The 70,500-nt window shown below is 43.8% G+C and overlaps 1 protein-coding gene and 2 long non-coding RNA genes across 11 annotated transcripts in view; all 3 read left to right on the forward strand.

Annotated features, from left to right (window-relative positions):
* Nucleotides 1-2,801: 2,801 nt before the first annotated feature.
* On the forward strand, nt 2,802-27,532 carry MARCHF7 (membrane associated ring-CH-type finger 7). Of its 9 annotated transcripts, none has more exons than XR_013183128.1 (11): nt 2,802-2,954; nt 8,633-8,783; nt 12,832-12,990; nt 15,036-15,204; nt 16,819-16,986; nt 18,517-19,630; nt 19,879-20,048; nt 21,280-21,412; nt 22,774-22,887; nt 24,725-24,773; nt 26,628-26,720. XR_013183128.1 is itself a non-coding variant. In XM_077181847.1 (11 exons), the coding sequence occupies exons 2-11, from the start codon at nt 8,643-8,645 to the stop codon at nt 26,877-26,879; spliced, it is 2,310 nt and encodes a 769-aa protein (XP_077037962.1). In that variant the 5' UTR covers nt 2,802-2,954; nt 8,633-8,642; the 3' UTR covers nt 26,880-27,532. The 9 variants fall into 9 exon arrangements, 7 of the variants coding, with proteins under 7 accessions (XP_077037962.1, XP_054492005.2, XP_054491999.1 ...); XM_077181847.1 differs by lacking the exon at nt 24,725-24,773 and having other exon boundaries at nt 18,517-19,311; nt 19,399-19,630; nt 21,280-21,389; nt 26,628-27,532; XM_054636030.2 differs by having other exon boundaries at nt 21,280-21,389; nt 26,628-26,799.
* Nucleotides 27,533-29,235: 1,703 nt separating this feature from the next.
* On the forward strand, nt 29,236-34,156 carry LOC129122596 (uncharacterized). Its single transcript, XR_008534595.2, has 2 exons — nt 29,236-30,196; nt 31,680-34,156. It is a non-coding gene; the product is annotated as an uncharacterized LOC129122596 (long non-coding RNA).
* Nucleotides 34,157-66,325: 32,169 nt separating this feature from the next.
* Nucleotides 66,326-70,500, forward strand: part of LOC143694467 (uncharacterized) — a 4,693-nt gene continuing 518 nt past the window's right edge. The window contains exons 1-5 of the long non-coding RNA XR_013182952.1: nt 66,326-66,564; nt 69,060-69,179; nt 69,580-70,248; nt 70,323-70,364; nt 70,459-70,500. The exon at nt 70,459-70,500 is cut by the window's right edge and continues 133 nt beyond it. This is a non-coding gene — a long non-coding RNA (uncharacterized LOC143694467). The remainder of the gene's footprint in view (nt 66,565-69,059; nt 69,180-69,579; nt 70,249-70,322; nt 70,365-70,458) is intronic.

Raw genomic sequence — 70,500 nt, forward strand, 5'->3', positions numbered from 1 at the left:
CATGGAGGTCTTCTTCCTGCCTCTCACCTTCAGAAATGGCTACTGTAATATTCAGAATCATCTGTGTTATAACTTGCCATATAAAAATCCATTCTCTGGATTTGAGGCCTTTTTGCTTCCTTTTCTCTCTGAAAGAAGAAGGTTAAGATTCTTAGGATATTGCCTGAAATCCTTCATAACAAATGAATATTCAAGATGCAGTCTAAATCACATTAAAAAAAATGTGCTCTCTAATAAGATTCTTGCGGTTTGGTCAGAAATTTAACAAAAAGTCTATGGAAATGGTCTATCTCCAAAAGGTTATTAAAAGTGAATTTTTCTGAAGAATGACTTACTAATAGGGATAAGTATAAACTATTCAGCTAGACAACACTGATTTCTGAAAATCCTAACATTCCAGACTATGACCTACTGAAGTTAAGGACAGATACTAGAAGAAGTTTAGCCATTTGTGGAAAAAACAGCTTTTGTGATTCCCTTTTTGTGAAGAGATGTAAGACTAGACAGTTAAGGATAGTAACTGTTAATAATGATGTGATTTAAATCTGGCTGTTTCCATATCATTGATATGGTTAAAGAACACGATAAAGCAGAGGTACTTTAAACGTACTGCTTTGCCATTTATGAGCACACTGTTACACAGGATTTGTGACTTCAGCCACTAACGCCCAATATTAGATATTTTCCCTGAGACGAAACCCAAATTATATGCATGTTTGTAAGATGGTCCTATTTTAGCAATGATTCAGAATGTAGAGAAGTCTTTGTACTATGTGGTAGTATTGAACACTATGTCTTAACATTTCCTGATTTTGTATATTTGTAATTAAACTAGTTGTTACAGGCTAGATCTTTGATCCATTATGCTGAATAAAACAAACAAAAAAAAAAGCAAGTTCATGAACTCAGGTGATAGTCCAATTTCTTTTTTCTGTGAGCTAGCAAATGGCTCATAGAGCTCATAGATTGTTCATAAAAGGTCATTGCATCAACCCTCCAGCAATACAATTTGTGCATTGCATTGGACAGGGCTAATGCAATGAATGCTATAACATCTTAGCATTCCCAGTAAATCATGTTCTGATGTTAGCAAGACAGAGTCGAAGACCTCTGAAGTTTTGTATTGGATGGGGCTTTCCCCACTTACCTTCTAACTAGCTTCTAAAAAGACAAGCATAATGCCCTTGGTTAGTGGTGGCTGTGATCTATCCTGGCTGCAGGGAAGGCCGTATGCTTCATCCTCCACATTTACACAGACACTTCACTAGATCTGTGAATAACACTTGATTTGTGCATTACTAAAACACAGAATGACGTCTTTAAGGATTGAATTTATTATAGATCTAAGTGCTCTTTCTATAAGTGCTTTGGTTTGCTAGCCAGGAAAAAGAATAACTGCTACTGCTGGAATCATTCATGAACCCATTCTAGCTGTCCTCTTCTCCTGGAGAGACTTATGCCAAATAAATGGTATTGTCTGGGGCAGTAGGCCTGCTTCTGGGTGCTATAAACAAGATTTTCCCAAGTCCAATAAGCATTGCTCTTGGCATGATGGTGAAAGGCAACATGCCCATCAGCAAAAAAAACCTTTCTCTCCATATCAATTTTTGTTCCATTATTCCTCTTTTCCCAGCTCAATTGTACAGCTCTTCTGAGCTCTTCATCTTTGTCTCCAATTAAATAGTACTTTGTCCATTATTTCTCTGTGTGAGGAAGTGAATAAAATGCAATACAATCCAAACATATTTAAAAGCATGAATGGAAACAGAATCAAGGATGTTGCTCAACATAGCAATTGGATGGTCTACAATTTAGGTGCCACCTGTCTAGTTTCTAACCAGCCTGGCTGGTCTTACACAGGTCTCAGATCTGTCAGACCTATTAGACATGGACACACTGAATTTGTATGTCTTGTAGCCCCATGTAAGGGTATCTTGATTGTGTTTTTCTTCCCTTTTTAATTTTCTTTTTTCTTTTCTTTTTCTTCCTTTTATCTTCCCTTAAAGAATAGCCAGACTGCTACTGTTGCACACTCCTTTATTTTAATTGCAAAGCATGATCTATGGCACTTATTGTGATACTGGGATTCAGGAAAGCCCTGCTGCAGACTGATGACAGATGGAGATTGGATCAGTAAAATACTGAGGCTCATGACAGCTGTGATACAAGTCTAGACCCGTTAGTAATAACATAACCTGTCTTCTTCAGGGCCTGGCTCAGAAGCACACTGTGAAGTCTCTCCCACTTTCTGTAGTGGCCAGGGACACTGGAAATCATAATTTGTTTAGGATTGCTAATCTAAATGCTGTGATTATGTGAAGACTCGGCATTTTAAGAATTTGAGAAGATTATCTCCTGATTTCCAACATCATGCAACATCTTCCCCTCAAGTAAAAATTGCTGCCAATGTCTATTACTGTCAAGAGGACATAACTGAGGCCTCAATGCAATTAAAATGAACGAGAATTCTGTTGCTTTGCCGTTGAGGGGGCTCTGTCCAACATCCCCATCCCGCCGCGTCCTTCACAGACAGCCGGGTGTACGCGGTGACGAGAGACGGGGGGAATTAATTTACAGGGTACAGGCAAGGAAGAGAATGTGACAGAGACAGAAAACTCAAAGAGCGTGATGCAGTTTTCAGGCTGAACGTGGAAGACGATTCGGATGTCTCCGGCGATGCTGCTGGGCGTACTAAAGGGAATCCTACCGCTCCCAGGAGGGTTTTCCAGCTCCGGCCCGCCCACAGCCCTCAGGCTCCGCTCAGGGCTCCGCCCCCGCCGCGCCCCTTCCGCGGGACCGGCCCGCGCGGCAGCAGTTCTCGCGGGAGCTGGGAGTGGCCGCGCCGGGCAGTCGGGCGGTCTCGCGCTGCCGCCATTGTGTTGCGGGAGCGCCGGGAGCGGGCGGCTCGGCCCGGCCCGGCCTGGCCTGGCCTACGCGGCGGCCCGGCCGTGACGGTGAGTACAGACCCCCGCGGTGGGCCCGCCTGCGGCTCGGGCCGCGCCTGCTGCGGGGCCCCGCATGCCTTGGCGGCCTCACGCCAGGGCCGGGGAAACCATTTTGTGCCGTGCTGGGACCGGCCCATCCGCCCTTCTCTCTGCCATCGCCGTCAACGGCTGCTCGGCTCCGCGCCCGCTCATAGCGAGGCTTTGTGACACCTGGTGCCCCCTGTTCCTCTCCGCCCTCCTCGCGGCCTCTCCCCAGCCGTTGGGGCCGGATGCTGCCTGAGTAGCGGGACCGGGTGCGGCCGCGGGCCCCGGCCGGGCCCGAGCCGTGCGAGCCGCTTCCCGGGGCCTGGCGAGGGAGGTGAGATGCCCTCGGCGGCTCTGCAGAGCACCTGCTGGCTGCGAGAACAGCCCAGCCTTAGGGCACCAGCCGCGGCAGCGTGGGCAACCATCGACATTTGTAAATATTCTTGCTCCTGAGAGGTCCCCGAGAGGCTCCCGAGTTATTTGTCAATTTCACTACGTTGAAGGTTGAGAAAATAGCCGTAACGAAGAATTGCAGAGTCTGAGAGAAAGACTCGTGAGCTCTGTCTTGTTTGTCATAAAAACGTGATTGTGAGTAAGCTCCGAGGAAGACACGTGAGCATGTTTTCTCCCGAGGTTGCTCGGGAGAAAATCTTATGAATAGTTGTATTTCAAGCTACACAAAAACATGTAGATATGAGAGCTCGAGTCTTAGGTAGAAGTGTAAGTGCATAGTTCCAAGCTAGAAGAATGAATTTAGGAGCAGGCAGTGAAGCTTATGCTTCTCTCTGATGAAGGGTACAAGATTGCTTAAAACTGGTAATAATCATGGAAGCTGGCAAACACTTTACTTACTCTTAGACGTGGTTACCTGAAATTGCTCTTCTTTTATTGATAGAGAGGGTCAAGGCAGAAGAGAAATATTTGCTGTGTTTTGTGAATACCTTTTTGTGAAGGGGTATAAAAATGGACAGTTAAGGATAGTAACTGGTTTTGTCTTTTGAGATTGCATTGCTTTCCCTCAAAGACCGCTTGGATCTTTTATCACTTCGTTATGTCTATCCGTGGCTGTGTTAGGTCTAGTTCGTCTTTTACAATGCTGTTGGAGGGATGACAGATCAAGGAAGGCAGGACATTTGATCTGTGTGCTCAAAATAGGCTGTGCAGCTCCGCCTCCTTTTTTCAACTTGACCATCTGTTTCTCAGGTATGACTAAAAACTTTTATTTCAGAACTTGATTTCTGCCCAAGTTTTGAGAGGTATTGCATATGTCCCTTATTTCAGGAGGTTCTGGAATTGTTTCAATTGTTTTCATGAGGTTTTGATTGCTAAGTAGTGTAACACGGCATAAGTTGGTGAAATATGTTGCTTTGATAAGAAGAGTGCTGCTCATCCTGCTGTACATGTTCTCATTTTTCTGTTGTTGGGTAGGAGTGTGTGTAGTGTTAAAATCATGGAGAAGCCAGAAGTGCATTTTTACTGGTTGATGTGTTGAGGGTTCTCAATGAAGGCACATCAGGTGTGATATTTGAGTAAGGTGTTTCTTTGCTTTTTGGCAACAACAGGCTTTTTAATCAGTTCAGACTACAACCCAATTTCTGGTTCCATGATAATTGTTATTATTTCCTCAGAGAAGAAATTTAAGTATTTTTTGGTCTCACTACCTTCTGCATAAATTGAGGTATCTACTTTGTCATTACAGAACTTGCTACAGCATGTTAATTACCACTTGGGGTTTGTTGAATTCCTATGTGTGTAAACAAAATGTTTAAGGTTTTGAGTGTTTTTCTTCAGGAAAACCCTTAAGATAATGATATTGTAAAAGGGAACCATTCTCATTCTGAAATATTGTATACAAGCTCAATATTCCCCTTGCAGAGAAGTATTGTTGTGGCTTTAATAGTGTGGTTTGTTTTTTTTTAGCATGAGAGCATTGTATTGCTCTGTCCTGTGCTCTGTGATAGCTTAGCATGTTAGCATGCTCACCTTATTTATAACCACCTCATTGTGTTGCCATGATCAGCATAAGCCTTGTATGTGTTTTGTTTGTATTCAAGCCACCTATAAAGACAGTTGCATCTCAGGCCTTTAAGGTACAGTGCCTAAAATGGTATTCAGAGAACTCTGGGGAAAAATTTCCAAAACCCAAAAGACATCTTAATAGTGTTGATCACTAGAGGTGAAATGCCTAGATCTAGTTTTGTCTATCTAGTAAATGGATGTCATGGCTCCGTTGACTTCAGCTGCATCTCTGTCCATCTGGGTAAGACTATGAGGTAAGGCTGAAATAATTGGGGTTGTTTCGCCAGGAGAAGAAAAGCCTCTGGGGAAACCTCATTGCAGCCTTTCAGCACTTAAAAAGGGTCTGTAAGAAAGATGGGGACAGACATTTAGTAAGGCCTGTTGTAATAGGACAAGGAGTGAATTTAAGGAAGGCATTTTTTATGATGAGCATAGTGAACCATGGGCACAGATTGCCCAGAGAGGTGGTGGATGGTCTGTTCCTGGAAACATGGAAGGTCAGGTGGGATGGGACTCTGAGCCATGTGATCTCCTTGAAGATGTCCCTGCTTATTGCAGGGTGGTTGGACTAGACAGCCTTGAAATATCCTTTCCAGTTCAAACTATTCTATGATTTCTCCTAGTTGGATTGCAAATAAATTTTATAACGGATGCCCAGAAGTTGAAGAGCTCTCGGGCAGCAGAGTTTTAAAAATGATTCATCTTAACAACATGCTTTATGTCACCAAATCTTTATTGAAAGGGAAAGGTAAAGTCTGATTTCCTTGACCTGAAGTTCTTTGCCTAGATCATAATGCCTTTTATTCAGCATCTTTTCACTTCTGCATCAGACATGGCAGATGTCAAATGCCTATTCTTATGTTACTCTGATTGATCTTTATAGCAAATCCTTCTCATTTGCTGGCTGAAGCAAAGACTGCAGAAAAAAATTAAGGTTGTATGCAGGAAATGAATCACAGTTTGTATACATAAACTGACGCATTAAATTTTGCCTTTCCTATTGTGCTACCTTAAGTTGGTTTAAACACTGTTTTTTGGGTATAGTTTCTGCAAGATTTCTTTACTTGTAGAAAGAAAATACTCTATAGGTAGTATTATCCTGACATATTTGGATTGAAATCACAACCTGTGCCAATTTACAAGATGAGGCTGATGAGTAACATTGTCTGTCCTCTTGGGGCTACCATTGAAGGAGAAAATTAGTCTTGTGCCTATTTATGTATGTCTGTAGAAGGAATTTGCTAATTTTGGACTCGATTTCATCTTTTGCAGGTAGTTGGCTCTGGTGTCCAGTCTTCCACACCATCCTGTTCTGTATGAATGCTCTTACTCTGTTCTGTGGATGGTGCATAAGCAATTTTATTAGTATTAGATGATGTATAATTTAGTCTTTGAAGTTGTCTTATGCTTCTGTCTACTCTGCTGACTCATCTGGGCATTAATTCCTACTAATAGAAACTTCCATTCCTTCTAGAACCTTTGCGTTCTCCATGTGTGTCCGTGTCTGTCTTTTATCTATGCTATTTAATTCATCTGGTTCCACACCTATCTGAAACAAAGTGATTCAGAAACAGAATGATCAATAATAGAGGAGATAATGCCAGCACTCTTTGTTGAGTACTTAATAGTACATACTTGGATCATTATTTTGAGTGTTGGTTCCTTGTATTTTATATCAGGGTAAAACACAGACAAACAGTGCTTTGACTATCAGATCTCATCAAGACATACGGCTGTTCTGTCCAGCCTACACTAGCCTATATTATTGTGATATTATTTTAGTTTTATAGTTTGCAGCTTTGATAGTTACTTTTTTTACACTCATTGCAGCTTCATACAAGTACTAAACTTGTAGAGCACATCATGGCAGATTACTCTGAAGGATAAATTATCATTACAGTTTGAGAATGAATATGATTGTTACGTTTTACTGAACTGATGATCCACTTGAGTGCTGTAGTTTGGATAATTAGGCTTGTAATCAATTTCTTTTAAACTACCACAATCAACTGGTTTTTTTTGAACTCTGGACTGCTGCTTAGAACATTCTTATATTGATACAGATGTGCTTACAACTTGAGAGTTGCATAAGTTGCTGAATATTTACCAAAGGTTTTAAATATAATCTGGGAAATTAAATTAATTAATTATTCCAGTATATTGATGCGAAGTTGGGCAAGTGAGCATTTTAGATTCTTAACCAGATCTTGTTTACCTGGTGATGACTTTGGCAAACACGAACGGGTTATTGGTGTTGGAAGTGTGATCTAGAAGCAGATGTCCTCTGTAATATGGGCCAGTAGCTTTTTTGTACACAAAGGTAAACAGTCACTTAAACCTGGTATACTTTAGAGTCCTACTTGCAATATTAAACATTTTGGCTGCTCTTGTAAAGCTAGGTAACAACTAAACGTGCATGAGAACAGTGGTTAAGGAAACTAACCTCAGCTGTCCATGCTGTTAGGTTGATGGAGTTCTGTACAAACTAATTGGCTTTTACCAGGTAGAATATTTAATTCAGCGTGACTTGAGCAAAGATTAAAAGTCCTGAGTATGTGGACTCACCTTGAAACTGCAGCCAGACATGAAGTGTGTCAGGATTGATGTAACAGCTTTTTGCAGAATGTGATACTGATGGGCATGACTGAATTGTGGAAAAAAGGAGTGCTTTGTTGATGGATAGGGTTTTTTTTTTATCAATATAGTTTACTCCTGTTCTCAAAAGGGTAGGCCAGAATTAGAAGTGGTTAAATAGACTGTACCACTTTGGCAAATCACCCTGTACCACTGGGATTCTCTGCCATCTGTTTGTTATGTGTCATGCTATTGTTTATGTACCACACCATTGAGGATACTGCAGTTTCCTTAAATTTTTTTAAGAGCTAACGTTTGTGGTCTGCTTCTGTCTCTACTGTCCTGAGGAGGAAGAAACTAGCTGTCTTGGGTTTTAGGTAAACATTAAGTCAGATCCCATTTCAAGGGCAGGTATGAGTATAGGAGCACATCTCATGTGGAAAAGGCACGAGCATTTCTTTTGAAATGCCTAGAAAGAGCAAAAGGCAGATAAACAGTCAGCAAGCGAGAAGTCAATTTATGAATACACTTGTGAGATAACCTGTGCTCCCTATGTTAGCTTCCATGGGAGCTGTCTTTGGAGAAGTTGAAGGCAGATAGACTGCAGGTGTGTTTTTCCACAGGAGGGTGAAGTTTCACAATTTCAACCCTGAGGAATAAATCTGAATATAATTTCTGCAAGTGTTGAGATGCAGTTCATTAGCAAAAATGTAATATATTAATTTGAGAAATCTGAGTAATCTGTTCCTGACTCATTTTGCATTAATATGAGTACTGTGTGGTTCTTAAGGGAGTACCTCTTACACTTATAATTGCAAGAATATATCGTAACAAAATCATAAAAGGGACTGTAGTTTTCTGATGAGGGATGGGAGGAGATGTAAAGAAGGGGTTACAAAAACTAGGATAAGAACTTGTTTCCCCATTTTGCTGATGCAGTCAGACCAAAGCACTGTGTAAATATTTGTATGTGTGAGTCATATTTATGTTATACCCAGAATGATCTGTGTCTATTTTGCATGAGTTCCCTGCTTCCATGAGAAAAAAATGATCAGTATGTCCTTGTACAGGATACAAAGGATGGAGTCAAAACCCTCAAGAATTCCTCGCAGGATATCTGTTCAGGCTTCCAGCTCTCCTGTAGGATCTAGAACTGGAAACAGTTTATCTGGTGCATATAGTACAAGAGAATCTTCATGGAGATTAGAATCTGGATACCAGGTAATGTATTTTTTTTTCCTTTTTATAAAGTATAAATAATTTTAAAAGTGTCTTTTTTAACCAAGAAAAGCCCTAAAACTTAGCCAAAAAAATTTCTAAAATGCAAGAATTTACTAACCAGGCCAGTGACAGTAATCATTGAACTGGTAGTTCTAGATTTTCTGGTTTTACCTGCTCTTGTTTGTAGCTGCACCTTTAGAAATCAGCTGTTTAATGAATGAGAGGGCATTCTCATAATATGGATCTATTTTCTTATGAACCACTGCCATTCTAAATCTGGATAAATGGAGTTTTTTGTTGCGGGAGAGGTGAGGGTTTTGTTTGAACTTTGATGTGTGTAGGGCATTACACCTAATGTGTTGGTGATGCAAAAAGTACAGTATGTTGTCAGTAACAAGGCTATACCGTTCTGCAGCACCTCCTGTGTTTATATTTTGAAAAGGTACGAAGAGGAGCTTTAGACTCTGTTGTGGTTTCACCCTGGCCAAATGTCAGGCACCCACAACAGTTGCTCACTCATCCTCCCCTGCTGCAGCTGGGCAGAGGAGGGAAAAACTTAATGAAGGGTTCATGAGTTGAGATAAGGACTGTGAGAAAACACTCCAAGGGCAAAACAGCCTTAACTTAAAGGTATAAAGTTAATTTATTACTAACAAAATCAGAGGAGGATAATAAGAAGTAAAATAATCCCTGAGAAACACCTTTGCTTCTCCCAGCCCCTCCCTCCTTCCCACTGACAGTGCATGAAGACAGGGCATGGGGATTTTGGTCAGTTCCTCACCCGAGGTTTTCTTTCGCTTGGCTCAGGGTCCATAGTCCTTCCCCTGTGAGGCTGAGGGGTCCCTCCCATGGGAGACAGTTCTCTCTGAACTTCTCCATCATGGGTCCATTCTCATGAGCGGCAGTCCACCCAAAACTGCTGTGGTGTGGGTCACTCTTCCACAGGATGAAGTCCTCCAAGGACAGGCCGCTGGAGCCTGGGAGCAGGGGCCCTCTCTCTCCATCGGGTCTGCTGCTGAATCACAGCCTTCTCCAGGAATTCACCTGCTCCAGTGTGAGCACCTCCCCCATGGGTGGATCTCTGCATTCCCGGTGGACCCATGGGCTGCAGGAGGACAACCTGCTTCACCATGGTCTTCACCACAGCCTGCAGAGGAATCTTGGTTCTGGTGCATCTCCTCCCGCTCCTTCTCCACTGACCTTGGTGTCACTGTGTTGCTTTCCCTCACATGTTCTCACCTTCTAATCTGTTGTGGCTGAAATTAAAACTGCATCCCTCCTTTTGTTTTGATTTCTGAAATCTGTCATCACAAGAGGTGTTACCACCATCTCTAATTGGCCTAGCCTTAACCAGCAGCCTGTCCATCTTCAGAGCCATCAGGGATTTGCTCTGCCAAACATAGTGGAAGCTTCCAGCTGCTAATTACAGAAGCCACCTCTCTGGCCCCCAAGGTTTTTGGCAGCTACCAAAAATCACACTGTGCAAAACCAACAGAGACCCACATTAGCCTGTCATGTTAGTATGTTAGTACAGCTGGGCTTTCTGTGCACTACATGGGACTGAAAAAAGGCCTTTTGCCATTTCACCAGCAGCATTTTACACCAACCAAACTACTTTTGTGGGGAAGGGAAGCTGTTCTCAAGAGGAAGTATTCACACTCTGCAGGTACTTGCAGTTTGGGAGGGTATTATGGGAAGCAGAGATAAAACTACTGTAGAAATAGCAGTTTTGCTCAATTATCTTAGTACTTTTTTTTCTGCTCCTGTCAGCAGTTCTCACCTCAGTTTTGGGCTCAGAAATGTAAGCCCATTTTGGTCTTTGAAATTGCAGAAACTTAACTCTGTGATTAAATGTTCATATTTAAAAAAAAAATGGTTAGGAGTTTGTTCCCTGCTGTCAAGCTGTCTGGGACATTGTATTATATAAAGCCTTTTTGAGAAACAGTTTTACAAGTAGTAGAACATTATTTTTAGCACAATTAATTGTGTGTGTTACATTTTTGTTATCTTCAGCATGCATGTGCTTGTTATTATATAGGCTACAATATATAGGCTGAATGTACAAGGGGAAGCAGTTAGTAATTTTTGTATTTTGGAGTCCTGCATGTTTTTTGCTGTCTGGCTGCTCAGCAAAAGCAAATCGAACAATCTTACTCTTTTGTAGAGATATGTGGACACAGTCCACACAGTGTACATATACTGAAAGCCATTGATCAGAAGTCTTCAGCTGAACTGGTGCTGTTAAAAGATTTTGACACAACATATCTTTCATTATTTTATTTATTACATGAATTGCAATGTGTTCACTGCACTGTGTATTCTCTTGACTATTTCCTGTTGAGCAAAGTGATTCTCAGCTGAGGAATGATCTCATAACACTTGCCAGTTAAAACAGCAGGGAAAATATTTGTATAGAAGATTATGTTGTATCCCTTTTTTCCACTCCCAGTTTGTAGAAGGTAGTCTGAGAACTCATTACACAACACTGGTGCTTAGTGATAAAATTGTAGGAAGCTCCCTCTCTTGACTAACCTTTGGTATTTACAGAGCTGGAAGGAACAAATTGCCTTATTGCTGGCAGGTTAAGATTACAGAGCAAGAAAGTTTAAGTCCAGTCAGATAGGAATACAAAGGACAGGCATTTTCACTTTGTTAACCCATTAAGAAACCTACCATAAAGTATTTAAGATCTAGTACAGTTACAAATAATTAAAAATTTGTCATTTGGAAGAAAAACTTGGACTATCAGTAATTCTTTAGGTATAAGGAGGACTTGGATTTTTAATACAGAATTTCTATAGAGAGAACACTTGATTATAAGTTAACTCAAAAACTTCTGGGACAGATCAGTCAAATTTATATTTGGTTTTGATTAGGGCTAACAAATACGAAAGGTTTCCGTTGGATGGGTTTGTTGTTTTGTTGTTTTTTTTTTTCCATGCACATATCGAATTCTTGTATGTCATGCACTTTTGAGATCAATCTGGGTACTAGCCCCTGCTTATCTGAGGAGGCATAATGGAGAGGTTAATTGTAAACTAATCAGATGTATGGGATATAGGGTTGCTGCCAGGTAACTTTAAAAAATCGAACTAGTGTCATAGTATGAGGAAAAAAAATCCTATCCTTTACGATACAGCATAGTAAACATTTTATGACAAATGAATTATAAGTTTGTTTTTTTTCAGTGGAAGCATAGGGTCAAGAGCAGTTTATAAAATTGTTTTGAATGCTTTCCTGATAACATTTTTCAGCTGCTGAAAACAAACGCCATAACCAGAATACCTTATGTAGGGCTTTAATTGTTAAATTCTGACAAGGGATTTTAAATAATCTGAAGCTGAAATGAAGGAAGAAAACTAAGGCTGAGATTTTTGTATTATTTTGGTTTGGCTTTGAATGCTTTGTTGTTGCTTTTAAGAAATGGTGACAGCAACTACTGTGTTTGTAGTACTCATAGTTAATAGAAAGAGAATGGACAAATAATCACTCAAAAATGCTGCTTAGTATTAATAAAATGGTTGAATTTCTGTTATTTCTATTAATTTTGCTAATCTCCATTATTATTCTATGGAGCAAATTAAATTGCAGTATCTTTCCTCAGTTATGACCTATTCATTGAAATTCAGCTTGTTTTAGTGGCCAAAGAGGTGCTTTTGTTGTCATAGAGACCCTTTCTACACCTGTGGGGGTTTTTGCATAACACTCGAAATCAGGCCCTTAATTCTGCCCTGTTGCTGCAGTACCTAAGTCAGGCCAATGCCTCAAAAGCCTTACATTTTGACTTTTTATTGTCCTAGTTCAAAACAGAGGACAGATGAAGGAGCTGCTGTAAAGTACTTAAATAAAATAAAGCGAATAACAAGACTTTCCTTTTGCCAGTGGTTCTCTCTAAGCCTGTTTCATTTCTTGGCTATCCCTCAAGGTTTCTTAATAAATGTTCCCAGATTTGTTACTGCACCCACTTCCCTGTATTTTCAATACTCAGACCAGATACTGAATTATTTTTAAGTTACAAGATGCATATGATAATCACGTTTTTCTTCAGGAATCCAGTGTATTGAATAGTTCCAGTAGAGACTGGAGAATTGGAGAAAGGGACACCCGTGAAACTCCTTGGAAGCTTACAGCGTCGTCTCCAACGCGCTACTCAGGGACACTTGATCACCCTCATTCTGGAAGATTTTTGGGAAGCAGAAGCAGATTGGTGAGAACTGTTAATGTGTGATAATTGGGGAAAAATATTGAAACCCCAGGGTTTTACTTTAGTCTTCCCAATCTGAAAAGCTGCCAGCAGGGGCTCTCTGTAACATTTTCAGATAAGTAGATCTTACTAATTCAAGATGGAGCAAAAACTAGAAGATAGCAGTGTTTAAAAACATTCAGAGGATGAAAATAGTGATGTATATTAGTTTTACTAAGAGTTAAGAAATACATTTAAAGTCAGTAGCTTTGTAAAAGTCCATTTAAAAAGAAAAAAGGAGGGGGTCATTGGAATCTCAGACATGTTATAGTCCCGTGGATGGCAAAGTTCATATTACTTATACTTGCTCCCTCAGATATTTCCCGGGGGGGGGTGTTTCTTGGGTGCTAGCTTTGTGAGTTAACACAATGTTCATGGGTTTGGAGACCTACTTTAGGAAATTTACTTGTGAGGTGTAGTTCATAGTCTGATTGTTCTTGCTTACAAGCAAAAGAATGGTTACTTGAGATTCAAGACTCAGGCCACGAGAGTTTGTCTTAAATGCGTTCTAGAATGTGCCTTGGTAACTCCAAGAATAAAGTAGTTTGCTTGTGGCATGCTTATGCATTGTAGAGTGACAGAGAAACACTTTAAAGCATGGTAGAAATATTAAGAAAAGCAGAAAACTGAACAAGTTTGGCAGGATGATAGAGAAATAAAAATTCTACTCACTTTCAAAGGGAAAGATGTTTGGGCTCACATCATTAAAGAGGTGTTGGTTTTCTTAGGTGAGTCAAAGGTGAAACACTGAGATATTGGAGGGTGAGGAGGGAAGAACTAGTGTGCACGTGTTGGCCTTCAGGGGAGGTCATGGTAGATGTCTACCTATAGTTTAAATGCAAATGGAATCTGTGCTTCTAAGTGGTCTACATATCTAGTTAAATTAGTGCTATGGTTTTCAAGGTAAAAACCCTTTTTTTCCCCCATTAAGGTTAATTATTCTCTTGAAGTAAATTCTAATGCAAGTGAACCTTGCAGAAGACACTCTGAAAATTCCACGTATCAAGTAGTAAATGATTAAAAAATAAGTGATATGTTAAATAGAAGACTAATAAGGGAAAGTGTTCTGGTTTGTACTTGGTTTCTGAATGTTGGTTTGTTTCCCTGTTTTTTTATGATGAGATGAGGGAAATACTTAAAAGACTTCTTAGTGTGAAAGAGTAAGAAGTTGTGGCTTAAACTTAGTAAAAACCATAACTAAGTAGAAATAAACCACAGATATAATGTCCTCTAATTTGGTTGATCTTTAAAGGATCTTGGTTGTGGATAGTTTCTGGGAAGACAAACAGCTCAATTCAGCTTTTTGATTGAGCTTACCTTTTTCTTTTTTATATGAAAAAAATGAACCTGAAGTATTTAAAATAGAAGATGAATGCCTTAACTGTAAGTAACCAGATAAACAGCTTTGTAGGCTATTCCAAACTTTTTTTTCTAGGTCCTATAGTGCTAGTTTTTGAGAACTGTTTTATTTCGGTGCTGTACACTGCAAAAGTTGCTTTGTACCTGTTCTTTTCTCTGAAATCCTTCAGTTGCGCTTAAGCTTGTTGTAATCAAAATATACTTGTTTCAAACAATTTTCCTGAGGCCCACTCCTTAGCTAATTATATTTTAGGTTGATAAAAAATAAGCTTTGGCCATTTCTGGACAGCAAGATATGTTCCCTTGGGGATCTGTAAAGCTACATTTGATTGTGTTTATAGCATCTTACAGGCCAGGAATATAATTTTTCCCCCTTTTTGCAACAATTTTTTGTTGTAAGCCACATCTATCTGGAAAGGAAATAAAATGTTGAATGTTACAGAAACTCACTTTTGTTGGTAGGACTGTATTGAGTAAACCTAGAAATACTAATCAAGAGCACAAGCATAATTCCTACTTTATTTTTGAAGAAAAGGTTTTGTATCTAATGTTATTCTTCACAATGTTTGTGAGTTTTACGTTATGCACACTTTTGTGGAGTATAAGTGCATCTGATGTACTATGTAATTTATTTTTTAATGTTATTTCAGTCTACATCTTCTTCTCATTTCACATCTGGGTGTTATGGTGAATCTGAGAGAACTCAGGGAGCATATCCAAGATTGCATAGCCAGCAGCAAGATAGTGATTCAAAGAGACCTAAACTATCTTGTACATCTACCTCTTCTGTGAGAAGTAATGGCTTGGCTGCCTTTTCAGGTGAGTGGTTGATTGCTTGAGCTGAGTTACATCAAAATTGTCTGAGTAGTAAGATGAGGTTTTACCAAGTTTTAAAAGACTTGCTTCAAATATTATGCCTTTATCTTTCTTAATTAATGAAAATTTATGCCTGTTTGAAGAGTATGTTCACAATGATAACAGCTTCCAAAGTTCCGAGTATGCTGTTTACATGGTCTTTGGAAAGTCCAGTTGTACTCATACCATTTCAGAATTATTACCTGTACCTATTCCATTTGTGGTCAAACTGAACTTCATGGCTCAAACAAACCTTCATTGGTTAGGATGTCAAGAAAAGAATAAGCGCAGCTGCTCTTATTTCATGAGTCAGATGGTGTCGATACATCAATGTGTGCCAGGGACAGCAGAAAGGAAATCTTTACCATACTTAGCAATATGTTCAAGCGCAGCGTCATGGCTGGTTAGAGCACTGTTGTTAGGGGTCGGGGAAGAAAGTGTTCCTTTTTTAGCAGGGCCTGAACTCATTCTCTAGGTCCTGGCTAAAGAAACATTCTACACTAAGAGCTCTTTCAGGAAAACCTGAGACTTTCATTCAAGCTGTGGGTAAGTTCGTGAAACTTGGATAGACAGAATTTATGCAATATGCCAGCAGAAATCTAAAGCTCAGGAAGTAACGGTCAAAACCTTATGCTGAAAATATTTCTAAACCATTTTGATACAGATCATTAAATTAATTCAGATTACCCTTGTGAGTATGGATTAATGGGTTATTAAAAAAACCTTATGGAATTGCATAGATATCCAAATAAAAATTAATAAATTCTTGCTCAAACCTCAGTATTATTGATACTTTCTTACTGTGTTAATAAAACGACAACATTAACATTTCTTGTGGTATAGGACTGTTTATCTTTCCGTTTCTATGTTGGTTGGTTGTCACACTGCCGACCAATGAGTGCTTAAATTTCTTTTTCTAAGTTAGCAATGAAGTGATATCAAGGTGAATTTTTCAGAGTCATTGAAGACTCTTTTGGAACTAGAGTTTTGTCCCCAGCTGATGTATATAACAGCTTGCTATGCAGTTGTTGGAGCTGTTAGCAAAAACCAAGATCCATTTTTACGCTGAAGTGTTTTACTCTGTAATATGAACAAGGACAGTGCTAGTCATTGTTCTTAAAGTTGTGTCTAAACTGTATTTAAGCTTCATCAGCTGTTTTTATGAGAAACGAAATTTCATTTAAGTAATGTCAAGTAGAATGGCAGTATTTGCTAAGTCTCAAGCTGCTGTTTTGCTATAATGTGAAATCTTTAAAAACTAACAACCATTAGGAAGCAAGATGCTACTTCTCTTCCTCTTGTATCCTGTAAGAGTGTTAATGGGTCTGACTCTTCACAAAAGTATTTCTACTTTTTGTTTGATGTAGCTTTCAGAGCCAACTTTCTGCAAGATGAAGTAAGTGTCTGCATCAGCAGAGTGCACTTAGCTTTATGTTGGCAGCTGGGTCCTTGGTCAGCCTAGTGGTAATGTTAAACTTGCCCTTGATATGAATAGCGAAAATGTCTGTGTAAGTGTCAGTTTTAATGGAGTTTTAGATGATTACAAAACCAGGGGATTTGTTTACTTTTTCTTCCTAGATTCCTCCTGGAGATGTAGTAGGATTCCTAGATCTTCATCAGTAATGCTTGGCTCCCTTGGAACTGATCTGGTGAGAGAGCGAACACAGTTAGAAAGAAGAACAGATCTGTCTGTTAATAACCTGCTGGATCCCAGCTACGGAAACAGTGACTTTTCACCTTCAACATGTATGTTTCGTGTAACTGAAAGCTCATAAACCTACAGTTTGTATGGATTTTAGTTTCTTAACATGTTCATAGGTTCACAGAATGATTTGGTTTGGAAGGCACCTTTTGTTCCACCTCCTGCCATGGGCAGGGACACTTTCCACTATCCCAGATTGTTTAAAGCCTCATCCAATGTGGTCTTGAACACTTCCACGGATGGAGCATCCAAAACTTTGCTGGGCATGTTTTTTAATATTTTATTGAAAACATGAACACAAAATAGATTTTAAAGTATCCTTTTAAATAAAATTGGTTGGCCACTTTCCATGTGTTGACCAAACCATTGAAGGATATATGAATGGTCTAGCTTGTAGATGCATTGTGGTGTTGATGATCGCCACTGTAACTCTGCAATTACTCAGTAAAGCTCATTTCTTATTTGTCTTAAAAACTCTTTGTATTTAGGTATGGGAAGAGAAATAATGTTGATTTGACCCAGGGAAGTTTTTTCTTAAAGGTGCATATTATCTCTTTTTATTTGGGTTCTCAAATGGTTATTAGGGAAAACTGTTAGAACACTGAGAATAAAAATGAATAAGCACACACTTGACATGAGCTGAGAGGTTTGTCTCGTGGCAACTGCTAGGACTAGTAAGGACTTCAGCACTGTAATTTTCACTTTCTGTTCAGAGAGCTGTGATGTTCTAGAGCTGTCTCAGGGGAAGCTCACCATTAGTCTTGATCTGCAACTTTTAGAAAAGCTAAAAACTACTTTCAGAATTTGTCTTGGAGTCTTGCCTTGACAGAAGAGTATATTTTAATGTCATCATACTCATAGCACTTTTTAGTAAGTGGACATTCAGCTACTCTACCTGGTAGAACCTTATGGGAGAAGTGGACTGGGGAGCAGCCTTTGTACTGTCTATGCTGCATTTCTAGCAGTAGTGCTGCTATTAAGCGCTATTAATAAACTCCCAGCTGTGTTCCCTGATGTGTAATCAAAAGCATATGGTAGATGATTGGCATCTGTGCAGATGTTTAGTTAGCTGGAATCTGCCAGATAAATAAAGCTCATCTTGAGCAGTAAATTGTGATTGCAATGCAGCACCCATTAAAAGAAAGTCACCAAAACTGCAAAGATGAAAGTTTTAAAATTGAGACTACATAGAGAGCTTCTGTTTCCTACCTTCATCTATTCATGCTTGTTTCTTCTTCCCCCTTTTCCCACCCACAACCACCCAGTGCAGCTGTTTGAGGAAGGACACTAGCCACCTCAGCTGCTTCATGTGAACTATGGTTCATCTGCAGTGGAGTTGTTCTCAGTGTGTTGAGATACTCAGACAGCATTTACAGAAGATGTGCTTGTTAGAATGATAGAATGGTATGGGTTGGAAGGGACCTTTAAAATCCCCATGTCCAATCCCCCTGCAGTGAGCAGGGACATCTTCATTTAGGACAGGTTGCCTAGAGCCCTGTTGAACCTAACCTTGAATGTTTCCTGATGTGTATGTGCACATCATCATAGTATTTTCCTTTGCTTTTCTGCAACAGATCTTCAAGACAGGCCTGCCTCTTCATACGCAGAGGGAGCAAGACCAAAAGACAACTCATTAAGCACTTTGAGGCTGAATGCACCCATGAACCGCCAGTTGCCTTCTGATCATCAGCCATCTTTTTTCAACAGAGACTCTAACGTGAGCTCTTCAAGATCCAGCCATTCTTCAAGACAAAGGAGAAATGAATTGGAATCTCCCCACAGGAGTGTGCAGCCAGCATTTTCTCTTACTGCCATTAGAGATGAAACCCCTTCCTCAAGTGGTTCTGAAAGGATTTTATCTTCTCAGAGGTCACTGAATGAGTCTGCAGCTGACAGTGAAGGGAGGCGCACAACCAGACAGCTGCTGTCTCGTTTAGCATCTAGTATGTCATCCACATTTTTCTCTCGAAGGTCTAGCCAAGACCCATTGCATACAAGATCGTTAGGCCCTGAAGAGTCAACAGCGGTCCCAAGAGTTCAAGCTACTGCTCTGTCAAGTAGTAATGGAGCTGCAACTCCGGAGGTTCCAGGACTTCAGTCATCCGAAGCTTCTCAGGGGTTCAGTTTTCTTGGACGAAGATGGGGTTTATCAGGAGTTTCACAGAATCGCAGCTCTGATTCTGATGGGGAAAGTTACAGACCAGACACTGAAAGTAGGAGCACAGGATCCTGGTTGTCGTCCTCTTTGAGGAACAGATGTACACCTCTCTTTTCCAGAAGAAGAAGAGAAGGAAGAGATGAATCTGCAAGGATCTCTACCCCTGATACAGCTGCTAGATCACAACATGTCTTTAGAAGGAGAGGGTCAGGTGAGGAGACCTCTCTTGAAGCATCAGATAGCCCTCCTCGGGCTTCTGTTAGCAGACCAACGCCTTCAGTATCTGTTATTTCTACAGCTACTGCCTCCCCACCGGATTCAGCCTCCAGTGGAAGAGGTTCAGGAATTCTGCCTGCTTCTCTCTTTCGCTTTGCAGTGCCTCCAACATTAGGAAGCAGTCTGTCTGACAATCTTATGATAACTGTAGATATTATTCCCTCTGGCTGGAATCAGTCTGATGGACAAGAAAGTGGCAAGTCTAAAATACCACCTTCAAGAGATCCGGAAAGACTCCAGAAAATAAAGGAAAGGTAAGTTAGTATGTTCTTTTGGAACAGTAAAATGTACCTGTTCTAACCTGAGAGGGCTTTCTGCAATCATGATTTAAAAAAAACAACTTTCTTTTAGAGGAGGTGGCAACTCAGTTGTATTCTCACTTTTGTCTTTAAAGAAACTTTTAATTCTCATGGGTTTGAGAACAGTTTGATAAGTGGAATTCTCATTATAAAAAGTCCTGTGTGAAATGTCACAGTGTTTGTTGGTATTCCATCCTATTCAGCCTACTTTTAGAAGATTCTGAAGATGAAGAGGGTGACATATGCAGAATCTGTCAGATGTCCTCTGCAAGTTCTGACAACCTTTTAATAGAGCCATGCAAATGCACTGGAAGTCTGCAGTATGTTCACCAGGAGTGCATGAAAAAATGGCTGCAGTCGAAGATAAATTCAGGTAAAGCAAACTCTAGACCAAGGTAGACTTCCAGTTACACAGGGAGGCTTATTGGAAGGATTGCACCTACTGGGGTATTTAGTTGAAAAGCGAGCAGTGGGGACAAACAGTAGTATGGCACTTCCAGGCTTTTTGTGTTCTGTGCAGCTTCTCATGTGAATAGTTCCAAGAACTGTATTTTTTGTTTAGAGAACTGCATTTTTTGGGGTTGTCTACTAAGATCTTGGACAAAAAATAATGTTGCAGAAGTCTAGCTTTAAAATTACTCTGCCACTTCAGTTGTACCACTTTGGGTGGCATTTGTTCCCCACTCTTCCTTATGGAAATGGTTGTGTTTTTTTCCAAGACTTCTATAGCTGAGCTAACTGTTAGCAGTGATAGGAATTTGAAAATCCAGAATTTATTTTGAATTGTAACTAAAGTATGTTAATTTTTTCTTAAAGATATTAATGCCTATTCAAGGCACTTTAAAAATGCTTGTTCAAAAATTACTTAAAAGTGCGTATATAATTCTTTAAGAAACATTTCAGATATTGCATGCTGTAGAAATATTTTTGTAACAGATTGATTGACTGGTTTGTAACTGTTACAAAGTTATTATTAGCAGTATTCTTAAAAGTAGGTGGCTTGATAGAATACATGAAATACTTTATACCAAAGGAAGGTGCTAGTATCTGAAGTTTTTGCTCAGCACCAGAGGATACACATCAGCGAAGGGATGTTTTAGAAGTCTCAGCCTGTAGAAGAAAAAGAATTAGAATTATTTAGCTATATATGAAGACAGAAGTCCACTATCAACTTGCTTTGTTCATCTTGTTGCTTATGGAGGAGTCTGTTTTAAAACTGGTACTTAAGACAAAATGTTACTTAACAATAACTTTGTTGTGGTGTATTTATTCTTACTTTAGTGTGTATTTGAATTACACGGTAAAATTCAGAAAGCCCAAGAAGTGATTTTATGCCATACTTGCAGGAAGAAGCATATTAATGCCCAGAGTGAATGTGAGGCAAAATAGATGCAGCTGGATAGAGAATAAACATTCTACAGGGTTTAAATTCTGACAGTAGCAGATGTCACTACATTCCTATTAGAGGCTTGCTTTTCTTCTAACCTTGCTCTGCAAAATAAAGTCAAAAATTACGTAGAGTTTTTAATGTGTATATGAGTGTGTTGTTTGTTATAGACTGTTGAAACTTGACAGAGTTTTCCCCTTGCCCGCCACCCCACCAGGTTCTTCTTTGGAAGCAGTGACAACTTGTGAATTGTGCAAAGAGAAGTTGCATCTCAATCTGGAAGACTTTGACATTCATGAACTTTATAGGGCACATGCAAATGAACAAGTTAGTATATTTTACCTTATTTGGTAAGTGTTGCTTTAGCGCTGGGAGGGCAGTCTTTAGAGAAGCCAAATGCATCTCCATTTCAGAAGGGCTGTTATGCATATAAAGTAATGTTAATGTGGAACAGATTTTTCTCCTCAATATTCCAACTACCACTACCTTCCTGCTATGCTTCCTACAGCTGAGCTTTCAGTAAGTGTAACATATCTCTTTCCTGAGTTGCATATCTGTCATCTAGCTTTGTAATCCAGTGTCTGTGCCACATAGGTGCAGTGTGAGTTCTAGCATGATTATATTGAATTTCATACTCAGGCGTTGTTGTCACTTTTAGCTGTTTTTGAACACAGTTTAGCAGTTGTTTTAAACATAAAATTAAAAATTTATTTCATTAGAGTGGTAGAAACTAACCTCTGTTCTAGCAGTTTTTAACTGCTCCTTTTAATAATTTTCTAACTTAAAAATAAAGGCCCATTGGTATAACTTTTGGTATTTAAAATAGAATATCTTAGACCTACTGGACTGTGTAGTATTTAAAAAAGAGTAAATAACTCAGAGCTGGTGTTTTTAATGAACTTATTCAGAGGGGTTTTCCCTATTCTCTGGGTTGTAATCTGATGATATATGACGACTAATGCTATTATCCTATCTCGAATATTTAAAGAAAATACCAAGTTGTAAGAATCCATGCCAAGTGACATCAATTTTGGGGCAAAACATTGGGCTCTATTTTTTTTATTATTTAAAGTAAGTTCTTACCCTGGTACTCGAATTCCTATCAGTCGGGGAAGTCTCTGAAAAGTCTTTCTCAAGACATCTTGTTTTAGTGCTAGTGCTTATTGGTTACTGCCACTGCACTTTATTAGAAATAAGAATTTTGATTTTTTTTTTTTCCTAAAGAATTGACTAAATTATCTGTTCAGCAGTAGCATTTTTAAAATTTTTCTCTTATCTTAGCAGGTAAAGGAATTTCTCAAATATTTATAACATCATAACATTCTTAAAATATATTCCTCTATTTTGGCTTTCTGTAAAGCCTTGAGACCACAGAGAAGAAACCAGCAATACTGGTTTGATTTACCCAAGTGATCTAATACTCCGATTCGCACATTCTTTCCTCTGAACTAATCAGGCTGACAGATTTAATTTGTAGAACTCTATTTATCTTCAAGGATAACAGGTTAGATTTGGGGTGGATGGGAAGGACCAGAGGTATAAATAGCTTTTCAGCAACTTAAATTTTTTAGTATTACATTTTCCTAATTCTTTCGAACAACTACAGATAACTCTGTAATGATTTCATTAAAAATCTAATTGTTGTTCTACTTGAATCACATATGCAGATGTATTGCTGACATTCTGAATGTTTCTTTTGATCTCCTTTAAGGCAGACTATGAATTTATCAGCTCTGGTCTCTACCTTGTAGTGTTGTTACACTTATGCGAGCAGCGCTTTTCTGATATGTTAGGAACTGCAAATGAGGCCAGCACACGTGTCAGAGTAAGTATGCAGTGATTTTCTGGCAGGAATTACTCATACAGAGAACTTGGAAGCAGATTGTTACGTTGGGTGACCTAGGAGCTAGATACCCAAGAAACACACTTTTAAAACAAATTTAGGTTTAAAATGGGCTGTGCTTGTCAGTGTGCTGTGTTTGATTCGAAGCTGAAGGTACTACATAATTGCAGGTACTCTGCTACAGAATACTTTCTGTCAAAGTTGTTGGTAATTCATTAGTTAGCACACATTAGCACACAGCATACAGTTAGCATACATGTTGTCGTGATTATTGTGAATTTATGCAAAACTGGAAGGTTAACCTCTCTCTGTGCCAAACATGCAGTTAAGAATGCTGGACTACCTGATTTGTTTAATTTTTCTCATTATGCAAGTCTATATTGCAAAGGACTAGAACTTGTGCTTGTCTAGTGCACTAGACTAGTGCTTGTCTGCCAGAGTACACCTAAATGTGTACTTGAATATTAACATTCTGCAACAGCCTATAGCTGTAGTGTGAGTTCTCTGGCATTAGTCCAAACTCTTTATTGCCTTTGACTGCATTCTTGTTGCTCTAAAGGTCCAGCTTAGGGACATGTTAAGTACACCTTTAACCAGTAAGAGATCAGCATACAGAGTTCTTTCTGCACAGTGATTCACTCATAAATCCAGTTTGCTACATGTTTATTTGATACTAGATAATTAATCAGTGCTCTTAGTCAACTGAGCTCCTGAAAAGCCGGTTATTTTTAGGTTTTTTTTTTCTTACATACAAATGAGTGACAGTATTATACCTTTTCCAGTGCATATGGGAATGATTGACTGCTAGCAGGTAGTAGATCTTTGGAAGAGGCAGGACTGTGCTCTACCTAATCTTTTAATGTATTAGAGCAGTGCTCCTCTTTTCTGTACAGATCCAACGTAGAGCTTGTATTCCATGCTCCAGTTTCTGTGCTACAAGTGTAGAGATATAAAAGACACATGATAAAATTGCAGTCAGCATCCAGCACAGATTGTTAGCTTGAGTGTATTGCAGAATATGTTTTTACTGGTTTCCCATCAGAGGAGGCATTACGTACTTCTGTGTGTGACACTGCATTTTAAACTAGTGAGAGCATCAATGCTAGTATTTTATATCAAGCATATGAGTAAGCTGTGGAAACTCTTGTTATCTGCTGTGTCTCAGTATCTGGGCTTTTAACTGAAGCAGTGATGCAGATTGGCAGTGACGAAAACCACTTGGCTGAGACTTTTTAATCGTAGGAATTTTGGCTTTGGGTTTTGATACCATATGTTTCTTACTTCAAACCACCACCATTGCCCAATAGTAATCATGCTCTTAAGATTTTAATTATAAACAAGAACTTAAGTGTATTTATGAATTTTTCCTGAACAATATTCATTTAGAGGGTTCTGTTTTTTTCATATTAGTCGTGAATTAAATTAAATGGATTTAACTAATGCAAGTCCTTACTGTGATTGTTTTTCTGCATCAGAGTTTCTAGGAAAGGTTTTCATTGAACCTGACACTTGTTTATGTTTGCTGCTTTCAAAATCGATGTGTTCTACAGACTGTAGAACATGAAGATGATGTCACAAGTTGCTACCACAAACATTTTGCAGCTGAAATAACTGTGTAATAGCAATTTGAAGTCTAGTGTGTGGGGATTTATGTTAAATTTTGCATTGTTTTTTGGAAGTTGGGCAAATGGTTTAGGTAACCAACATCTGTCATGAAGCTTTGGGATGTAAAAAGTGAAGAAAAATTTGCTAACTTGTTGCAAATTTCTGCAGATAACTTTGCAACTTTTAAACTACTTTCTCTCTGCCTTGTTTCTAGTTTATTAACCTTGCAAGAACTCTTCAGGCACATATGGAAGATATTGAAAGTAGGTGCTTCCCCTCTTTTCCTCCCCTCCCATTAGATCAACTCAAAGCTAATGAGTACAATCCTCCTTGCCAAGATTCATAGTACTGAATATAATTACTGAAAACCTTACTCAGCAGTGCTTTTTCCATCATCAGTAGAATTATTCTGAGGGGGAACCAATTTTAATTCTCCGTTATTAACTTCCCAACAGCACAGAGTTGTTTAGACCACAGTAGTGTTATCTGCAATCAATAACAGAATTCCTTAGTAGTTACACTTTGGTTATTGTAGTTCTGGTAATTCATAATTACAGGATAAATGGTGACCTTCAGGTTGCTGCCTTTTACAAGAGAAAGTAGGAAAGAAAGTAGTATGAAAGAAGCATTTAGAATTGAATTTTACTGTATTTAGATTAGACACTTGTATTGCCAATTTTCGTCCCTTTCTTTTTCTTGCCCTCTTCTCCCCTTTGTTTTTTCCATTCATACACACTTTTTGGTTGTGTGGGTTCCTTGATCAGATCTATCAGACCTCTTGAATGAAGTCTGAAGGTTGCCAATTTTGGCAAACCAAAGGATTAGCCTGCCTTTCATCTAATGGCTTTTTTTTTTAATGTGTTTAAATTCAAAACTATATGCTGATACATCTAAATTTCTGGTAAATATACCCTGGATCTATTTCTGAGCATGTTGAATAGGCATAGAAGGGTAGTTGGTCTACCCTTTTTTTCCTAGTGTGCATGTGTCTGTCAACTTCATATGGGTTTTTAGTACTCAGGATGCATTTGGAATACTATAAAGAAAGGGAGTGTGTGTGTGTGTGTGTGTGTGTGTGTGAAAGAGGGAGTTCTGGTTCAAGGTGATTATTTCTGCATTCAGAGTGGTCAAAAGTGGACATGAGTTATGAATTCATTCCTAAGTTATGTGCATCCTTACTAGTGGAAAAATTAATGAGTGTCATTTAACTCCTTAGTTCAATCTATATTTGATTTAGCCTTTAACTTGCAGGTGAGGAATACGGACTTGTAGATTTATTATTGATGCGCTTCAGTTACATTTCTCTTCTAAGAACTGAAGAAGCAAGGAGTCAGACTTTTCTTCTTTCTGTGTTCAGGGATGGAACATGTTACTCCAGTATACATACTTTCTTGTCTGCAGACCTGGCTTAAGAGGACACATTAAATTCCTGTTATAGAGAGGAACATTTTACAAACCTAATGTAGATGTGTGTATGGACTTTTCTACCATAGTTGACAAGTGTGTATTTGTCTTTTGACTCACCTTGCAACGACAAAATCCTGTGCATATGCGGGCATTGGGTTCATCTTGCATATGCTGAAAGGACAGGAGTGGAGTAGAGGAGCTTCTTCCAAGTAGGCCCAGGTTGCATTAAGCTATATATATATATATATATATATATATATATATAAAATGTAAGAGTCTGTTTAGACTGCTGGATCATTCTAGGTATTTTAGTATCCAAATTGTTAACTTGGTGTTAACTTATGTTGGGTGCTGCTGTCATGGATTGAGTATATCCTCCTCTGACTACTGCTGGAATTAGCCACGTTAAGCACTACATAAAAGTTGAATCTCTGGCTTAATTAAGTTTTCTCCCTCTTATTTTGAGGAAGGAGAGTAGGAGGGCACAGCATATTGTATGTTCTGTTGAGTTTTGATTTGAAAATGCTGCATTTTTAGGACATGAGATGCATTTAAGAATTAAGTTATGTGATTACTCAAGGTTTGGGTGGGTATTGCAGTCTGCTATTTAATATTATAAAATCACTTCTATTTCCTCTATTCATCCTAAAGTGCTTTAATTTTCACACATTTTTGTGAAGGCTTCTGATTACACTGTGTTGTTCCAACAGCTTCTGAAGATGACTCTGAAGACTGATGCTGGTAGAACTTTCATACTGCAAGAAACAAACAGAATTGCTGCAGAAATGCTGAACTGGCAAGAACAACATCAACACGCATTTGTTTTATACCTCTCCTTAGTAAAATGCGCATTGAATATTACTGTAGTTTTTGAAGCATTGTTGAATTCAAAATCAACTGCTGCACAGTGGAGCTCAGTAGACTTGAGAACTACTCAGCATGTGTGCGGATTAGATACATAGAAAGCAACTTCCCTTTTTAAATTATGAGGATGTTGTACTTTGTTTTGGAAGACATCGGATTCTGAATATTTAAGGAAGCTCTATCTCCCTTTGTGTTTTCTTCTTACTGTAGTCAGACTTCTGGCTTTGTCTTACCGGGTTTTGCTCCTGTACTGGCACTAAGTGGTTATAGGGGGTTTCAGGGGGAGGGTGGGGATGCCTGTGTACTTAAATAGGTTTTGTTAAGGTGTTCTTAAATGCCTCTTTTGCTGCATCATATAACTGATTGCTTCCATTGTTAATGAATGAACAGGAGGATAAGCAAGATACCGTAGAGATTGTTTGGATTTAGGCTTATTTGAAGACTATTATTTAACTGAAAAAGCAATAAGAACTTGCAGTGGTCTTTTAATACTTGGCGATGGCTTTTTTATGTACCAGTTTGGAAATTTGAGATTATATTTGATATCATGTGGCTGTTCCATTATGGAATATTGCAGGTGTGAACTCTTGCATTTCAGCATTCCTGGCAGATATGCAACTTGATAAAGACCTAAGGTTGTTTAGTTTAATCAGACTTTTTTAGATCCCACCTTCACTGTTCAAAGCACCAGTTATCAATGTGTTTTCTAGTGTTGTCACTTCTTTATAAATAAAGACAAAAGAGGTATGCATCTCTACTGGTATTGTCCATTTCATTTAAATGTGGATATCTACCAGAACTTACACTTGAAAACATAGAAAGCTGGAATCTGTGGGATATCTTCACTGTTTCTGAATTCTTACGCAGATATTTAAGATTGTTCTGACCATTTTGGATTGAAATGCTTTCTATAAATGGTGATACAATAAATTCTTATACATGTATTGGAATTGTATGTCCTACAGGTACGTGTTAGTTTTGTAATTACCTCAGTAAACAATGTGTTGGCAAAGAGTGCAGTATGTTGAAATGCCATGAGTTTAGTTCATTGTTGCAGTATGTAAAACTAACTTGTGCAGAGGAAAGGATGTGCCTTACCAGCTGAAATGAACTCATGATTTGCAGAGTTAACTTTGCTAGCATTACACGAGTTGGCCTGTCATCTGTAAGACTTGAAAGAAAATGGAATGCTAAGGAAATGGCATATTTCTATGCCTATTCTAGTAACTTTAGGCATTCAGTGCCAGCACTTACAAGTATTATTCAGTAATTAGTTGAAATACAGCTCCAGGACATTAATCTGAAAAGTGAAGCTCCAGGCATATGTGAAGATGTTTCTGACTCATTTATGAAGAAGATGAATTGAAGCTTATAATAAATGTTCAATCCTTGCTGAGGTAGATGGTACCGCTTAATAAAATGTCATACAGTGAAGCAGTCAGTATTTTATATGCACTCAATACATTTAGGGTTACAAGCATGGGTTCTGATACCCTAATAAATTGATGACTTGAGGGATATTTAAAAAAATTTTCCCTCACTCTTTGTAACAAAACAAAGAGTTGCACAAAGGTGAGCAATGTAAGGAGCTCCACGTACAAATGCAGTTGAAGCGATACGTGTGTTTGATGTTCTGCAGCCTTGTTGAGCTTCATTGCAATTGAGTGACATGGGTGAATACCCAGGGGAGTTGCTGAAGAGTAGAGGGTCTGAATGCATCAGCTGGGAGGAATGGTGTCAGCAGACCCAGCTCCCTTCTCCGAGGAGATCTGCCTTGCAGCCCTGATGCCGCACAGTTTTAGATGGGTAGAGCCTGGCAGCAGCCAGGTTAGTTGTCATCTATGTACCTGTGCTGTGAGATCTCTGTCCATGAGCGCACCTATCTGTGCAAGCTCTTGTGGGTCCATGCAAGCGGATTTTTGTTAGCACACCGCACGAGTGTCCATGCAGGTGTCTGTGCAAACATGCATTTTGTCTTGTCCGCACATGCACGCGCCCTGCTAGTTCCCAGGGTTTTAAGACGTGAGGAATAACTGTGGCTTGTTGCTGGTTCCAGCAATTCATAGGCATACCTGATCGTCAGTGGTGGGCCTAGATATCCCTAATGATGCCGGTGATGACAGATCCATGTGTGAATGGGAACAAGCTGCAGAATTGAGTGCCTCATCCCATCCTGAGGCCAGTTTAGAGCTGTGAGGTTGACAGGATGCAAAGATGTTCAGTGCCACCGTGAGTATTTAGGGCTTTGGCTCCTGCAGAGCTCCTTGGTGCTCTGCTGGATGTGCTCCAAGTGTCTATCCTGGCCTCCTGAGTTGGGGGTGAGAAGGAGTATACTTTTCCAGTATACTGGAAATTCTGACTTTGGCTACTGTGTGTGCAGTGCAGTAGTCTTTTGTTCTGTGCCACCCTCACCTGCCAGGTTGTTTGCACTGCACTGACCTGCCTTGTTTGAAACATCCATCTTGCGCATTGCTGCGCTCCTCCCAAACCTAAGCACGGGCTGGGCTCTTCTGCTCGTTAACGCTGAAAATAAGAAGGCTGTACGTGTGCAGCACAGAGGATCTCACCCGTGAACACGAACTCTGCAGCGCCGTGCATGCACAATTAAAAAGCAGTAATAAAGCTACTCAAACATAAAAACACCCAGCAAAAATGCGTGCACATAGCGGCAGGACTCAAAAAAGCAAAGGGACGAGGGACGACTCGGAGAGCGGCGCACGCGCAGCACAGTGAGTTACTGCGCATGCGCAGCGGCGGGCCGGGGGTAGGGAAGCTGCGTCTAGGGCAGCTCGCTGTCTCCACCTGCTGGCTGACAGGAGGTGATGCTGACTCGGGAGAGCCGCGGTGTGCAGGGAGCGGCCGCAGCTGCGCACGCGCAGTGCCCCGGGACCGCCGCCCACACGGCGCGGCTTCTTCCGCTCGGTGCCGCCGCCTCATGCTGTAACAAACGTGCCGTACCGCAGCCGGGACCTCACGCCTTCCCTGGGTGCCGCCGCCTCGTGCTGTAACAAACGTGCCGTACCGCAGCCCGGACCTCACGCCTTCCCTGGGTGCCGCCGCCTCGTGCTGTAACAAACGTGCCGTACCGCAGCCGGGACCTCACGCCTTCCCTGGGTGCCGCCGCCTCGTGCTGTAACAAACGTGCCGTACCGCAGCCCGGACCTCACGCCTTCCCTGGGTGCCGCCGCCTCGTGCTGTAACAAACGTGCCGTACCGCAGCCGGGACCTCACGCCTTGCCTGGGTGCCGCCGCCTCGTGCTTGTCCTGCCCTTGTGGGGCCACAGTGCCCAGAGTGCAAATCGCACAGCTGTGGCGGTGCTGCCGCCAGGCATTCGTAGTCTCCTGTTGCTTCTGTGGCCTGAATTGCTTCCAGTCAGCAAGAATTGTTCCCAAACGTCATCCCCTCTGGAGCTCGGTAAGGTTGTGTTCCCCGAAGTCCAGGTGCTGCTTCTTGGTGCTGTGTGCACTTCTTGCCTTTGACTGCTGTGAGCAGTTTTGTGTTGCAGCTCAGTGAAGTCCAGTTCAGTGGTTTCTATACCAGAAACCCCTTTAGTGAGCAATCAAAAGGGAGGTTTCCTGTTCCTGCTATATCTTGGCTTTCTGGAATTGCTATATCCTCTTGCATGCCGTATGCCTGAGAGAATTCATGCCATGATTCCTCCAATTTGGCACTAGTCTGTACCTTGCTTGGGGCACAGAGCATCCTTGAATGCATTGTTAGGAATCTTAGCACGGAAGATACTTGAGATGTGAAGCTGGAGATCATGCACGTGTTTGAAAAGCAGAAAGGTTTACTGGACTATTGTCACGTTGTTTTGAATGCAGCAAAGGAAGGCCGTCTATTGGCTGGGCCTGTCATTTGCGCTAGCTCAGCTCTACTGTACAGAAAAAAAATGTTTAGTGCTTTGGGGTTGTGCATTTCAACTGTAATGTATTGTCAAATTTGTCTAATGGGTCTTGCATGAATTTTATGTGTTAATGTTGTTGCAAAGCTAAAGGCTGAGAGGGAATGCTGTCAGTAATACAGAAAATACTACTGTGGGCATAGAATGCATCTGAATACCTCTGAAGAGACTGTGCTACCTCTTACCTGGACACTCCCACCCAAATAGTTGACTTTAAAAAGAAAAGCAGACAGCATGTCTTTTGTTTCTTCTGGTTGCTGAGGACTGTTACCTCCTGTTGAGACTCTTGAGACCCTGCAGCTTCTTTTGTACGTTGGCAACTCTGTTGTGGCTTTAATTTGTTCTCTACCCCTATAATAAAGGTGGACTATGCACGACTGTATACACCATCTCCTGAACTAGTTGGATGTTATGGGGAATGCTAAGAAGGTGACAGATCAGTTGTTGTTTTAAAAACAAAGGCAATTCTTTGGGATGATTCCAGAGTACAAATCTCACACTCAGTTGTTGCTTTATTGCCATTGAGGGTGCTTGCTTTTAAGTTGATGAACACTGGTAGACTGTCTTACTTTGTTTGAACAGCCATGGTTATTTTATCCACCTCCAAAGCTTGGGAAGAAACCAAAACAGTGTTTGGAGATTGTTTAGAATAAAGCTGGTGTTCCAAGAGTGGAGGAGTAAGCACTCAGGAGTCATTTAAGGAATCAGCTTTCCTCAGCATGAGAGGAACCAGCCATGGGCACTGCTGTGTAATATGGAGCACATGCAACCACTGCATCTCTCCGAGCAGCTGAGAACATACCTTCCAGTGTTTTGCAAGCAAGATAGCTGTTTTACTTTTTTGTGTAAATATTTTGGCAATAGAATACAGGGACTCATATCTATGTGTGTGGCTGGGTGCCTCTCTGTGGATATTTAGGTATCTCAAAGAAAAGTGCCTGTACTTGTGACTGGGACCATTCTGAGAAGTTCTTTCTTTGCTGTCCTTCACAGGAGGATATTACTTGAGAAGCGCTTATGGAGCACTTTTGCTGCTCAAGAAATTCCAGGAAAAACAAGCTGCCCAGCTATCAGTGCACCAGAAAAGCTGACCAGTCTGTCAGCATCCTGTTACAGGGACCCTTCATTGAGCAGTCCTGCTGGATTGGAGGGAAGTCTGACTGACATTCACGGAAATAGGCCAAGAACGTAATGGAGACCCCTCAGCAGGTCTTTCCACTTTATGACCTCTCAGTAGGACTTCTTATTTGAATATGTTACCTGCTGCTGGCAACTGCTAGCATCCATGAAGGAGTCACACTTTGGAATTTTATAGAACAGTTTATGGAACTATGCTTTTTATGAAATTGTGACAGGTTAAGGTTCAGGAATTGTTGGTGATGGTATCTGTCAGTGATAGTATTTGACTGCAAAAACTCACTCAAAGCAATATACGGAGAAGTTGTAGTCCCCAATAAAAATATTCAGCAGGCAGAGTGCATTTCTAACCCAACAGGGGTTCCTATGGGGCAGAAGACAGGTTCAGCCCATTGACTGATCCCAGCAGTTATGATGGAGCCTTCACTAACTTTTTCTCCATTCTTGGCTTACTTTTATAGTATTTCTTTATATTTAGGTGAAGCTTGAGTGACTCTACTCATGCATATATTTGCTACTGACTGGTGTAAAATCCTCTCACTTCACTTTCAAAGATACAATCAAAAAAATGTATAGGGCTCATTTTCATTGAGAGGTTTTCATAATTTGGAGGCAGTTAACTTTGGGATGGAGGTGTGCATTAATATTACAATTAGGCTATAATAAACCACGTTCATCTGAGGAAAGCGATTTTGCCACATTGCTAGCTTGGCAGCAAGACATCTCTCTCACAGCTGCTATGCAGTTAATCAGCTTCAAAGTACCATCAAGTTGCTGCCAAGGATTTTGGCAGAGCCTGGTCGAGGTATCTCCATTCCACTGCACCCTTCCCTTAGCAGGTGCTTATGGTTGTATGGGGAATCATTGTGCAGCATGCCAACCCAGTTCCATCCTGGGAACAGCATCTGTATTTTACCCTAAAATTTCTGTCCCGTTGTAACTCCTGTTAGGATACAAATGTAACTTAGTTTTCTCTGATTTTACCCTCAGTCATCTTTCCATACAAACATTGCTCCCCTCTCCAGAGGATTATTGTGAGCAGATGTGAGCCCTGCTGTCCCTTTGGACTGAGAAAGACAGGTTTTTTCCCAAGTTCCTTTTGAACCTGTTGTGCACCTGTTACAAGTCTTCAGTCTCCTGCAGTTTTGTGGGTCAGTCATGTGTAGAACAGCACAACTGGCTGGCATGCTTTGCTTGTGAGGGGAGACAAGAGAAGAATCCCTCTGTTCACACCAGACTTGCAGCTGCCAAACCTCACCAAAGCACCTGAGGAGCCCCCAGGGATTGATGGCACAGAGGGAGCTGATGGAGGACAGCACAGCAGGCAGCCTGTCCTCCCATCAGGTCTGGCTTATGGTGCCACCCTGAGGGTTTCCCCTGTCTTCGGGCAGTCCTAGCTACTGCAGCTCACTTGACAGAGACTCACTGTCTATACTGTGCTTGGCTACACTGGAGAGGATGAAGCTGAGGACAGCAATGGTTGCCTTCACATCCCCTGACTGCAGACGGGAGGGAGGGCGAGCTCTGTCACCTTGGGAAGGCATCTGCAGATTCATTGCTGCCCATCTCTGGAGCATGGCTCTATCGGGGGATCGTGGTAAGGACAGCAGTGCTCACCTAACTTTGCACCTGAGGACAGCTTCGGGATCTTGTCATACTGTGGGAGAGCAGAGCTTCACAGTAAACACCAGCTAACACGCTTACTACCAGTGTTAACACTAACAATTCTTACCCAAATATTAATACTAATAACACTTACTATGCATATTATTAATGCTAGTAGAGGCTGGTAGCGTTCTTAACGCTGAGGCTTGCATGAAGAACACAAAATTAATTAATGTTGCTGATTATGCTATTGTGGTGTTGAAATACTTGGCCTCCACTGCAGTAGCCCCACACTTACCTCGATGGCCTCCCCCAGCACGTCCCGAAGCACTGGGATGCAGATCAGCTTAAGCATCACTGATGTGATAAACAGAGTTCACTCTTAAAAATTTTTAAAAGTTTAATAAAGGATAAAAGGACAAAATAATCTAGCACTGGGGTGCTTTTGGCACCCGGCCACAGAGCACAGAGGTAGCTTAAAATCATGTTCAATATATATGGTTACATTGCTGGGGTTACACGCATATTCATTAGCTTATACATTATTCAAACATTCCTTTGAGTTTTTGGTGTTCCAGGAACTCTCTTGTTTGGTTTTAATCTCTGACTTGTCTGCAGAACATTCTGTAAATTAGGTCTAAATATTTTATTTCTTCCTGTAGTTTTATCCTGTTGCTTCACACTCCCTGATAGCGCCGACAGAGCTGATAAATCTTCCTGGATGCTTATGCTTTGTTTTTGTCACTGTTATCTTATCACTTGGCCGGGCCAATCCGCAGATACAAGAAACACAGTAATTGCTTTACACCATTCTCTGAGGTAGTTACATAGAAGTATTTTAGTTTCTATTTTAACTTTCTGTTAAAGCCTACGATGTATTTATCACACTACTATTCATATGAAATACACAGTGCATACATAAACTGGCATATTACACAATACAAAGCAGTTAAAAGTAAGTACAAGTTGTACCATATCAAAATACTTGTGATGCAAAAAGCTAATCTATGAATGGGAAAGCCAATATTGTTTTATCATCTATAACATCCGACCACTGTGGGGGAGAAGGAGGGTGAGCAGCGGGCCCGCAGCGGGCGGGGGGACGCGGGCACGTAACTTTGGCCAGGGTGCTGATCTCGGCTAGTCGGGGCAGGCCAAGTCCCCGCAGAAGCGGAAGCACTGCAGGGGAAGAGGCGCCCAGAGCCCGGAGCGGGCTCTGCACGCCCTCCCCACTCCCCGCTGCCAAACCCTCTCCTCACCATGTCGCCGCCGCTACCAAACCCCCTCTTCACCAAGTCGCCGCCGCTCCCTAGTCCGCGCTGCTGTCGCAGAGTCCGCCTTTGCGACCCGGAACCACTCCCGGGCTGCACCACCCCCACCGCCCCCCTCCCCGCCCCTGCCCCGAGTGCCGATGGGGCGCTCCGGTAGGGGCTCTGCGGGGGTCTTTTCGCCGGGACCTGGGCACGAGAGAGGGCCGGATGAGGGGACGGGGGAGGGTCTCGCGAGCGGGACCCACGGCGCCCGCGGACCCTTCGGGCAGCCCAGGCTCCGCCCCACGCTCCCACGGGCCGCAGCCTCACGGCTCCCAAGACTGCCAATCCCGGCCCGCCTTTCTCCGCCCGCCCTGTCCAATCACAGCCGCCCTTTCAATCCGGGCGCGGTCCCGCCAATCTCAGCCCGCTCAGTCGCGGCCCGGCCCCTCAGCCTGGCCCCACTCCCCCGTACGCCTGAGGCGCCGCTCCCGCCACCGCCGCTTTGGGAGCCGGCGGAACTGTGTCCCCGCTGCCGCTGCCTCGGCAGGCGCTGTTGGGGCCGGGAAGGGCGGGCCGGGAGCGAGCTTCAGTTCAGGTCCTGACCGGGATCAGGTTCTGGTCCAGGGAAACGGGCAGACGGCGGGGAGCGGGCGGACGCGGCCCCTGCAATGGCGGCGGGAGGTCGCGGAGCCGAGCGCGGCGGGAATGGGCGGGCTGGGATTGGTGGGGCCGGCAGGCGCTGCCTCGGGTTGTGATTGGCTGGCTGGTCCGGCCCTGGGGCATAAATAGCGTGCGTTGAGGCGCCGCAGGCGTCAGTTCGGCGGCGGAGCTGGAGCGACGGGAGCTGTGGGTGCGCGATCTGAGGAGCGGCGCTGCGCCGGGACGGGACCCCAGTGGCAGCTGATCCGGGGAGCGCTGGTGAGCACGGACGCGACGCCTGCGGCAGCATCTGGGAGCCGGTTGTGTCCAGTTCTTTCTGCCGCGCCCTGCGCGGCTCGGGTAGCTGGCGACTGGTGTGGGGCCTGGAGTGGCGCGGGGGGGAACCGAGTGTTGTCACTGGGGGCCGGGAAGTAGCCGTTCCGCGGTTTCTGGATTTAAAGTATTGTTCAGAATACGAGGAATAAAGCTTGCTTTTTTTGCATTTTTATTACTTTATTTTGTTTCTACTTATAATGATTTTTTTCTTTATTGTGTTATTTTATCATTGCTCGTTTTATTACATCTTTTTGGTTTGATTTGTTTACTAGATATCTGACGTTAATTCAGTAAGGGTTGTGGGACTGGGGCTGAAACACCAGTTGTGAGATCAGTGGGGACATAAAACCCCAGGAATAATGATATCGACATGAGTCAGGCCCAAAACAATGTGGAGCGGTGGAAATGCTGGGGCTAGAAAAATGCCATGGGAGAAGGGCACGGAGCTGCAGCACAGGGCCTGCAGGACATGCCTGGGGCTTCCCAGCCCCTGCCCCGTGGTACCAAGCAGAGAGGCTGCGGGTGTGGGGGCTCAGAGGGTTCCAGGGCCCAAGAACCAGCCCAAGGGTGCCTTTTGGGATGGGGGAGCAGGAGCCCGGTGGCTATTCCCAGCCCCTGGAGCTGCCTGGGAGGAGGTGAGGGGGCCTTTGTGCAGGTGCTGGGCTGAGAGCCAGAGGGAGGGAGAAGGTAGATGTTGAGCTTCAGGCCTCAAGTGTCCCCAAAGTTGGGATCCCGCTGGGGTGGGTGGGACAGCTTCTAGAGACATTGAAATGATGGCAGTAATTGATTTGTGACCTTATCAACAGCCCCAAGCTGCAGTGAGAAGCAGGAGCAGCTTTTAGCTACAGCCAGTAGGAAGCTGAGGAGCTGGAGCTGAGGCAGCAGAGCTGGAGGAGACAGAAATATGGTAGGGTTTGGGGTAAAACCCCTGTGGGAATGTGGAGCTGGGAGGTGAACTGCAGGGTTGGAGCTGAAATTGCTGTTAAGAGCTGCGATCTGAGCTCAAACCACACAGAGCTAGAGCTAAAACAAAGATCCTGCCCTAAGAAGCAGTACTAGCGTTATGTGGCACTGCTGTGAAGATGTTGAGCAGGAAGTGGAACAGAAGAGCTGGCAGTGAAATAAAGCTTGTGGGACTGGAGCTGAAATCACTGGGGCCAGGGTGGGGACTGCAGTGCTGCAGCATCAATTACTGCTCAAAGGGAGACTCACTGTAGATCTGAAGAGTAACCATAGAATGAGACACACAAATGAAAAATCTGGAAATAGAATGATGACTACCAGAATGGGGTGAGAACGGTGATACTGAATGTGGATATGAAACCCCAAAACTGCAGCCGAAGCCAAAACCCTGTTTCAACCTGAGAGCAGCTTTGCCTGTCAGAGCTAGAGAAAAGTGCCAGCTAGGAGGGAGAGAGCTGGCAGTGAAATACAGCTTGTGGGTCAACAGCTGAAATCACTGGGGCTGGGAAAGGGGAATGGTGGGGTCGGGATTGAGACTGCACATGGGATGGAGACTGAAAGGCTGACATAGAGACTGTATGATTTATGTGCTAAACTCACTGCAGGCCTGTGATATGAATACTGGGGCTGAGTATTGTGACTGAAAGTAGAACAGGATATGTGAAGTGGAAAAGGGGACTGCAACCTTGTGCCTGAAAGCCCCGTCGATGCCGTGATATTGTCGAGATTTGTAATGGCATCTCTAGGGAACGAGCTGAAATCACTGTGGGGCTGGGATTGTGGTTGAAAATGCATAAAAAACTAAGGCTGAGAATGGGACTGTGAGCATCGAAGGGAACTTATGCAGGGGCTCGCACAGTGACAAAAGTGTTCTTGTGTCGAAATCACTGTAGGCCTGTGACATGGATGCAGGGGCTGGGGATTGTGACCAAAAGTAGAACAGGATGTGTGGAGTGGGAAAGGGGGCTGCAACCTTGCGCCTGAAAACCCAGTTAGTGGTAGACTATTGCTTCCGCCTGTGATGGCACCTCTAGAGGTGGAGATGAAATGAATGTGGGGCTGGGATTTGAAAGTGGAAAAGGTGCTAGACCTGTGAACAGGGCTGTGGGAATTGCGGTGAGCTTATGCAGGGGCTGGCAAAGTGACTGGAGATTATTGGGTGGGAGCTAAAAAACCTGCAGGACTGGAATATTGCTGGTGGAGTGGGCTTCGAGAGGCTCGTGTGGGAGCTGAATTGTTGCTGAGCTGGAGCCAAGAGCAAGATGCTGCCCTTTGAAGCTGGAGAAACACAGAGCTGGTGCTGGAACAAGAGAGCTGGCAGTAAAATAAAGCTTGTGGGCCAAGAACTGAAAGAGCTGAAATCACTGGGCCTGCTGCTGTCATCATTGTGGGTCTGGGATCGCGGCTGAGCATGGTAGAGAAACCATAGGGCTGGCAGGGAGACTTTAGTGTTCTTGCTGCGAAATCACTGTAGGCCTGTGACATGGCTGCAGGGGCTGGGGATTGTGACTGAAACTAGAACAGAACATGTGGACTGCAAAAGGGGGCTGCAGCCTTGCGCCTGAAAACCCCGTCGATGGTAGAATCTTGTTGGCACCTGGGATGGAACCTCTAGAGGTGGAACCAAAATCAATGTAGGGTTGGGAAGTGGACAGTAAGGCTGTGATTTGAATGTAAACAGAAAAGGTCCTAGACCTGTGAATGGGGCTGTGGGTCTCGAGGTGAACTTATGCAAGGGCTGGCACAGTGACTGGGGATTGTTGGGCGGCAGGTCAAATCACTGCAGGGCTGGAATATTGCTGGTGGAGTGGGCTTTGAGAGGCTGGTCTGGGGGCTGAATTGTTGCTGAGCTGGAGCCAAGAGCAAGATGCTGCCCTTTGAAGCTGGAGAAACAGAGCTGGTGCTGGAAGAAGAGAGCTGGCAGTAAAATAAAGCTTGTGGGTCAAGAGCTGAAAGAGCTGAAATCACTGGGCCTGCTGCTGTCATCATTGTGGGTCTGCAATCAGGGCTGAACACGGCATAGGAAATATAGGGCTGGCACAGAGACAGTAAAATAAAGCTTGTGGGTCAAGAGCTGAAAGAGCTGAAATCACTGGGCCTGCTGCTGTCATCATTGTGGGTCTGGGTTGGGGGCTGAGCACGGCATCGGAACCATAGGGCTGGCACAGAGACAGTAAAATAAAGCTTGTGGGTCAAGAGCTGAAAGAGCTGAAATCACTGGGCCTGGTGCTGTCATCATTGTGGGTCTGGGATCACGGCTGAGCATGGTATAGAAACCATAGGGCTGGCAGGGAGACTTTAGTGTTCTTGCTGCGAAATCACTGTAGGCCTGTGACATGGCTCCAGGGACTGGGGATTGTGAGGGAAAGTATAAAAGTATGTGTGGAGTGTGAAGAGGGCTTCTACCTTGTTATTGGAAACCCTGTTGATGGTAGAATATTGCCTGCGCCTGTGCTTGCACCTCTTGGGTTGGAGCTGAAATCACTGTGGGGCTGGGAAGTGGACTGTGAGGCTGGGACTTTAAATGTAAACGGAAAAGGTCCTAGACCTGTGAATGGGGCTGTGGGTCTCGAGGTGAACTTATGCAGGGGCTGGCACAGTTACTGGGGATTGTTGGGCGGCAGGTAAAATCACTGCAGGGCTGGAATATTGCTGGTGGGGTGGGCTTCGAGAGGCTTGTGCGGGAGCTGAATTGTTGCTGAGCTGGAGCCTAGATCAAGATGCTGCCCTTTGAAGTTGGAGAAACAAGAGCTGGTGCTGGAAGAAGAGAGCTGGCAGTAAAATAAAGCTTGTGGGTCAAGAGCTGAAAGAGCTGAAATCACTGGGCCTGGTGCTGTCATCATTGTGGGTCTGGGATTGCGGCTGAGCATGGTATAGAAACCATAGGGCTGGCAGGGAGACTTTAGTGTTCTTGCTGCAAAATCACTGTAGGCCTGTGACATGGCTGCAGGGGCTGGGGATTGTGAGCGAAATTAGAAAAGTATGTGTGGAGTGCGAAGAGGGCTTCTACCTTGTTATTGGAAACCCTGTTGATGGTAGAATATTGCCTGCGCCTGTGCTTGCACCTATTGGGTTGGAGCTGAAATCTCTGTGGGACTGGGAAGTGGACTGCGGGGCTGGGGCTTGGAAAGAAAACAGAAAAGGTCCTAGTCCTCTGAATGGGGTTCTGGGCATCGAGGTGAACTTATGAATGGGCAGGTAAAGTGACTAGGGGATTGTTGGGTGGGAGGTAAAATCACTGCAGGGCTGGGATATTGCTGGTGGAGTGGGCTTTGAGAGGCTCGTGTGGGAGGTGAATTGTGGCCGAGCTGGAGCCAAGAGCAAGATGCTGCCCTTTGAAGCTGGAGAAACAGAGCTGGTGCTGGAAGAAGAGAGCTGGCAGTAAAATAAAGCTTGTGGGTCAAGAGCTGAAAGAGCTGAAATCACTGGGCCTGCTGCTGTCATCATTGTGGGTCTGCAATCAGGGCTGAACACGGCATAGGAAATATAGGGCTGGCACAGAGACAGTAAAATAAAGCTTGTGGGTCAAGAGCTGAAAGAGCTGAAATCACTGGGCCTGCTGCTGTCATCATTGTGGGTCTGGGTTGGGGGCTGAGCACGGCATCGGAACCATAGGGCTGGCACAGAGACAGTAAAATAAAGCTTGTGGGTCAAGAGCTGAAAGAGCTGAAATCACTGGGCCTGGTGCTGTCATCATTGTGGGTCTGGGATCACGGCTGAGCATGGTATAGAAACCATAGGGCTGGCAGGGAGACTTTAGTGTTCTTGCTGCGAAATCACTGTAGGCCTGTGACATGGCTCCAGGGACTGGGGATTGTGACTGAAACTAGAACAGAACATGTGGACTGCAAAAGGGGGCTGCAGCCTTGCGCCTGAAAACCCCGTCGATGGTAGAATCTTGTTGGCACCTGGGATGGAACCTCTAGAGGTGGAACCAAAATCAATGTGGGGCTGGGAAGTGGACAGTAAGGCTGTGATTTGAATGTAAACAGAAAAGGTCCTAGACCTGTGAATGGGGCTGTGGGTCTCGAGGTGAACTTATGCAGGGGCTGGCACAGTTACTGGGGATTGTTGGGCGGCAGGTAAAATCACTGCAGGGCTGGAATATTGCTGGTGGAGTGGGCTTTGAGAGGCTGGTCTGGGGGCTGAATTGTTGCTGAGCTGGAGCCAAGATCAAGATGCTGCCCTTTGAAGCTGGAGAAACAGAGCTGGTGCTGGAAGAAGAGAGCTGGCAGTAAAATAAAGCTTGTGGGTCAAGAGCTGAAAGAGCTGAAATCACTGGGCCTGCTGCTGTCATCATTGTGGGTCTGCAATCAGGGCTGAGCACGGCATCGGAACCATAGGGCTGGCATAGAGACGGTAAAATAAAGCTTGTGGGTCAAGAGCTGAAAGAGCTGAAATCACTGGGCCTGGTGCTGTCATCATTGTGGGTCTGGGATCGCGGCTGAGCATGGTATAGAAACCATAGGGCTGGCAGGGAGACTTTTGTGTTCTTGCTGCGAAATCACTGTAGGCCTGTGACATGGCTGCAGGGGCTGGGGATTGTGACTGAAACTAGAACAGAACATGTGGACTGCAAAAGGGGGCTGCAGCCTTGCGCCTGAAAACCCCGTCGATGGTAGAATCTTGTTGGCACCTGGGATGGAACCTCTAGAGGTGGAACCAAAATCAATGTGGGGCTGGGAAGTGGACAGTAAGGCTGTGATTTGAATGTAAACAGAAAAGGTGCTAGACCTGTGAATGGGGCTGTGGGTCTCGAGGTGAACTTATGCAGGGGCTGGCACAGTTACTGGGGATTGTTGGGCGGCAGGTAAAATCACTGCAGGGCTGGAATATTGCTGGTGGAGTGGGCTTTGAGAGGCTGGTCTGGGGGCTGAATTGTTGCTGAGCTGGAGCCTAGATCAAGATGCTGCCCTTTGAAGCTGGAGAAACAGAGCTGGTGCTGGAAGAAGAGAGCTGGCAGTAAAATAAAGCTTGTGGGTCAAGAGCTGAAAGAGCTGAAATCACTGGGCCTGGTGCTGTCATCATTGTGGGTCTGGGATCACGGCTGAGCATGGTATAGAAACCATAGGGCTGGCAGGGAGACTTTAGTGTTCTTGCTGCGAAATCACTGTAGGCCTGTGACATGGCTCCAGGGACTGGGGATTGTGAGGGAAAGTATAAAAGTATGTGTGGAGTGTGAAGAGGGCTTCTACCTTGTTATTGAAAACCCTGTTGATGGTAGAATATTGCCTGCGCCTGTGCTTGCACCTCTTGGGTTGGAGCTGAAATCACTGTGGGGCTGGGAAGTGGACTGTGAGGCTGGGACTTTAAATGTAAACGGAAAAGGTCCTAGACCTGTGAATGGGGCTGTGGGTCTCGAGGTGAACTTATGCAGGGGCTGGCACAGTGACTAGGGATTGTTGGGCGGCAGGTAAAATCACTGCAGGGCTGGAATATTGCTGGTGGAGTGGGCTTTGAGAGGCTGGTCTGGGGGCTGAATTGTTGCTGAGCTGGAGCCAAGATCAAGATGCTGCCCTTTGAAGCTGGAGAAACAGAGCTGGTGCTGGAAGAAGAGAGCTGGCAGTAAAATAAAGCTTGTGGGTCAAGAGCTGAAAGAGCTGAAATCACTGGGCCTGCTGCTGTCATCATTGTGGGTCTGGGATCACGGCTGAGCATGGTATAGACATCATAGGGCTGGCAGGGAGACTTTAGTGTTCTTGCTGCGAAATCACTGTAGGCCTGTGACATGGCTGCAGGGGCTGGGGATTGTGACTGAAACTAGAACAGAACATGTGGACTGCAAAAGGGGGCTGCAGCCTTGCGCCTGAAAACCCCGTCGATGGTAGAATCTTGTTGGCACCTGGGATGGAACCTCTAGAGGTGGAACCAAAATCAATGTGGGGCTGGGAAGTGGACAGTAAGGCTGTGATTTGAATGTAAACAGAAAAGGTCCTAGTCCTGTGAATGGGGCTGTGGGTCTCGAGGTGAACTTATGCAGGGGCTGGCACAGTTACTGGGGATTGTTGGGCGGCAGGTCAAATCACTGCAGGGCTGGAATATTGCTGGTGGAGTGGGCTTTGAGAGGCTGGTCTGGGGGCTGAATTGTTGCTGAGCTGGAGCCAAGATCAAGATGCTGCCCTTTGAAGCTGGAGAAACAGAGCTGGTGCTGGAAGAAGAGAGCTGGCAGTAAAATAAAGCTTGTGGGTCAAGAGCTGAAAGAGCTGAAATCACTGGGCCTGCTGCTGTCATCATTGTGGGTCTGCAATCAGGGCTGAGCACGGCATCGGAACCATAGGGCTGGCATAGAGACGGTAAAATAAAGCTTGTGGGTCAAGAGCTGAAAGAGCTGAAATCACTGGGCCTGGTGCTGTCATCATTGTGGGTCTGGGATCGCGGCTGAGCATGGTATAGAAACCATAGGGCTGGCAGGGAGACTTTTGTGTTCTTGCTGCGAAATCACTGTAGGCCTGTGACATGGCTGCAGGGGCTGGGGATTGTGACTGAAACTAGAACAGAACATGTGGACTGCAAAAGGGGGCTGCAGCCTTGCGCCTGAAAACCCCGTCGATGGTAGAATCTTGTTGGCACCTGGGATGGAACCTCTAGAGGTGGAACCAAAATCAATGTGGGGCTGGGAAGTGGACAGTAAGGCTGTGATTTGAATGTAAACAGAAAAGGTGCTAGACCTGTGAATGGGGCTGTGGGTCTCGAGGTGAACTTATGCAGGGGCTGGCACAGTTACTGGGGATTGTTGGGCGGCAGGTAAAATCACTGCAGGGCTGGAATATTGCTGGTGGAGTGGGCTTTGAGAGGCCGGTCTGGGGGCTGAATTGTTGCTGAGCTGGAGCCAAGATCAAGATGCTGCCCTTTGAAGCTGGAGAAACAGAGCTGGTGCTGGAAGAAGAGAGCTGGCAGTAAAATAAAGCTTGTGGGTCAAGAGCTGAAAGAGCTGAAATCACTGGGCCTGCTGCTGTCATCATTGTGGGTCTGCAATCAGGGCTGAACACGGCATAGGAAATATAAGGCTGGCACAGAGACAGTAAAATAAAGCTTGTGGGTCAAGAGCTGAAATCACTGGGCCTGGTGCTGTCATCATTGTGGGTCTGGGATCGCGGCTGGGCATGGTATAGAAACCATAGGGCTGGCAGGGAGACTTTAGTGTTCTTGCTGCGAAATCACTCTAGGCCTGTGACATGGCTGCAGGGACTGGGGATTGTGAGCGAAATTAGAAAAGTATGTGTGGAGTGCAAAGAGGGCTTCTACCTTGTTATTGGAAACCCTGTTGATGGTAGAATATTGCCTGCGCCTGTGCTTGCACCTATTGGGTTGGAGCTGAAATCTCTGTGGGACTGGGAAGTGGACTGCGGGGCTGGGACTTGGAAAGAAAACAGAAAAGGTCCTAGTCCTGTGAATGGGGTTCTGGGCATCGAGGTGAACTTATGAATGGGCAGGTAAAGTGACTAGGGGATTGTTGGGTGGGAGGTAAAATCACTGCAGGGCTGGGATATTGCTGGTGGAGTGGGCTTTGAGAGGCTCGTGTGGGAGGTGAATTGTGGCCGAGCTGGAGCCAAGAGCAAGATGCTGCCCTTTGAAGCTGGAGAAACAGAGCTGGTGCTGGAAGAAGAGAGCTGGCAGTAAAATAAAGCTTGTGGGTCAAGAGCTGAAAGAGCTGAAATCACTGGGCCTGCTGCTGTCATCATTGTGGGTCTGCAATCAGGGCTGAACACGGCATAGGAAATATAGGGCTGGCAGAGAGACAGTAAAATAAAGCTTGTGGGTCAAGAGCTGAAAGAGCTGAAATCACTGGGCCTGCTGCTGTCATCATTGTGGGTCTGGGTTGGGGGCTGAGCATGGCATCGGAACCATAGGGCTGGCACAGAGACTGTAAAATAAAGCTTGTGGGTCAAGAGCTGAAAGAGCTGAAATCACTGGGCCTGGTGCTGTCATCATTGTGGGTCTGGGATCACGGCTGAGCATGGTATAGAAACCATAGGGCTGGCAGGGAGACTTTAGTGTTCTTGCTGCGAAATCACTGTAGGCCTGTGACATGGCTCCAGGGACTGGGGATTGTGAGCGAAATTAGAAAAGTATGTGTGGAGTGTGAAGAGGGCTTCTACCTTGTTATTGGAAACCCTGTTGATGGTAGAATATTGCCTGCGCCTGTGCTTGCACCTCTTGGGTTGGAGCTGAAATCACTGTGGGGCTGGGAAGTGGACTGTGAGGCTGGGACTTTAAATGTAAACGGAAAAGGTCCTAGACCTGTGAATGGGGCTGTGGGTCTCGAGGTGAACTTATGCAGGGGCTGGCACAGTTACTGGGGATTGTTGGGCGGCAGGTAAAATCACTGCAGGGCTGGAATATTGCTGTTGGCGTGGGCTTTGAGAGGCCGGTCTGGGGGCTGAATTGTTGCTGAGCTGGAGCCCAGATCAAGATGCTGCCCTTTGAAGTTGGAGAAACAGAGCTGGTGCTGGAAGAAGAGAGCTGGCAGTAAAATAAAGCTTGTGGGTCAAGAGCTGAAAGAGCTGAAATCACTGGGCCTGCTGCTGTCATCATTGTGGGTCTGCAATCAGGGCTGGGTTAAGGGTTAGGGTTAGGGGCATAGGAAATATAGGGCTGGCAGAGAGACAGTAAAATAAAGCTTGTGGGTCAAGAGCTGAAAGAGCTGAAATCACTGGGCCTGCTGCTGTCATCATTGTGGGTCTGGGTTGGGGGCTGAGCATGGCATCGGAACCATAGGGCTGGCACAGAGACTGTAAAATAAATCTTGTGGGTCAAGAGCTGAAAGAGCTGAAATCACTGGGCCTGGTGCTGTCATCATTGTGGGTCTGGGATCACGGCTGAGCATGGTATAGACATCATAGGGCTGGCAGGGAGACTTTAGTGTTCTTGCTGCGAAATCACTGTAGGCCTGTGACATGGCTGCAGGGGCTGGGGATTGTGACTGAAACTAGAACAGAACATGTGGACTGCAAAAGGGGGCTGCAGCCTTGCGCCTGAAAACCCCGTCGATGGTAGAATCTTGTTGGCACCTGGGATGGAACCTCTAGAGGTGGAACCAAAATCAGTGTGGGGCTGGGAAGTGGACAGTAAGGCTGTGATTTGAATGTAAACAGAAAAGGTGCTAGACCTGTGAATGGGGCTGTGGGTCTCGAGGTGAACTTATGCAGGGGCTGGCACAGTTACTGGGGATTGTTGGGCGGCAGGTAAAATCACTGCAGGGCTGGAATATTGCTGGTGGAGTGGGCTTTGAGAGGCTAGTCTGGGGGCTGAATTGTTGCTGAGCTGGAGCCCAGATCCAGATGCTGCCCTTTGAAGCTGGAGAAACAGAGCTGGTGCTGGAAGAAGAGAGCTGGCAGTAAAATAAAGCTTGTGGGTCAAGAGCTGAAAGAGCTGAAATCACTGGGCCTGCTGCTGTCATCATTGTGGGTCTGCAATCAGGGCTGAACACGGCATAGGAAATATAGGGCTGGCACAGAGACAGTAAAATAAAGCTTGTGGGTCAAGAGCTGAAAGAGCTGAAATCACTGGGCCTGCTGCTGTCATCATTGTGGGTCTGGGTTGGGGGCTGAGCACGGCATCGGAACCATAGGGTTGGCACAGAGACTGTAAAATAAAGCTTGTGGGTCAAGAGCTGAAAGAGCTGAAATCACTGGGCCTGGTGCTGTCATCATTGTGGGTCTGGGATCACGGCTGAGCATGGTATAGAAACCATAGGGCTGGCAGGGAGACTTTAGTGTTCTTGCTGCGAAATCACTGTAGGCCTGTGACATGGCTCCAGGGACTGGGGATTGTGAGGGAAAGTATAAAAGTATGTGTGGAGTGCGAAGAGGGCTTCTACCTTGTTATTGGAAACCCTGTTGATGGTAGAATATTGCCTGCGCCTGTGCTTGCACCTCTTGGGTTGGAGCTGAAATCACTGTGGGGCTGGGAAGTGGACTGTGAGGCTGGGACTTTAAATGTAAACGGAAAAGGTCCTAGACCTGTGAATGGGGCTGTGGGTCTCGAGGTGAACTTATGCAGGGGCTGGCACAGTTACTGGGGATTGTTGGGCGGCAGGTAAAATCACTGCAGGGCTGGAATATTGCTGGTGGGGTGGGCTTCGAGAGGCTTGTGCGGGAGCTGAATTGTTGCTGAGCTGGAGCCTAGATCAAGATGCTGCCCTTTGAAGTTGGAGAAACAGAGCTGGTGCTGGAAGAAGAGAGCTGGCAGTAAAATAAAGCTTGTGGGTCAAGAGCTGAAAGAGCTGAAATCACTGGGCCTGGTGCTGTCATCATTGTGGGTCTGGGATCACGGCTGAGCATAGTATAGACATCATAGGGCTGGCAGGGAGACTTTAGTGTTCTTGCTGCGAAATCACTGTAGGCCTGTGACATGGCTGCAGGGGCTGGGGATTGTGACTGAAACTAGAACAGAACATGTGGACTGCAAAAGGGGGCTGCAGCCTTGCGCCTGAAAACCCCGTCGATGGTAGAATCTTGTTGGCACCTGGGATGGAACCTCTAGAGGTGGAACCAAAATCAATGTGGGGCTGGGAAGTGGACAGTAAGGCTGTGATTTGAATGTAAACAGAAAAGGTCCTAGACCTGTGAATGGGGCTGTGGGTCTCGAGGTGAACTTATGCAGGGGCTGGCACAGTGACTAGGGATTGTTGGGCGGCAGGTAAAATCACTGCAGGGCTGGAATATTGCTGGTGGAGTGGGCTTTGAGAGGCTGGTCTGGGGGCTGAATTGTTGCTGAGCTGGAGCCTAGATCAAGATGCTGCCCTTTGAAGCTGGAGAAACAGAGCTGGTGCTGGAAGAAGAGAGCTGGCAGTAAAATAAAGCTTGTGGGTCAAGAGCTGAAAGAGCTGAAATCACTGGGCCTGGTGCTGTCATCATTGTGGGTCTGGGATCGCGGCTGAGCATGGTAGAGAAACCATAGGGCTGGCAGGGAGACTTTAGTGTTCTTGCTGCGAAATCACTGTAGGCCTGTGACATGGCTGCAGGGACTGGGGATTGTGACTGAAACTAGAACAGAACATGTGGACTGCAAAAGGGGGCTGCAGCCTTGCGCCTGAAAACCCCGTCGATGGTAGAATCTTGTTGGCACCTGGGATGGAACCTCTAGAGGTGGAACCAAAATCAATGTGGGGCTGGGAAGTGGACAGTAAGGCTGTGATTTGAATGTAAACAGAAAAGGTGCTAGACCTGTGAATGGGGCTGTGGGTCTCGAGGTGAACTTATGCAGGGGCTGGCACAGTGACTGGGGATTGTTGGGCGGCAGGTCAAATCACTGCAGGGCTGGAATATTGCTGTTGGCGTGGGCTTTGAGAGGCTGGTCTGGGGGCTGAATTGTTGCTGAGCTGGAGCCAAGATCAAGATGCTGCCCTTTGAAGCTGGAGAAACAGAGCTGGTGCTGGAAGAAGAGAGCTGGCAGTAAAATAAAGCTTGTGGGTCAAGAGCTGAAAGAGCTGAAATCACTGGGCCTGCTGCTGTCATCATTGTGGGTCTGCAATCAGGGCTGAACACGGCATAGGAAATATAGGGCTGGCAGAGAGACAGTAAAATAAAGCTTGTGGGTCAAGAGCTGAAAGAGCTGAAATCACTGGGCCTGCTGCTGTCATCATTGTGGGTCTGGGTTGGGGGCTGAGCACGGCATCGGAACCATAGGGTTGGCACAGAGACTGTAAAATAAAGCTTGTGGGTCAAGAGCTGAAAGAGCTGAAATCACTGGGCCTGGTGCTGTCATCATTGTGGGTCTGGGATCACGGCTGAGCATGGTATAGAAACCATAGGGCTGGCAGGGAGACTTTAGTGTTCTTGCTGCGAAATCACTGTAGGCCTGTGACATGGCTCCAGGGACTGGGGATTGTGAGGGAAAGTATAAAAGTATGTGTGGAGTGCGAAGAGGGCTTCTACCTTGTTATTGGAAACCCTGTTGATGGTAGAATATTGCCTGCGCCTGTGCTTGCACCTCTTGGGTTGGAGCTGAAATCACTGTGGGGCTGGGAAGTGGACTGTGAGGCTGGGACTTTAAATGTAAACGGAAAAGGTCCTAGACCTGTGAATGGGGCTGTGGGTCTCGAGGTGAACTTATGCAGGGGCTGGCACAGTTACTGGGGATTGTTGGGCGGCAGGTAAAATCACTGCAGGGCTGGAATATTGCTGGTGGGGTGGGCTTCGAGAGGCTTGTGCGGGAGCTGAATTGTTGCTGAGCTGGAGCCTAGATCAAGATGCTGCCCTTTGAAGTTGGAGAAACAGAGCTGGTGCTGGAAGAAGAGAGCTGGCAGTAAAATAAAGCTTGTGGGTCAAGAGCTGAAAGAGCTGAAATCACTGGGCCTGGTGCTGTCATCATTGTGGGTCTGGGATCACGGCTGAGCATAGTATAGACATCATAGGGCTGGCAGGGAGACTTTAGTGTTCTTGCTGCGAAATCACTGTAGGCCTGTGACATGGCTGCAGGGGCTGGGGATTGTGACTGAAACTAGAACAGAACATGTGGACTGCAAAAGGGGGCTGCAGCCTTGCGCCTGAAAACCCCGTCGATGGTAGAATCTTGTTGGCACCTGGGATGGAACCTCTAGAGGTGGAACCAAAATCAATGTGGGGCTGGGAAGTGGACAGTAAGGCTGTGATTTGAATGTAAACAGAAAAGGTCCTAGACCTGTGAATGGGGCTGTGGGTCTCGAGGTGAACTTATGCAGGGGCTGGCACAGTGACTAGGGATTGTTGGGCGGCAGGTAAAATCACTGCAGGGCTGGAATATTGCTGGTGGAGTGGGCTTTGAGAGGCTGGTCTGGGGGCTGAATTGTTGCTGAGCTGGAGCCTAGATCAAGATGCTGCCCTTTGAAGCTGGAGAAACAGAGCTGGTGCTGGAAGAAGAGAGCTGGCAGTAAAATAAAGCTTGTGGGTCAAGAGCTGAAAGAGCTGAAATCACTGGGCCTGGTGCTGTCATCATTGTGGGTCTGGGATCGCGGCTGAGCATGGTAGAGAAACCATAGGGCTGGCAGGGAGACTTTAGTGTTCTTGCTGCGAAATCACTGTAGGCCTGTGACATGGCTGCAGGGACTGGGGATTGTGACTGAAACTAGAACAGAACATGTGGACTGCAAAAGGGGGCTGCAGCCTTGCGCCTGAAAACCCCGTCGATGGTAGAATCTTGTTGGCACCTGGGATGGAACCTCTAGAGGTGGAACCAAAATCAATGTGGGGCTGGGAAGTGGACAGTAAGGCTGTGATTTGAATGTAAACAGAAAAGGTCCTAGACCTGTGAATGGGGCTGTGGGTCTCGAGGTGAACTTATGCAGGGGCTGGCACAGTGACTGGGGATTGTTGGGCGGCAGGTCAAATCACTGCAGGGCTGGAATATTGCTGTTGGCGTGGGCTTTGAGAGGCTGGTCTGGGGGCTGAATTGTTGCTGAGCTGGAGCCAAGATCAAGATGCTGCCCTTTGAAGCTGGAGAAACAGAGCTGGTGCTGGAAGAAGAGAGCTGGCAGTAAAATAAAGCTTGTGGGTCAAGAGCTGAAAGAGCTGAAATCACTGGGCCTGCTGCTGTCATCATTGTGGGTCTGCAATCAGGGCTGAACACGGCATAGGAAATATAGGGCTGGCACAGAGACAGTAAAATAAAGCTTGTGGGTCAAGAGCTGAAAGAGCTGAAATCACTGGGCCTGCTGCTGTCATCATTGTGGGTCTGGGTTGGGGGCTGAGCATGGCATCGGAACCATAGGGCTGGCACAGAGACAGTAAAATAAAGCTTGTGGGTCAAGAGCTGAAAGAGCTGAAATCACTGGGCCTGGTGCTGTCATCATTGTGGGTCTGGGATCACGGCTGAGCATGGTATAGAAACCATAGGGCTGGCAGGGAGACTTTAGTGTTCTTGCTGCGAAATCACTGTAGGCCTGTGACATGGCTCCAGGGACTGGGGATTGTGAGGGAAAGTATAAAAGTATGTGTGGAGTGTGAAGAGGGCTTCTACCTTGTTATTGGAAACCCTGTTGATGGTAGAATATTGCCTGCGCCTGTGCTTGCACCTCTTGGGTTGGAGCTGAAATCACTGTGGGGCTGGGAAGTGGACTGTGAGGCTGGGACTTTAAATGTAAACGGAAAAGGTCCTAGACCTGTGAATGGGGCTGTGGGTCTCGAGGTGAACTTATGCAGGGGCTGGCACAGTTACTGGGGATTGTTGGGCGGCAGGTAAAATCACTGCAGGGCTGGAATATTGCTGGTGGGGTGGGCTTCGAGAGGCTTGTGCGGGAGCTGAATTGTTGCTGAGCTGGAGCCTAGATCAAGATGCTGCCCTTTGAAGTTGGAGAAACAAGAGCTGGTGCTGGAAGAAGAGAGCTGGCAGTAAAATAAAGCTTGTGGGTCAAGAGCTGAAAGAGCTGAAATCACTGGGCCTGGTGCTGTCATCATTGTGGGTCTGGGATCGCGGCTGAGCATGGTATAGAAACCATAGGGCTGGCAGGGAGACTTTAGTGTTCTTGCTGCAAAATCACTCTAGGCCTGTGACATGGCTGCAGGGACTGGGGATTGTGAGCGAAATTAGAAAAGTATGTGTGGAGTGCGAAGAGGGCTTCTACCTTGTTATTGGAAACCCTGTTGATGGTAGAATATTGCCTGCGCCTGTGCTTGCACCTCTTGGGTTGGAGCTGAAATCACTGTGGGGCTGGAAAGTGGACTGTGAGGCTGGGACTTTAAATGTAAACGGAAAAGGTCCTAGACCTGTGAATGGGGCTGTGGGTCTCGAGGTGAACTTATGCAGGGGCTGGCACAGTTACTGGGGATTGTTGGGCGGCAGGTAAAATCACTGCAGGGCTGGAATATTGCTGGTGGAGTGGGCTTTGAGAGGCTCGTGTGGGAGGTGAATTGTGGCCGAGCTGGAGCCAAGAGCAAGATGCTGCCCTTTGAAGCTGGAGAAACAGAGCTGGTGCTGGAAGAAGAGAGCTGGCAGTAAAATAAAGCTTGTGGGTCAAGAGCTGAAAGAGCTGAAATCACTGGGCCTGCTGCTGTCATCATTGTGGGTCTGCAATCAGGGCTGAACACGGCATAGGAAATATAGGGCTGGCAGAGAGACAGTAAAATAAAGCTTGTGGGTCAAGAGCTGAAAGAGCTGAAATCACTGGGCCTGCTGCTGTCATCATTGTGGGTCTGCAATCAGGGCTGAACACGGCATAGGAAATATAGGGCTGGCACAGAGACTGTAAAATAAAGCTTGTGGGTCAAGAGCTGAAAGAGCTGATGTCCCAGTCTCTCTGCAAGCCTCTCGAGTCCCTGGGCCTTACCCGGGTCGGCAGAGAGTGGGGGGGGTGACCCCACCACGGCCGACTGCGGGGAGACACTCTCTGTGCCCCGAGGGTGCTGAGGGCACTCAGGCTGGTTGCCTTCGCTGCAGCAGAGACGACCGAGACGTCGGTGGAAGAGGAAAGGGGCCGACTCCCAGCAGGGGATATTCCAAGGTTTTATTAAGGAGTCCCGAGGGAGCTCCTCTGCCTCAGGGGGTTCCTCCTGCCGAGAGCACTGGGGGAAGTCTGGAGCTCACATTTAAAGGGGGGAGGAAACTAACATAGATAAAATCCTACTGACCAATAGGTATCCCTGGGGGATGGGTGCTGGGGGGATAGACATACAAAACAGCGTATGGGGCAGGACTTGGGGGGTTGACCCTTGGCCCCTGGCTAATCACTCGACAACTTGGACCGAAACTTCTAGGTAGGGGGCTGGGATGTCGAGGTGACTGGCAGAGAGCCAGGGTGGGGGTTTTGGAGATCTTATCCCGGGAAAGGGATAACACAAGTAGAGGGAAAAGGAGGGGGGGGGGTACAGACCATTTGGGAAAAACATGGGGATACAAAACAAACTACTTCAAAGTATTACAAAATATAAGAACGCACTACAACAAGCTGAAATCACTGGGCCTGGTGCTGTCATCATTGTGGGTCTGGGATCACGGCTGAGCATGGTATAGAAACCATAGGGCTGGCAGGGAGACTTTAGTGTTCTTGCTGCGAAATCACTGTAGGCCTGTGACATGGCTCCAGGGACTGGGGATTGTGAGGGAAAGTATAAAAGTATGTGTGGAGTGTGAAGAGGGCTTCTACCTTGTTATTGGAAACCCTGTTGATGGTAGAATATTGCCTGCGCCTGTGCTTGCACCTCTTGGGTTGGAGCTGAAATCACTGTGGGGCTGGGAAGTGGTCTGCAGGGCTGGGACTTGGAAAGAAAATGGAAAGGTACTAGACCTGTGAATGGGGTTGTGGGCATCCAGGTGAACTTATGAATGGGCAGGTAAAGTGACTAGGGGATTGTTGGGCGGCAGGTAAAATCACTGCAGGGCTGGAATATTGCTGGTGGGGTGGGCTTCGAGAGGCTCGTGCGGGAGCTGAATTGTTGCCGAGCTGGACCATGATCAAGATGCTGCCCTTTGAAGCTGGGGAAACACAGAGCTGGAGCTTCAAGGAGAGACCTGGCAGTAAAATTGAGATCATAAAATAATATTTCAGCCTTCTGAAAGGTGGAGTCAAGTTTCTCCTCTCTTCCCTCAAACAGCACCATAATCACCGGCCGACCAGGTTTGTGTGAGCCTGTCAGTAACCCTCGGCCAGTCCCGAGTCGGCAGACACCGGGGGGCGCAGCCGTGACTCGGCCAACAGCGGGGAGACACTGTCTGTGCCCCGAGGGTACTGAGGGCACCTGGGCTGGTCGCCTTTGCAGCAGAAGAGACACCAGAGACATCGGCAGAAGATAAAGGGCCGACTCTTAGCAGGGGTTAATCCAAGGTTTTATTAGGAGTCCCAAAGGAGCTCCTGCACCTCAGGGGCCTCCTGCCAAGAGCCCCAGGGAGATGTGCCAAGGTTACATTTAAAGGGAGGTGGAAACCCAAAGTAGATAACATCCTACCAACTATTAAGTGACCCTAAGGGATGGGTACTGGGGGGTAGACATATAGGACAGCGTATGGGGCAAGGCTTGGGGGGCTGAACCTTGGCCTCTGGCTAATCACTCGACGACTTGGACCGAAACTTCTGCATGGAGGGGATGGGAGGCTGAGTGATTGACAGAGAGCCAGGGTGGGGGTTTGGGTATGATCTCATCCCGGGAGAGGGATAACGCAGGTAAAGGGAGGGGGGTACAGTTTGGGATAAACCATTTGGCAAAAATATGGGGATATAAAACAAAATTACTTCAAAGTATTACAAAGTATAAAAATGCACTACAGCAGGTTTGGGCAGCACCAAATAAATTGTAATAAAATGCTTTAAAAAAAGAAAAATTAAAAATAAAAATTAAATAAAATTAAAATAAAAAAATTAATTTAAAATAAATGAAAAACAAAATAAAAACTGTAAAGTGCTGTAAAGTGCCGTAAAACTTCCATAAAATGTAGTGCTGTAATGCAAGACCCTCAAAGACCACCACAATCACCAGCTTGAGTTGGTCTGGGCAGCACCAAAAAAAATAATATAAAAAGCTTCAAAAATAGAAAAATTAAAAATAAAAATTAAACAAAAAATGAAATAAAAAGCTAAAAAAAAATAGAAAAATTAAAAATAAAGATGAAATAAAAAATAAAATAAAAAAAATAAAATAAAAAGCTTTAAAAATAGAAAAATTAAAAATAAAAATAAATTAAAAATAAAATTAGAAAAATAAAATAAAAAGCTTTAAAACTAGAAAAATTAAAAATTAAAATTAAATAAACAATAAATTTAGAAAAAAAAAGCGTTAAAACTAGAAAAAATGAAAATAAAAATTAAATTAAAAAAATAAATAAAATAAAAGTTTTAAAAATAGAAAAATTAAAAATAAATAAAAAATAAAAACTGAAAAATAAAATAAAAAGCTTTAAAAATAGAAAAAAGAAAATAAAATGTAAATAAAAAATAAAAAAATAAAATAAAGCTTTAAAAATAGAAAAATCAAAAATTAAACAAAAAAATCAAAAAATAAAATAAAAGCTTTAAAAATAGAAAAATTAAAAATAAAGATGAAATAAAAAATAAAATTAAAAAAAAAAAATGAAAAGCTTTAAAAGTAGAAAACTTAAAGATGAAATAAAAAATAAAATTAAAAAATAAAATAAAAAGCTTTAAAAATAGAAAAATTGAAAATAAAATTAAAAAAATAAAATAAAAAGCTTTAAAAATACAAAAATTAAAAATAAAAATAAATTAAAAATAAAGTTAGAAAAATAAAATAAAAAGCTTTAAAACTAGAAAAATTAAAAATAAAAATTAAATAAACAATAAATTTAGAAAAATAAAATAAAAATATTTAAAACTAGAAAAAATGAAAATAAAAATTAAATAAAAAATAAAATAAAATAAATAAAATAAAAGCTTTAAAAATAGAAAAATTAAAAATAAATAAAAAATAAAAACTGAAAAATAAAATAAAAAGCTTTAAAAATAGAAAAATGAAAATAAAATATAAATAAAAAACAAAAAATAAAATAAAGGTTTAAAAATAGAAAAATCAAAAATTAAATAAAAAAATCAACAAATAAAATAAAAGCTTTAAAAGTAGAAAACTTAAAGATGAAATAAAATAATAAAATTAAAAAAATAAAAAGCTTGAAAAATAGAAAAATTAAAAAGAAAATTAAAAGAATAAAATAAAAAGCTTTAAGAATAGAAAAATTAAAAATAAAAATAAATTTTAAAAAATTAGAAAAATAAAATAAAAAGCTTTAAAACAACAAAAATTAAAAATAAAAATTAAATAGAAAATAAATTTAGAAAAATAAAATAAAAAGCTTTTAACTAGAAAAAATGAAAAAATTAAATAAAAAATAAAATGAATAAAATAAAAGCTTTAAAAATAGAAAAATTAAAAATAAATAAAAAATAAAATTAAAAAAATAAAATAAAAATCTTTAAAAATAGAAAAAAAAAAGATAAATGAAAAATTTTAAAAATAAAATAAAAGCTTGAAAAATAGAAAAATTAAAAAAATAAATAAAAAATAAAATTAGAAAAATAAAAAGTTTTAAAAATTGAAAAAATGAAAATAAAATAGAAATAAAAAAATAAAATCTAAATAAAACTATAAATGTTCCAAAAATGTAGTGGTGTAAAGCGCGACTGTCGCAAAAGGTGCCGTAAAGCGCGACTGTCGCAAAAGGTGCCGTAAAGCGCGACTGTCGTAAAAGCTGCCGTAAAGCGCGACTGTCGCAAAAGGTGCCGTAAAGCGCGACTGTCGCAAAAGGTGCCGTAAAGCGCGACTGTCGCAAAAGCGGCCGTAAAGCGCGACTGTCGTAAAAGCTGCCGTAAAGCGCGACTGTCGTAAAAGCTGCCGTAAAGCGCGACTGTCGCAAAAGGTGCCGTAAAGCGCGACTGTCGCAAAAGGTGCCGTAAAGCGCGACTGTCGCAAAAGGTGCCGTAAAGCGCGACTGTCGTAAAAGCTGCCGTAAAACGCGACTGTCGCAAAAGGTGCCGTAAAGCGCGACTGTCGCAAAAGGTGCCGTAAAGCGCGACTGTCGCAAAAGGTGCCGTAAAGCGCGACAGTCGCGCTTTACGGCAGTTTTTACGACAGCCGTGCTTCACGGCACTACCTTTTATGGAACTTTAACGGTACTTTACAGCACTTTACGGATTTTATTTTGTTTTTCATTATTTTTTAATTAATTTTATTTTTTATTTTTATTGAATTTTTATTTTTAATTTTTCTATTTTTACAGTTTTTTTATTTTTTTAATTCTATTTTTATCTTTAATTTTTATTTTTAATATTTTTATTTCTTTTCTTAAATTTTTTAAATTTAATTTTTAGTTTTAATATTTTTATTTCTTTTTTTTATTTTTTTATTTAATTTTTAGTTTTGATTTTTCTCTTTTTAAAGCATTTATTTTATTTTTTAATATTATTTTTTATTTAATTTTTATTTTTGATTTTTCTATTTTTAAAGCTCTTTTTCTTATTTTTTAATTTTTTTATTTAGTTTTTATTTTTAATTTTTCTTTTTTAAAGCATTTTTCATTTTTTAAATTTTATTTTTATCTTTACTTTTAGTTTTAATATTTTTATTTCTTTTTTTAATTTTTTTTAATTTAATTTTTAGTTTTAATATTTTTATTTCTTTTTTTTAATTTTTTTAATTTAATTTTTAGTTTTGATTTTTCTCTTTTTAAAGCATTTTATTTTTTTACTAATATTTTTTATTTAATTTTTTATTTTTGATTTTTCTATTTTTAAAGCTCTTTTTCTTATTTTTTAATTTTTAATTTTTTATTTAATTTTTAGTTTTAATTTTTCTATTTTTAAAGCATTTATTTTATTTTTTAATTTTTTTATTTAAAATTTTTATTTAAAATTTTTTATTTTTAAAGCATTTTTTATTTTTTAAATTCTATTTTTATCTTTAATTTTTAGTTTTAATTTTTTATTTCTTTTTTAATTTTATTTTTTATTGAATTTTTAGTTTTGATTTTTCTATTTTTAAAGCTTTTTATTTTATTTTTTAATTTTATCTTAATTTTTTGTTTTATTTTTTCTATTTTTAAAGCATTTATTTTATTTTTTTAATATTATTTTTATTTCATTTTTATTTTTGATTTTTCTATTTTTAAAGCTTTTTTTATTTTTTAATTTTATTTTTTATTTAATTTTTTAAATTTATTAATTTTTTTAATTTTATTTTTTTTAATTTTTAGTTTAATTTTTTTCTTTTAAAGCATTTATTTTTTTTAATTTAATTTTTTATTTTTGATTTTTCTATTTTTAAAGCTTTTTTTCTTATTTTTTAATTTTTAATTTTTTTTTTTTTTTATTTTTTCCATTTTTAAAGCTTTTTTTTAAAATTTTTTTTTATTTATAGAGCTTTTTATTTTATTTTATTTGGTGCTATCATTTCTATAGCTGCTTGGAGTTTTGTAATACAACTCAATAGATAATTTGGGGTCAATACAGAGTTAAGTTGCTGTGCCGGTTTTACCTTTTCGTTTATTATTTGTTTTTTTACCAAATCTCGAACCGTATCTTCAAGATTAAATGTAAAACAAATCCATCTCTCTCCTTTTGGACATTCAATTCCAAATCTATTACCACTTTTTCCTAAGTTTCTTGTAATCCAATACTTTACTCCATTTTGCCTACAGGTTCTTAATTTGGATGGGTTATAACAGTGGCTGTTGACATAGGTGTGTGTAATTAAAGAGGAACTTTGGTTTCTTTCCACGTGATGCTTTCTGCAGCATTTGTGACACAATCTTGCTGGTATCCCGAAAGGGAAAAGAGAACAAATGAGTGCCAGAAACAGGAATAACAGAGGTCCAGTATGGCTTATACTCCCACCTCCCAGGCCTGTGAGGTTGCAACCCACAGCAGGTGTATTTGATCTTCTCAGTGGCAAAATACAGAGGCCAATCTGGTCTTGCCCTCTATTTCCTTGTCACTTTCTCTTAACTAATTTCCAGGCAAATTGGTTTGGACACCCTTTAACTGTGGTCTCTTACCATTCTTCAGGTATCTCTCATTCAACAGGCAGCAATAATTCCCATCCACAAAGCTAAGTTATTACTTTAACACTTTTTGCAATAAGAGCATAAATGTTGTGAACTACAATACTAATTATTCTCACAATTCAAGCATTTACTTATAATCCAGCTAGCATGTCCAGTATTGGAATGAATCAAATAAAGTTTACTGATGGAAATGGTAATTCCCCTTCTCCCCTGTACAATTCTCAGGCTAAGGTCAGAACACAAAAACAGTCTTGATCCTTCTCTCTGGAGTATTCCTCCCATAAGGAGATGTTTTATTCAGGCAGTGCTTGAAAGCAGTGGTATAAGCATTGTCTTACTTCTGAATTCAGTGTTATTCTTTGTACATTTCTTGGATCATTTGGCTGTTTCCAAACTATTACCACTCAGTCCCCATTGGAAAGTCAGTTTGGTATCACCCGGTTTAAATGTGATAGTCCTTTGATTCTGCTGGCATGAATTCACCCTCTTTCCGTGATTCTGATTGTTGCTTCGGTAGTACCTGGATAGGACTTCTTAATAGCATAGTAATAAAAGAAAGATAATACTGCATTAACTTTTACCATTCACTTTTCTTCCAAACTTTCAGGGTTTAGCTAAAACCTTTTTCCACAGCAGCCTCTTCTTCTTCTATCCAGCTGTGCTAATAGCTGCAGAGGCAAATTCTTCTTTTTGTGAGTTACAGTTAGTTAAATAAGAAAAGCTAGACCCATTTTAACTCTAGATGTATCACATCTATTGCTTTTTACTTTTTGGGCAGCATTTAATTGTTTTAGCCTTACAAACCCATTCTTCAGGAAAAAAACCAAAAAACAAAAAACTTCTTTTTAACAGCAAACAAAACACACAAAAGAAAAGACCAAAAACCTTCTTACTTAAGAAAAACAAACCCCTTTGTGAGGTTTGGAGAGTGAGCAATCTCTGCTTTGATTTTATCTTTTAGTGCTAGCCCCCCTCCCGCTCTTTTCACGGCCTTGCTGTCAATGCCGTGCTGCCACTTCGCTGCAGGGCCGGAGCAGGGGAGAACAGCCACGGGCATGGGGACCCTGGGGGCAGCCTTGGGTCCCTTTTGCCCTCTCTCTCTCTTCTTCTCTCTCTTTCTCTTTCCTTCTCTCTCTCGGCCCACTTACCAGGGCCGACGCAGCCATCCTCGACTCGGGACCCCGACAGTCTGGGAGCCACCCCGGCAGTTCCGCCACGGAGCCAGCCCGCTCCTGCCCTGCAAACCCGTGTGTCCCCTGCTGCCAGCACCGCCGCCGGGTCACCTCCATGGATCGGTGCCTGCCGCAGCCCCCGAGACCGCGCCGCTCGTAGGGAGCGGTCAGACACCTCCCAACCTTGACAACCCCAAACCTGGCGTCCCCAGGTGCTCCTGACATTCTTTTCCTTTCTCTAGTCAACTTATCCTCTTTTCCCTTCAAGGTTCTGCTAAACCCTTTCTGGACCTCAGTTCGGCATTGAATAACCTCCTAACAACCGTGTGTTAAGACACTTCCCTACCTTTCATGCAAAAAACTTTCACACTTCTGCTCTCTTCTAGCACCAAGATGTCATCACTTCACATTCTAACATCTCAGAGTTTGCTAACCACCTCCCTACTTCAACTTCTCTCTTTCTTCTCTTCTTACCTGTTTTTTTTTGTTTGTTTTTTTTTTTTTAATTCAACAGACCTCAGATGGTACAAGGTGAACCTAACTAAATTACTTCCAAAAGTAGGCTTACAACTTTCTTTTACTAGGATTGCAGTAGCTGTTAAATACCTACTGGCTAGCTGTGGCTTACTGAGTCTAACATCTTTGATATATAAGCTACTAGATATTTTTTTACTCTTCATTACTCTTGAATTAAAATTTTATGAGCTACTCCATTTTCTGTACTTATGTATAAATGATAAAGGATTTTTCTAACAAAGGTAAGCTTAAAGCTGGTACTTAGGCTAGTTTTAACTTAACTCTTTTAATTTAACAATATCTTCTTTGGTCTGTTTTACATCATCTCCTTCTGTCAATTTTTTTCCTACATGAATTTTGCTACTTGTGCGTACCCCTCAATCTATAATCTATAATATTTCAATAATCTAGGTAATTTTCTGATCTCTCTCTTTGAAGAGGGAGGGAGAATGAATAAAATTCTTGCAATTTTCTCATGGTTGGTTTTCTAGCTACTTTTATTTATTAAGTGTCTAAGATATTTTACCACTGGGTAGTGAGTCTGAGTTCTTTTATTAACCTCCCTTTAATCTTATACTAGTCTATAACTCCCATCAGACTTTACTGGGGGAAAAGGGATATTATGAGGAAACATACAAGGTTCTAATGCCCCATCCTTTATTAGTCCTTCTATTACCGGCTTCAAATCTTCCTGTCCTTCTAAAGATACAGGATACTGATGTACCCCTATGGGACAATCTTCTCTCTCAATTGTAACCCTTATGGGGTCAATATTTAATCCTCCCCTATTTCCTTCTCCAGCCCAAACTTCTTTGTTGATTTTTTTTTTCTTCATCCTCTTGGCCTAATTTTAAAACTCTAGCTGTGATTTTCCCATTTTCTGATATAAATCCTATTCTTAATTGCACTTGTAAGACTCTTCCCAATAAATTGCTAAATGTCCCTGGGACCAATAAGACATCTCCCATCCAAATTCCAGTTTCTTCCCTCAATTACTACATCTTTAATGAGCAGAAATGTAAAACTTTCTCTTTTTGCCCGTTACTTTCACTATATGTTTGCTCACACTATAACTTTTTGGAATATTTAACAGGCAGGTTCTCTCTGCCCCTGTGTCTATTACAAATTCCAATTCTTCTTCTTGGGGACCCACTTTTAAAGTTATCACAGGCTCCAGATGGTATTTGTCCCCCCCAAAAAATTAGAGATTATGACCTCCCTATTCCTCGTCTGTGCCCATCTCTTTAATGATTTTTAGATCTTCCACTTACTTAGGACCATTTTCCTATTTCTCTTAAGTTTGTTTATCTATTTAGCTGAAGTTTCTTCTTTCCCCTCTAAAAGCTGTCCCTTAAAAACTTTTTTTTCCCTGCATTTCGCCTTTGATATGCTGTCTCATTTATTCCTTTGATTATGTAATTACGATAATTATTCACATGTTTACTCCCCTCCTTATTATTTTTACCCCACTCAGGAGGTACAGTTGGCATTTTGTCTTCTCTGGGAGTCCCCACAGATTATCTTTTTTCCTAAGCTTTTATTTCAGCTGCTCTGATTAATTGCCTTTCTTCCTGAGAAAAATATTATTTTCATTACAGACCTCATCTCTTCTCAAATATAAATGTTTGGACCTAAAAATTGGTCTAATTGTTCAGCTATGCCTATGGGATCCTCCAAATATCCCTTTTATTTATTTCTTAAAATTTCAGACCTCAGACGAAGTCAAAGGAGCATTTACAAACCCTGGTCCGCCGCCTCCTATGGGACCCTCTTTTAATGGAAATAGACCAATCCCTTTATCCCATTCTTTTTGGATTTTTATCTTCTATAGCTTTTCTCCCGTATTTTAAGGATGAATCAGGAGAGGGCTTTCTTTTACCTGAACTTTAAGTGTTTCGATAAGGTGATTCCTTTAGAGAGTTCCGCTGAGCAGCCGGAGCTGTGGTTACCAAGGGAACGGAGCTCAGGGCAGGACGGGGGAACTCGGCACAGCTCAGGGTCTGGGTGCTCCAAAGGCGGGGTCTGCAGGGGGAATCGCCCGAGGGGCTCGGCACAGCTCAGGGTCTGGGTCCTCCAAAGGCGGGGTCTGCAGCCGGAATCGTCCCAGGGGCTGTTCCGGTGCAGACCGAGCTGGAGCGTGGATCGGCCCCCCATGGCTCACGGCGGCTGATCCGGCAGAGACAAAGCCGGCGACTGACCCCGGCTGCAGCGGCGGGAGCCCAGCAGAGTCAGGGCAGCCGGGGATGAGACAGAGGGGACCCCGCCTCGGTGCGGTCAGCGCGGTACCCACGGTGCACGCGGCAGGACGGACCCCCCCGCCCCTTCCGCCGGCACGGCCAGCGGAGCGGCCGCGGGCCAGGCGGCCGGGACCGGGACAGACGGACCGGGACAGACGGACCGGGACAGACGGACCGGGACAGACGGACTGTGCCGGAGCCGGCACAGGGGCTGGGGCAGCCGCGAACGAGTGGGGAAACAAACGGGAATGGATGAGGTAATATTTCTATAAGCAAGATTGAAATGAAAGCGAGCTTTGAGATCCCTCAGTTACTGGACATCAGGAAAACAATGGTGTGGCCAGCTGAAGGTAATCCCCTTTGATGAAACAACACCCTCTGCCTGCAGACAGCTCCAAGGGGCCGAGCAGACCCTACTAGCTTGGCAGAAGGGGTCCAAAGAGGAGCTTTTAGGGTTTAAAATGTAACACAGTATGGTAATGTAGTGATTCTTATAGGCCGTATGGAAATGCTATAGGATTTGTGTATTGTACTAGATTGGTTAGTGAGAAGTAGAATATTCAACACAGAAAATGATTTATTGTATTGTAATGGGAACTTCACTCTCTTGACCTTTTACTCGCTTACCCCTTTTTACTCTTCTGCTTTTGCTCTCTTACCTTTTTATGCTCTTACCCTCTCATCCTCTCAACCCCTCTCTTCTCTCAGGCCTGCTCTGAGCTGTGGCTGGCAGCTCCCAGCAGGCCACTGCACCCAGGCCCTTTGCAATAAACCCCAAGTTCCAAAAGGCCCCTGCCCCCGGGCCCTTTGCAATAAACCCCAAGTTCCACAACCTGGCTTCAGAGATCTCTCGTCCCGACCGTGCTACCCCCTCCGATGCTCCTACAGCTAGAAACTCACTCACTAGCAGGAAAAATCCTTCCAAAGCATTTTTTTCTATTTTTATCCTCCGAGTGTCCAACTTCTTTTGCTAAATTTCTACAGATTGGAGTTCAAATTACCATTTCTGACCAGTGCAGAGACAAATGATGAAACATTCCTGAGTTATTCTTACTCTTCAACTTATGGAAGTAGCCAGCACTCAATTTGCATGATCTAACCAAAGTAGACATTTCACAGAAAAGCACTTTCTATAGCAATATTGAAAAACTATAGATTGAGGTAAAACCATCAAGTTTCTGCCCTCACTGCTGCAAAGTCACATGTTTGAAGAGCATCCCACTGAATTTTCTAACGATGTGTGAATGTGTCATCTGGACCACAGGAGATAAAGCAGGGTTAAAACACTGAGCAAAACTGAAGTTAACAAACACAAGGTTCATCAACCTTGCAATAGAAGCTTGCAGAAACCTTTCAAGGCTTATCCAATAAAGCCCTGTGGCACTTTGTTCTTCCCCCTCCTCCCAAATCTCCATCCGTCTGAGCCAGCATCAGCAGGAAATTTTGCACGGAAGCTTGCCAGATAAAATAGCTATATCATCTGCCATTAGTTTTAGAGAGTTCTTCAAAAATAGATTAAAAATTATATATTATTTTTTAGCTGTGTCCTAAGTTAGGGATGGGCCAAGTCTTGTGTCTTTGTCTCACAGAAAGGTGGTTCATGTGTCCTTTAATATCATATGTGCAAATATTTCCAATCTGCATTCTGCCTTATCAGAAGGCTAATTAATTACTTTATTATACTATATTACATTACATCTAAACTGAATCTGCCAAGTACTCAACCCTGCACACACCACACACTACTCGTTACTGTCACCCAACAGACCCGACACACACACACACTTGGCCCCGACAGGCCAAGGAAACAAAACACCATCACTTTGGGTGAACAATCTCCACGTTGCATTCTACTTCGGCACAAACACAGGCACAGCACATGAGATAAGAATTGTTTTTCCTTCCTCTGAGGTTCAGAGAATGTGAATCCCAGAAATATTCTTGGGGAGAATTGTGCCTTGCTTTTCTCTGTGAAGTGAAGTGTGGTGACAGATGCACCCTGGCCTCCAGGGCAAAGAATCACGGAATGGTTTGGGTGGGAAGGGACCTTGAGGTTTATCTTTGATTTATGCAACACTTCAACAGGCAAGAGGGGGCTCATTTGCTTCAGAGGTGCTTGCTTTTCTCACACCTTTCACAAGCAAAGCCTGAAGCAAACCCTCCCAAGTTGCCCTATCGACCAGGGGACCCCTCAGCACTCGGTGACACTGCCAGCAAAACCTCAAACTTTTACTCACACAGGGACGAGGCCGTGCACTCAATTGTAACCCAGATTCTCTTTTTCCCACAGAATCCTCGAACTTCCTTTGTTCTCTCTGCAGGCCTTTTTGCAAGCACACCAATTAACAGACTACACAAGTTTCACCAGCAGACTTCAGCTAAATCCAAGATTGGTTTCTACCCCAAGTAAAATTTCTGACCCCCTGTCTCACCTGCGATGTTTGGAATTTTAGGAGGTGGCAGCCCACTCGAGATCTAAGGTCCTGGGCAGGGTGCAGGCCCACGGACACAAATGCCACCCCTTTCCCACGGGAAACAAAACTCATCACCCCAGTTTCCTTACATCAGTTTGCCAAAGACATTCACCACTCCCAGGTCACTCAGAGTTCTCGTTGGCTGCAGACTCGGTCTTGGAGTTACGGAGTTACGCTTCCTCCTAACACTCACCTCCTCACCTCAGCCCCCTGCTGCTGCGTCCCTTTCTCCACCCCTAACCCTACTCTATTTTCCAGCCCGCCCTTGCTCCATCCCTCACTCCGCTCTTAACCCGTCCCACCACACTTCCCGCTCCATCCGTTACTTCACCCACCGCCCACCCGTGAGTCCCCTCCAGCAGCACCCAGGAGCCCGAACCCTCGGAGGACGGCGCAGCTCTCGCAGCAGGACAACACCCAAGCGAGACAGGCAGGGACAACGTCTGTGGGCTGCAGGGTGTCACAAGGGGCTGCGGGCTGAGGGGAGGGGGCTGGAGGGTGACACAGAGGATGGGGGGAGCTGAGAGGCAGAAGGGGGCTTTAGGAGCAACTGGGGGGCTCCAGGGTGGCACAGAGATGCTGAGAGGCTGGGAGTGGGGAGCTTGAGGGTGACAAGAAGAGAGTGAGGGGAAGCAGATGCCTTGAGGGGCAAAGTGGGGGCTGCTTGAGGGTGACAGGTGAACCACCCCTCACACCACCCCTAACCTTACCCTAAAAACCACCCCTAACCAGGTGGAGAGCGCACGGTGGAGGCCAGGGGACCAAGGGACAACGCCAGAGTTCTCGGGGTGGCACACAGATATTGCGGGCTGAGGGGCAAGGAGGGGGAGGCTTGACAGATGGAGAGCTCACACTGAGGGTTAGGGGTACAAAAGACACAGGGTACCAGGTAGGGTTAGGGTACAGGTGCAGCAGCCCTCAACCCAACTCCAAGGTCACCCTAAAGAGCACCCCTAGGACCCCAGTTTTCCCCAACAGCAGCACAAGGCAGTAACCCCAATGCTGGGACAGCCCCAGAACTCTCCCAGCAGCTGCAGGCAGCAACCCTAATGAAAAGGTAGCAATGATGTTTGTGGTCTAGAGCGTGACAGGTAGAAGTTGGGTGCTGAGCAGTTTTTTAGGGTTTTTTTTAGGGTTTTTCTCATGGCTTTAAAAGGATATTTTAGGGCTTTTTTGGAGGAGTTTTCCAGGAATTTTCTGGTAATGTTTAGGATACTTTTAGGGCTTTTTCAGGGCTTTTAAAAGATTTTGTTAGGGTATTTTAAGGGCTTTCTTAGTACTTTTAAGAACTGTTTGCGGGGGGATTTGGGTGTTCTTGGGGTTTTTTTAGGACTATTGAGGGTATGTGGAGGACTTTTTAGGGCTAGGGTATTTTTAGGGTTTTTGAGGAAATTTTTAGGTTTTTTAGGATCTTATCAGGGCATTTTAAGGATTTTGGGGTATTTTTTGAGCTCTTTTTGAACTATTTAGGGTATATTTAGGGATTTCTAAAGGTTCTTTGGGGATTTTTAGGGGTTTTTTAAAAGTAGGATATTTCCAGTGTATTCTAACAGCATTCTGAGGCTGCTTTTAGGTTTTCATGGGGTTTTTAGGATATTTTGAAGATTAGGAGGTTTTCAGGGAATTTTTAGGTTTTTTTAGGGTCTTTTCATGGCACAACACATGGAGGCTGAGGGGCAGCTTGAGGGGCACTGTGGGGGCCTGAGGGTGACAGAGGCTGGGAGCTGAGGGAGGAACAGGGAGAGGGGACAGCAGGTGACACACAGAGATGCTGAGGGTGGCAGGGGCAGCTGTAGGGTGACGCAGAGAAGCTGGGGGCTGAGGGGCAAAGGAGAGGGGTCAAGGGTGACACACAGGAGCTGAGGGCTGGGGGGCAGAGGGACCAGTTGAGGGGTAAAGGGAGAGGGCTTGAGGGCCGGACAGTCCAGTGGAGATCAAGGGTACAGGGTACAGCTGTACCACCCCTCACCCCAGCCCTAACCTCAGCCTAAGCAGCCCCCCTAAAAACAGCCTTTTCCCCCAACAGCAGCACAACACAGCAACCCTAACAGCGAGACCAGACAGCAACCCTCACACACCAGGACAAGGACAGAACCCTCAGAGGACAACAGACACACTGCAGCAAGGTAGGGACGACATCTGTGGGCTAGACAGCAAGAGGTAGAGTTTGGAGACTGAGCATGTCTTTTTGAGGTTTTTTTTCCAGGACTTTTAAAGGTATTTAGGGGATTTTGGAAGGGACTTTTCTGGGACTTCTTAGGGTATTGTTGGGGCTTTTTCAAAGCCATTTTATGAGTCTTTAGCATATTTGGAAGATTATGGTCAGGGTCAGAGAAAACAGCCTCCAAAAAGGCAGAGTTTTAGGACTGCAATGGAATGCTTTAGAAAGGGGCCAGCAGTGGCACAGCGGGTTGGGTCCCACGCTGCCAGTCCAAAGGTTGTAAGTTTTAGACCCAGATAAGTTGTGGTTAGGGTTAGATGCTCTCAGCTTTGGTCTGGGAGAACTTCTGCACAGAAAAACTCACCCCCCGCGTCTCCCGACGCCAGTTTGCAGGAGGTGCTCGGCACTGCCAGGGCAGCCCGAGCTCTCGGCGGGGGCAGCTTCGCTCCCCGAGAAATCCTGCGCCGGCCCTCTTCCCCGTAAAGCCAAACTCAGCCCCGCTGCGCGTCGACGTCCGTTCGCAGGAGGCACGTGGCCCTCCAAGGGCGGCAAGAGTTCTCGGCGTTGGCAGCCGCGGTCCGTGAGAAATCGTTCTCTGCAGTTTTGGAGGCCGATTCGCAGTTTTGGCCACGGGCACACAGAGAATAAAGACGGTTAATTTCCTTAGAAAGGAAAGTCTGGCAGCCCATGGTTTAAGGGGCAGACGAAGGGCTGTGCAGGGGAAGGAACTCCTCACAGGACCTTTCTTCACCTCAAGCCCCACTCCAAGGTCTAGCAGCCCCCCGTGTGCCCAGCTGCTTTCAGAGGGTTACCCAGGCACACCCACACAGGGAGCTGCTAGTCCAGAGTGGCTAACAGGGGCATCCCAAGGGTCCCTCCAGGAACTACGGTCGGAGCATCCAGCACGGACTAGGGAGCAGCCAGACTCACCTGAGCACAGAGCATCACTTTGAGAAAATGCCAAGGGAAGAGCCCTTTTGCCAAGGGGCAGCATCTGAGCAGGCCAGGCAGCATGTGGGGTTCCAGGAGAGAGCTTTCAACTTTCCCCTTTTACTGTGTCAGTCCCTCCCCAGGGCCCCCAGACCCTCCACAGCACTCCCAGAAAGGAGAGGGGTTATTAGGAGAAAAAAGGTTTAGAAAAAAGGCAAAAAGCTTCCTTTTCCTTTATTTTTTGTGTTCCAACTGGGAGGGACTCTGCTTCCCCTGCAATTTTAATGGTCTCAGTTGAAAGAATCCCTGCCTTTTCTATGCTGTCAGGGGTATTAATTGACAGGGAGTCCTCATTTTCTATTATTTCCCAGTTTAAGTAGAAGGGGAAAATATTGAAAATGTTTCTTATGGGTTTGAATTTAGGGTAGCCGGCCCCTTTTTGTTGTCCTGAGGCCTAAATTGAGGGAGAAGCCCAGCTATCCCTCCATAAGAGTTTGAACTGAGGGAAAAATCCCTCTTTTTTCATCACTAGAGAGATTTAAAGTGATGAAAACCCCTCTTTTCCCAGTACTTGAGGAGAATAAATCAAAGGGCAGAAGCTATTTATTTGCTATTGTATTAGTTTCAGTAGAGGTAACTACCCCATTTCCTCTGTTTAAGGGGTGCACTGGAAGGAAGCTCTGCCTTTTTCAGCATTTTAAGGGTTTAAAACTACATTTCAGGGCCCTTCTTTCTGTGCCGTAGGACCAAGTACCTCAGAGCAGGGTGAGCCTGGCAGGCACTTAACCCTTACACTGCCTGGGAAGCTTTTATTTTTCTTATTTTTACTTATAATGTAGATAGGCCTAATTAGAGGTCCCAAGGAGACTTAGACTATTCATATCATAAGCATTCTTCTCCACCCAGCTCAGTCACACGTGAAGTACTACTTAGTAGCCACTAAGGAATAATTATAAGTAAGTTAACAGCAAATTACCCAATTTATCTAGTTATGCTGCCTAAACAGAAAGTTATATTTCTTACCAGTTTTCTACCCTTTTACTCCAAGTAGTTGTTGCAAAAAAGAAAGTGCTGTTATTTTTCTGAAGAGTTTTCTTCTATAACAAGCCCTTTGCTCCCCTTGAATTTGAGTCAGAGGAGCCAAACAGCTGTAGCTTCTCTGAGGGCTTTTATGCCCGGTGGGATCAGCCCCCTCCCTTTTCCCGGGTGCCACGGGAACGAGAGGCGGGCACCATCAGGGGTATATTAACCCCAGCTTTTGCTGAGGGGGTTCATTCCCTCTCTGGGCTGTGCTAGGATAAGAGCTTTCCTCTCATTTCAGAGAAGAGGCTCTTTCAGCTTATCTTAGCTTGTTTTCAGTAGGTGCTTCTGGGCATCTAAAGCAACAGAGGCTTTGAAGATACTGTGAAGAAAACAGCATAGAATACAGGGAGTATTTAAGTTCACAATTTTGGGTTTTGTGTTTAGGGGTGGTAAAGTGCATTTGTAATTTCTGGTTTTGTTTGTATTTTGGTTTGTATTTTTTTTTAGGAAGAGTGCAGCTTCCAGAGGCTCCAGGTTGTGTCAGCTACGACACTTTTCAGCAGATTCATCATGTCACAAGAGGGATCTGCCCAGTGTCAAAGATAATGTTTGAGATTGAGGCTTCAGGTGAGTTGAGGCATATGACTGGGAGAGGGAGGCTGAGCAGGTATCCAGTTAGGAGTTATTGTTGGGGGGGGGGGGGGGGGGTGGTTTTGAAGGCAGCAGGGTGAGAAAGGGTGATTATTTGAGGCCCCCCCCCCACCCCAAGGCTTTTTAGAAGCCTAGCAGAGGCATTCACATGTCTTACAGCACACAAGGTCATCCACTGCACTCACAGGAATGCTATTTACTTTGCCTTTCTCTAACCCATGCACCACTCATAATAATGGCCACAGCCTTGGAATCAGGATGAAGCTGGAGCCTGAAGGAGCCAGGCACACTCAGGAGAGGGCAAGTAGCTGACTTGCTGGGATTTGGCCCACATAACTCTGTACTCATACTTTGGTTTTGTTTTTCTTTATTGTAGCTGACCGAGAGGCTAACAGGCGATCACGGGGCCCTCCGAGGCAGACTCATTTCAGGCGCAATGCGGATCCACATCACCGATCATCCAAAAGATAAGTCAGGGCCACGGCCTGGAGATGGGATGATGGGAGAGTAGTGGGTTGGGAGTTCCTGGGACAGATTTAAAAATTAGCAGAGGGAAAAGTAATCTTCTCCAAGGGGCCTCTTAGGACAGCTAAAGGGAGAGGTTCTCCTTTTGACGGCAGCTTTCAGGCAGGCAGCGCAGAACAGTTCCGGTCCACGTCGTGTTGTCTGGCGTACCGTGTTACCTAGTGTGTCTTTGGGGTCCCTTTTGCCTTTTCCCCTCGAGACCCTCACCACAAGCATAATGTGTTGTTTGTTGTCCCCCTGTTTGTCACGTTCCGTGTCACGGGTGTCTGCACATATTTGTGCCGGAGCTGCTCTGCCCTGCCGCATAGCCTGCTGCAACAGGACAAGTCCCATGGACTTGCAGTTTGTGGGGTGTTGCCAGACTCTAGATGATATTCCTAGATAGACAGAAGATATTTGGAGCTGTGAAGTTATCCCACAGCCCTTTGACTTTTGTCCTCACTTTCTTTCAGATGCAGAAGGATAAAATCCAGGGCAAAATCCATCCACCCATCCTGAGTGAGGAGGTTCCCCCGAGCAGGTCAGTCACCGTTTGTCTCTGCAGGGGGAGTGTAAAGTGTGACTTTGTTACAGCACTGTTCTTTTTCTTTTCAGGAGGTAAAGTTGGATATCAGCAGTCAAGATGAGGTGGGCAAGGTGAGCATTGAGTAGCGTCCAGAAGCAGTTGTTATTGCTCCAGTCTCACCTTCCGGTGCAACTCTAAGCATCTGTTCCTGTTTCTGCACTTTAGGCAATCCACTCGGAGTACGCCGAGCCCCAGTCACCAACCGGC

Source organism: Agelaius phoeniceus, chromosome 7, assembly GCF_051311805.1.
Source record: "Agelaius phoeniceus isolate bAgePho1 chromosome 7, bAgePho1.hap1, whole genome shotgun sequence".
In the NCBI taxonomy this organism is placed as follows: Eukaryota; Metazoa; Chordata; class Aves; order Passeriformes; family Icteridae; genus Agelaius; species Agelaius phoeniceus.

What these genes read in the sequence shown, in the direction of transcription:
- MARCHF7 (XM_054636024.2), top strand. Translation starts at nt 8,643, where the DNA reads ATGGAGTCAAAACCCTCAAGAATTCCTCGCAGGATATCTGTTCAGGCT. An exon ending in GGGCACATGCAAATGAACAA is followed by an intron (nt 21,390 to 22,773) that starts GTTAGTATATTT and finishes ATCTCCTTTAAG; the next exon opens with GCAGACTATGAATTTATCAG. An exon ending in AGGCCAGCACACGTGTCAGA is followed by an intron (nt 22,888 to 26,627) that starts GTAAGTATGCAG and finishes TTGTTCCAACAG; the next exon opens with CTTCTGAAGATGACTCTGAA.